The sequence below is a fragment of the Erinaceus europaeus genome, chromosome 20 (assembly GCF_950295315.1).
Source record: "Erinaceus europaeus chromosome 20, mEriEur2.1, whole genome shotgun sequence".
NCBI lineage: Eukaryota > Metazoa > Chordata > Mammalia > Eulipotyphla > Erinaceidae > Erinaceus > Erinaceus europaeus.
In genome coordinates, this window is record NC_080181.1 from 27,670,932 (window position 1) to 27,733,135 (window position 62,204).

Here is a 62,204-nt window from a genome sequence, read left to right on the forward strand (position 1 = left end):
ACAACCTGGAGGATAAAGGTCCTATAAGCCCGAATCTGTCACATAGAGACATACTATGCGTTATTTATTGAGCCATGCTACTCACCCTAGCCAGACAGTACCATTAAATGGGGAAGAGGAGACACTAAAAGGCCTATGGCTGCCTCATTGCTCTTCCTGCCGGGCTTTCTAGAAAAAAAGATACCACTTCCCACAAGTGGTGAAGCAGGTGTCTGTCTTTCTCCCCTCACCCCATCTTCCTCTCCGCTCTCAATTTCTCTCTGTCTATCCAAAAAATCTAACAAAAGAAAAGAAAGAAAGAAAAAAAGCCACAGGAGCAGTGGATTTGTAGTGCAGGCACCAAGCCCCAGCAATAACCCTGGAGGCAAGAAAAAAGAAAGAAAAGAAAAAGAGAATATTCAGCAGTACTCTCAAGTCCTCTTGCTCAGAAATACACTTGGAGAGGGTGCGGGGGTGGGAGGGGGGCTAAGTAGATTTGAGGCAGTTGCCCTGAAGCTAGTAATGTATCAATTCCAAACAGCAACAGGATTTTTCCATCTGCCAACCTTTTGAGATAATAGGATTTGTCACAGGCTGTTTCCTTTGGGTAATCTCAATGTCATGACCAAATGTCCAGAGCTACCTTCGATTCCCCTCCCCCATGGACAGGAGGGCCCTGTACCCTTAGCCTTGTGAGTTTGGGTTTCTGGGGGTTGACACCTTCTTGCTAGAATCCAGAAGAGACTCTCCCACCACCCTTTCCTCTGCAGAGGGTCTGTTTTTGATGGACTGTACTTGGGTGATGCTCAGAAGTGAGGCTGGGTTGTGAGGCCCTCAGGTAAAGATACCTGAGTCATGGTGTAGTAGGTAGAGAGACTGACTTGCAAGTATGAGGACCTAATTTCAGTCCCTACTATGCTATAGTTCTTTTTTTCTCTCTCTCTTTCCTCCACCTCTCTCATTAGTCAGTAATAAATAAATAAATATTTTGAAGGTACTCACCTCTGGGGCCTGGTGGAGCACACATATTACCATGTACAAGGACCTGAGTTCAAGTCCCCAGTCTCCACCTAGCTGGTGGAAGTTTCCTAGTCTAGTGTAGCAGTGCTGCAGGTGTCTCTCCTCTCTTCCTCTCTATTTCTCTCTGCTTCTATCAGGAAAGGGAGAAGGGGTGGGGGGAGGGAAATGGCCACCAGGAATGGTGGAGTCATCACATAGGCACTGAACCCTAGCAACAACCCTGGTGGAAAAAAAAAAGTACTCATCTCTTTTCTACTCTGCAAATTTCCCATGTCTTGCTGTTGTGTCTTGTCTGTGAAGGAGGCAGAAAGGTCAAGGTCCTTTTCTCATTCTCCCCTTAGACATGAGGAAGCAGATTGTTTCCTTCAGAGCCCTGAACATCCTTTCAAAAGGCAACTGGTGTTGACAGTCAGATTTGCTGGTGCAATTAGACTCAGTGCCGATAAGGACTTGACTCGTCTAGTACTTTCTTATATACATGTGTAGATATATGAGACAGAGAAATTGAGAAGGAAAAGAGAGAGAGAGAGAGAGAGAGAGAGATGGAAAGAGAGACACCTGCAGCACTGTCTCACCACTTGTGAAGCTTCCCCCCTGCAGGTGGAGATGGGGGGGCTTAAATCTGGGTCCTTATGCATTGCACTGTGTGTACTGAACCAAGTGCATCACCACCCAGGCTCCATACAGTACCTTTGATGGTTAGATATCAGTCAGTGATGTGAAATTTTTTCCACCTTCTCAAAATAGAAAGATTCGCAAACTCTTACCTGCCCTGCTTCAAAAGGGGATTCAGAAGTTGCCTATGGTTCACTCCCAACTCCCCTACTTCCCCCCACCACCACCCGGACACACACAGTGTCACCAAAGCACCCCATCCTACCTCTGGTCTTCTCACAGCATCCTCTAGAGGGACACTCCAGGCAGCCTGCGTGGACATGACTCCACCTCCTCCACTCTAGACCTGATGCTTTCATTAATGTCCACTTTCAGAGTCCCTGGGGGGTGATTCCTGATGAGTTTTGTTCCATTTTGTTGTGTCTTATTTGCAGACAACGAGAATCCATGAGTTCCTGGTCTCTACTTCGTTCTAGCTTGACCCACTAAGATAATGAACCTGGGTTGCCCCCCCCAAGGCAAGCTTCTAAGTCCATATTTAGTGTAGTTACTAAACAAATCACAAAGATAAAATGCTCCCCACTATCCTTTTGGTTTTTGAGCCTCCAGGAGTTAAGCCAAGAGCTGAACCACAAAAAGGACCCAGGAGCCCTTCTTCCCACTGTCGGGTAGGAGGTGGGGTGCTTAGGGTTGAGAGAGACATAGCCAACACAAGTTTAGAGACAGCCTCCTCTTTTCTCTTAAATATTTATTTTGAAATATGTGATTTTTTTTTGCCTCCAGGGTTATCACTGGGACCCTGTTCCATCACCAGGTATCCACTGCTCCTTGGGTTAAAAAAAATGGAGGCCATTTTTTCCTTTTTTTTTTTTTTATTGGATAAGACAGAGAGAAATTGAGAGGGGAGAAGAGAGAGGGAGAGAGAAAAACCCCTGCAGACCTGCTTCTTCACTTGTGAAGCAATAGCCCTACAGATGGGCAGCCAGGGTGCCAGTCCGTATGGTTCCTGCTATGTGCGCTTAACCAGGTGCATTACTGCCCAGCCCCCATATGTGACTTTTTTTTGCCTCTAGGGTTATTGCTGGGGCTTGGTGCCCACACTACATATCGACTGCTCCAGGAGGCTATTTTTTTTCCTTTTGTTGTCCTTGTTGTTCATCGTTATTATTAATATTATTGTTGGATAGGACAGAGAGAAATGGAGAGGGGAGGGGAAGACAGAAAGAGGGAGAGAAAGATAGACACCTGCAGACCTGCTTCACCACCTGTGAAGTGATTCCCTTGCAGGTGGGGAGCAGGGAGCTCAAACTGAGATCCTTACACTGGTCCTTGCGCTTTGCCTCATGTGTGCTTAACCTGCTGCGCTACCACCCGGCCCCCTATATGTGATTTTTTTAATGATCTGAGACCTTAAATAAAGACATAAAGACAAGAAAGAAGAAAGGAAAGAAAGAAAAAAAGAAAGACCAAATATGTGCGACTTACTTTGAGTTTAAAGCAACAAATACATAAAATTAAATCTTTGGGAGAAAACAGAAGTAGGTCATCTTAGCACTGGGGATCAGGAGCCTGTCTGGCAGGTGGAAGTGATGAATACAAATAGAGCAGGAAGTCAGCCTGGCGGCCCCTGGGTGGAGGTGATGGTGGGGGCTGGGGAGTGGCTTCCATAGAAACCGTTTTTCATCCTGAAGTCTCACACCTCTCTGACCTCCTTCTCCAGTAAGCCAAGGAAAGGTACAATCACCTCCTGCAGACTGGGTCCCTGGGCTTCTCTGTAAGGAACCCCAGACACCCCAGATAACATCCATGGGTCTCTCCCCCCCCAACCCTTCCCACTTCAACCCAGCAGCAGGGTTCTCTCCCTTGCAAAATCCCCAATTAGACAGAATTCCTAGAGCTAGGGCTGGTTCTGCAAAAGACTCTCATGCCTGAGGCTCTGAGGCCCCAGGTTCAATCTTCAATGCCACCATAACCAGAGCTAAGCAGTGCTCTGGATCTCTCTCTCTCTCTCACAAACACACACATACACGCACACACACATACACACACACACACATGCACACACACACACATAAATATTTTTAAAAATTTGGTGCTCCAAAGCTCCAAAACACAAGACTGCTGGGAGAATGAATAACTCAAATCTAGATTCTTCTTTCCATTGCCTCGCTCAGCTGCTCAGGTAGGATTTCTGTTCCATCACAGAGCACCACCATGTCTCCAAAAGCAACATTCTAGAAGTTGCCAGTGGTGTGCTCCAGATCAAGGCATGGAGTGCTCAAGTTGCACGGTAACATCTTTTTTAAAAAATGTTTATTTATTTATTTTAAATATTTATTTATTCCCTTTTGTTGCCCTTGTTGTTTTATTGTTGTAGTTATTACTGTTGTTATTGTTATTGGATAGGACAGAGAGAAATGGAGAGAGGAGGGGAAGACAGAGAGGGAGAGAGAAAGAGAGACACCTGCAGACCTGCTTCACCACCTGTGAAGCGACTCCCCTGCAGGTAGAGAGCCAGGGCTCAAACCGGGATTCTTACACCGGGCCGGTCATTGTGCTTTGTGCCACCTGCGCTTAACCCGCTGCACTACAGCCTGACTCCCATGGTAACATCTTTTAAGGCTTCCCCCTATCCCGCCCTGTCCTGCCACCTAGTTGTGTTATCATGGCCATTGGAGACAATCCACATTTTTGCCCTCAGAGCTCCCACCCATGAAATCCACCCTTTTGCCAAAAAACAGACTCTGAGAATTACCGACCTTTGTTCCCCCAGGTTCCTCTTGGTAGCCAGTAAGACTCTTTGAGGACCACCCCACCTACCATTCCTCCTCCATCAGCCACATTGAGACTTTCTAGAACCCCACAGAACATGCAGCTTGAGTCGGGCGGTAGTACAGTGGGTTAAGCGCAGGTGGTACAAAGTACAAGGACCCCAGTTCAAGCTCCCAGCTCCCCACCTGCAAGGGAGTCACTTCACAGGCGGTGAAGCAGGTCTACAGGTGTCTGTCTTTCTTTCCCCCTCTCTATCTTCCCCTCCTGTCTCCATTTCTCTCTGTCCGATTTAACAACAACGACATCAATAACAACAATTATAACTACAACAATAAAACAACAAGGGCAACAAAAGGGAATAAATAAATATTTAAAATTTTTTATATATTAAAAAAAGAACATGCAGCTTAAGCCTGGATAGCAAAAAAGAGGAGGAGTGATAGCTGACAGCTCAGATCTTTAAACTCATTATTTGGCAGCAAGGCGTAGGACCAGAGAGACAGATTGGAAGCTTCTAGAAAGCAGAGAGAAAGGACCCTGGGGCCCCCAATTTTCCATTACAGCAGGACTGGCTTGTGACTTTCCAGGGCCTTCTACTGCAGTGTCACAGACACACACCCCCCAATAGGCAAAATCATTCACCTACATCCCAATAAACTCAGAAGCCAGGACAAACAAGTCTACACATTCCCAGCTGGTCACCCCTGTGCTGGTGAAAAGAGGGGAGGGGTGAGAGGTAGCAAACTCCTACAGTTAAGTCCTTGGCAGGTGTGTTTGCCCAGCCTCACATATTTATGAGGTCAGTTTCTCAAACCCTGGCTCTGGAAATTGCCAACTTCTTCAACAGGGAATTGCAAGGGTGCCCTGGGCTAGTCCAATGACCTTGGCATTGGTGTCTTTTTGACCACATGGACTGATGTGAACAAACCAGGTAAGCAGCCTGGCATCTCGCCATATTGCTTGAAGACCTGGCCACAAGTTGTGGCATGGGACAGCCTTAAACCCACCACCCCACAGGACACACCAGCAACCTCAGGCCCACCCAGACTATCTAAGAACTTGAGTGGGCCTCACTGGTCTTGCTGCTAGATTTCCTGTAGTTTTGTTTGCTAGGCAACAAGGATTTTCATTCAAGGAGCACAATGTGTGTTTGAACAAGGACCCCAGATGTCTCTGGGAAACAGTCTCAGGGATCTGGGGAGGTAGGAAAAACAGAGTTGGAGTCAGAATATCTGGACTTGAGGTCTGCATTTGCCACTTCATGGCAGCACGATGTCAAGATAGTTACATAAAATCTGAGTCTCTGCTTCCTTATTGGAAAAAGGGACAGACTCTACTTGCCTTGCGCAACTTGATGGGAAAGTGCCTTGTTACTACTAAGTGCTATATAAACATCACCCACCATTATTATTATGTGTAAGACTAAAATCAAATATAATCAGGGACTAAGGAATCCTGGTTGTAGTTCTGAGGTGATGCCTGGCTTTAGTTCTAAGTCACCCAGCTGTTTCCTGGGGCCTCTGGGGGATCTTGGAGGCTGTGGAAATGGAGGTGAGGGGAACTGGGGTGATTTTTGATGATTGGAGAGCAGGGTGGGGTGGGGTCCTGACCTTGGGGTGTTCGGAGGTAGGGTCGCGCTCACCCTCAAGCAAAGAACTTGAGCACTGAGCTCTGCTTTTCAGAAGGGACTCAGCATCATAGACCAACCATCACAGCAGCCTCCCTATGTCTGCTTTGTCCTTTGTGAAGCACTTCTGTGAATATTGTCTTATGTGACCAGTTAATTATTTCTTTTTAATTTACCAAAGCACTGCTCAGCTCTGGCTTATAGTGGTGCTGGGGCTTGAACCTGTGACTAAGAGCCTAAGGCATGAAAGTCTTTTTGCAGAACCACTTTGCTATCTCCTCCTAGCCCAATTATTTTATTTTTGTACACCACACCAGGAATAAACAAAGGTGCAATCTCATGTCCAATATGATTCTGTTGTATAAACTTGAAGAAAGAGAAAGGGAGAGCAGAGAGAGACAGAAAACACTGCTCCACAAGCCATGTGTTACCTCAATGCTGGAGATCAAACCCAGGGCCTCACACATGGTAAGGTGTGGGCTCTGCCCACTGAAGATGTGTCCTCTGCACAAGGTCAAGCAGATGACCCCCGGATGGGGGGCAGGGAACACACCTTACCGTTAGGGGTGGAGTTATCACATCAAGGAAAAAGGAGAATGAAGTAGGTGTATCCGTTCAATTTGTCAAGATCTGTGATTTTCACTTCCAACATCCCTACTTGGTCCCAAAGGCTTGCAGTCTGGACTTGACAGTCCAAGTTGGAGAATCAAATACTTCCTCCTGAAACATCAGCTCTATACAAAAAAGAAACTGCTCAAAATTTTGCTGCAATGAAATGGCATCCACACCTCTTGGGCTGGGGTGGGGGGGCGGGGAGTCTGACGCCATGCCCTGGCCCAGAGCTCCCTTTGAGCAGGCTACCAGACATCTATGGAGGTAAAGCAGACTGACTCATGGAAGAACATCATGGAGGAAACAGAGACTATAAAGAGAGAAGAAACATAGAGAAATAATGTTACCAAAAATGAATAAATGTGTGAGAATAATACGGCCCAGGAAGCAGCACAGTGCTAACGTGCTACATTGACAAGTATGAGGTCCTTAGTTTGAGCCTTGGCATCCCATGGCTCAAACCATGGGATTTATTTATTTAAATAAATCTTTAAAACTAAAGAGAGAGTAAAAGTGGTTGCTAGGTGAATGGCTGAGCACGTTGTGGTATATATACACAATGGAATACTACTCAGCTATAAAAAATGGTGGCTTCACTATTTTTAGTCGATCTTGGATGGACCTTGAAAAATTCATGTTAAGTGAAATAAGTCAGAAACAGAAGGATGAATATGGGATAATCTCACTCTCAGCCAGAAGTTGGAAAACAAGATCAGAAAAGAAAACACAAGCAGAACCTGAACTGGAATTGGTGTATTGCACCAAAATAAAAGACTCTGGGGTGGGGGGCTGGGGGGAGAATACAGGTCCAAGAAGGATGACAGAGGACCTAGTGGGGGTTGTATTGTTATATGGAAAACTGAGAAATGTTATGCATGTACAAACTATTGTATTTACTGTCAAATGTAAAACATTAATTCCCCAATAAAGAAATTTTTTTAAAAGTGGTTGTTAGGGCTGGAGCTCTGGGGCAGAGAACATACTTCATATGTATGAGTCCCTGGGCTCAATTCCAGAACCACACACACACAAAAAAATTTTTAATTTAAAATGAGGCACTTAGAAAATAAAATATTATAGCAAAGTAAATCTTGAAATTTTTAATTAAAAATCTCAGTGAAAGTATTGAAAGGAATACTGGAATACAGAATGAATAGAAAACCAGGTGGAATCAGAGAGTGGAGGTTTTCTAAAGCTCAGCATCTATAAGTGACAGGAACTCATGGCAGAGGGAGCTAAGAGGATAGAAGGAAATCATCAGAGAAACACTGCAAGAAAACTTCCCAGAATGCATATCAAGGGTGGAAACAGCCACCTGCCGCCCTCCACTAGGGAGTCCTGCCAAGTTACCTCAGTCTGACACCTCAGGACACACACAGAGAGCCACACATTTTCAGGAAGGAAAAAGAGACCACACAGAAGGGACAAGACTGAAATGGATTAGGATGTCTCAATGTCACTGAGCTGTGGGGAGGAGGAGAAAGAGGAGAAGGAGTTAAAGGAGGAGGAAGAGGAGGAGGAGGAAGAGGAGGAGGAGGAGAAAGACTCCCTTTGAATATTCTGAAGGAAAACAGCCTCTCATATTTTTGGGTATGTAAGATCATAAATATTTGCCTTGAGTGCTCTGAAACTGCAGACTATGTTTATCCATAGTGAGAGAATGAAGCAGAAGACAAGGCTGCAGTTAGACTCAAGGGGGGGGGGGCAGTGAGAATGAGAGAGGGAGAGGGAGGGGGGACCTTAGTGATGCCAGAAGGCCGGCAGTGCTTCCACAGAAAGGGCAGCCCACGCACACCAAAGATAGCAGACACTCCAGGTGGGGATATTTCTCCAGGAAGTGAGGCTAATATAACCCCGGACACATCTGGGCAGGGCATCTTGGGTGGGGAATTGGAACCACAGGTGTAGCTTATTGGTGGAGACTGGGATGAGCAGAACAAAGAAAGTTAAGCAAATAAAACCAAGACAATTAGTGACCCCAGGGGAAAAAAATAAAGCTGGGCAGGAAAGAAAAAGTAGTCTGGCTTGCTGCATGAATCAGTGAGGAGTTGAATTTTGTAGACATAATAATATTAACAGGGAATACTTATCCAATAAAAATGATGACATCACCCCCTTGGGAGCACAGGAAGAGGGGTTCTGTGGGGGGGGGGGAGGCAAGAGAACAGAGTTCCTACTTTTATGGGTGGGAAGTTAGTCTTCGATGGTGGGAGGTGGATACTTTCAAAAACAGAATCATCTAGAAGTATTACTGCAAGTTTTCTATTTAGGGATTTGTATTAAAATCAAAGGAATAATTACAATGAGATTACTTGGTAGCCTCTAGAAATGGAAGTAGAAGAAATTTGACTATCCTCACACAGAATATTTAGAACAATGTGATGCCTGGAACATTCATGAGACAAAGCTAAAAATTAGGAAAGAAAAAAAAAGTTTTAAAGGACAAATGCAAAAACAAAACGTCTTCTACCAAGTGCAAACTCTAGTGCAATCACTAGATGGTGGTATTGGCCACTTGTGGAGACAGTACCGAGAAGGGTCAGCGTTTCTGTGGAGTTTTTCAAAAAACAGAATAAGGCGAGATTGTAGCCATAACGTGAAGAAGAAATGAAAGCTGTTTATTTTCTTTCATTTTCAAGTATAATCCCCCTCAGAGAGTGAGAAGAAAGAAATTTGTCGCCAGTGGCATAATAACTGAAAGCTCAGCGCTGGGGACAACATCTGAAGACTTGTAGCTGAATCCCCACCCTGTGGGAGCACAGATGTTAACTCAATGAAATCCGCTGTGCAGACAATCGTGGTAAATGTCTCTCTCAGCCACCTGGGCCTGGACTTGTGAATAAGAGGAAATGCAGGGATTGTTCCAGGCAAGTCAAAACCACAGTTGGTGCAAACGTCAGAATTCAATGAAATTCCAGGCAAAGTGGATTTGATGTCCTGTCCTTGAGCAACAGGTGGGCTGCTTCTCTCCTGGAGGAAACAGAGGCCCTGATGTGAGTCAGGCATGTTGAACAGGAGCTGCAAAGTTACCAAAGTGGTCACCAAAGCCTTTATTTATTTATTTTTAACTCAGATGTATTTTCTTTGGTTTTTCTGGATGTGTACTGGGCTGGAACCATGGGTTCACATTCTTTTTTTTTTTTTTTCCTCCTCCAGGGTTATTGCTGGGCTCGGTGCCTGCACCATGAATCCACCGCTCCTGGAGGCCATTTTTTCCCCCTTTTGTTGCCCTTGTTGTAGCTTCGTTGTGGTTATTATTATTGCCCTTGTTGACGCAATTCGTTGTTGGATAGGACAGAGAGAAATGGAGAGAGGAGGGGAAGACAGAGAAGAGGAGAGAAAGATAGACACCTGCAGACCTGCTTCACCGCCTGTGAAGCGACTCCCCTGCAGGTGGGGAGCCGGGGGCTCTAACCGGGATCCTTACGCGGGTCCCTGCGCTTTGCGCCACATGCACTTAACCCACTGCGCCACCGCCCGACCCCCTCACATTCTTTTTTATCATCATCATTATTATTTGCCTCTAGGGTTATCACTGGGGCTCAGTGCCATCACTATGAATCCACTACTCCTGGAGGCTATTTTTCCCATTGTGTTGCCCTTGTTGTGGTTATTGTTATTGTTGTTGTAGCTGTTGTTGGATAGCACAGAGAAATGGAGAGAGGAGGGGAAGACAGAGAGAGGGAGAGAAAGACAGACACCTGCAGACCTGCTTCACCGCTTGTGAAGTGACTCCCCTGCAGGTGGGGAGCTGGGAACTCAAACCAGGATCCTTCAGCCAGTTCTTGCACTTTGCGCCATGTGCGCTTAATGCACTAAGCTACTGTTCAGCCCCCTATTATCTTTATTCTTATTGCATAGAGACAGCCAGAAACTGAGGGGGATGGGGAGATAGGGAGAGAGACAGAGATACCTGCAGCCCTGCTTCACCACTTGTGACGCTTTCTCTCTGCAGGTGGGAACCGGGATAGGAACATAGGTCCTTCCACACTGTAACACATGCGTTCAACCAGGTGCACCATCACCCAGGCCCCTGGGTTGACATTCTTTGCTTCTGTTGTGCTGACTGCCAGTCTTTATATCCTCAATTAACAAATCTACTATACCCATCTTCTCATTCTCTGTTTCTGTCCTTCCTTTCTCCATTTCTTTCTTTTTTGTTTTCCTTTTTTTTTTCTTCTATTATACTTGATAGGACTGAGAGAAATTGAGAGGGGAGGAGAGATAAAGAGGGAGAGAAAAGTGAAGTGTCCCCCCTGCAGGTGGGGATCAGGAGCTCGAACCCGGGTCCTTGCACATGATAATATGTGCGCCTAGCTGGGTGCACCAGTCCAGCCCCCTCTCCCTTTCTATCTTCTTTCCTTCCCACCACCTTCCTTTCTCCAACTCTCTCTCTCTCTCTCTCTCTCTCTCTCTCTCTTCTATCAGCAGGCAGGGCTTCACCACTGAGGACAGACTTTTTCAGATAGTGATAGAGACAGAAGGACAGAGGGAAAGATAACACAGCACCAAAGCTTCCCTCATCCTCATTACAGTGGGGGCTCGACTTGAACCTAGGTCTCACACATTGCATAGCAGGGACCTTCCCCGATGAGCTATCTAGCCAACCCCACCCTCTCTGTCTTTTTACCCCTTTCTCCCTTTGGGCATGGTGCCACCACACTGTCCAGATCCCCCTAAGACTATGCTGATCACAGCTCAAAGCCTCCTGTTCCAGATATCCCTCCTATGCCCTCTCTTCCTTCCCATGCAGCCATGGCCCCCTTGACTCTGTCCTCCTCTCTTCTTCTCCACCTTCATTCCAAAATCTAATTCAGAACTTCATTCTTGGGAGTCGGGTGGTAGCACAGCAGGTTAAGCACATATGGCACAAAGCGCAAGGACTGGCTTACGGATCCCGGTTCGAGCCCCTGGCTCCTCACCTGCAGGGGGGTCGCTTCACAGGCGGTGAAGCAGGTCTGCAGGTGTCTTTCTCTCCCCCTCTCTGTCTTCCCCTCCTCTCTCCATTTCTCTCTGTCTTATCTAACAACGACATCAATAACAACAACATCAATAACAATAACAATAACTACAACAACAAAAGGGGAAATAAATAAATAAATAAATAAAAAGAACTTCATTCTCCTCCTCTCTGTAGATGCCATTCCAAAGCCTACCTCTTTTTATTTATTTATCCTTTTCCTGCCACTAGGATTATCCCTGGGAGGTTTAGTGCCAGCACTATAAATCCCCTGGTCCTAGAAACCATTTTTTCCTTTTTTTTTCTACTTTTTTAAAAATTGGGTAAGACAGAGAGAAATCGAGAGGGGAGGGAGAGAGATAAATATATATATATATATATATATATATATATATATATATATATATAGAGAGAGAGAGAGAGAGAGAGAGAGAGAGAAAGACACCTGCAGACCTTACTTCACCACTCCTGAAGTGTCTTCCCTGCAGGTGGGAAGTGGGGACTTGAACCCTGGCCCTTGTACATGGTAACATCTGCACTTAGCCCAGTGCATAACCACCCAGCCCCTAAAGTCTACCTTTCTGTCCCCATCTTCTGACCCCCCCCACCCCCCACCACTCAGATGAACTCACTAAGTGATTTGTTCAGTGTCGAGTTACATACAGGGTGTCTGAAACCACAATGTACCTCTCTCCTTCAGGAGCTATTTACTCCTCCTGATTTTCTTATTAAGTAAGTATTTCCTGAATAAAAACTATAGTGTTAGACCCTGGAGTTAGAGGATTTAAAAAAAAAAAAAGTTAGGGACACCATCACATTGAACTTGGGCCTGTCATAGTATCTCTTCAGATCCAAATTCCATTCTTCCTCTCTTCTCTGTGGTGCTGTCAGCCTTCATTTTCTAGTCCCCAAACTCTATTAGAATTGCTACCAACACCACACCACTTTTCCATGCAATTAGCACCTTCAAATCAAAGTCCCAAGTTGTGAATTTGTTGGTTAGCATTTTCTGCACATAATCTGACCTGTCCAATTAGACTATTTGAGATCAAAGCCTACCATTGTATTTTCTTGTTCCTCTCACAGTACCTATTACAGTATCACAAGCAGAAGCAACCTTGGTGAAACATCCAAGAGTCTGTAAACATAAAAGGACTTATGTATGGGGGCCAGACATTAGCTCACCCCGTAGAGTGCATGCCCTGTAGTATGTAAGGCCCAAAGACCAGTTGGAAGTTCCATAGGTGGTAGAACTCCTACCCTCCCTCCTTCCTCTTCTCTAACTCCCTCTTTCTAGAATAAAGAATGAAAAAGTTGATCCAGGTAGACCACTGTGCAGTGGTATCATGAGTGCACAAGGCCCTGGGTTTATTTTCCCCAGAATTGCACTTAAAAAACTATAGCTGGTCAATGTTCATGGGGGGGGGGTGCTTTAGCATAAAGAGACAGTGAAAAATAAAAATACAATATTCAGGCAACTGATTTTCTCTTGAGGAAATGGGAGGGAATGGGAGGGGAATCAGCAGTGTTAGCAATACCGTGTTTTGTTTTAATTTATTTTATTTTACCTGGGTGGTCACATCACAACTATTTTACTTATCCACATCCCCTTTTGACTCCTTAAATTATTGCAAGTACTCGGAAATTGATACATGCCTAGCATAGAGATGGGCTTATTAACATACACAATGCATGAATGAGGAATCCTCTGGATACGAAAGAAAATACTGAAAATATTTGCCTTCCACACAGGAGTCAGCAAGGACCTCAGAGTATAACCAAACAAACCCTTTTAATTAATATTTTATCTGGCAGGAAATATTGATGAGACACTTCCAGCCTCATAAATGCAAATGGAATTTCTATAAATGGGAGAAAAATCATTTCCTGTGTTTCTTATTCTGAAACAGAAGCTTGAGCTGCAAATTCATATCTGGCCTGAAGCAGGCAGGTAGGAGAAGAAAGTGCAAGGGGCAAAGCTCCAGCTCACAGCCACACCACCTCACTCCTGGACCTTCAAGTCCCAGCCCCTGTCTGACAGTGAAAGAAGCTCTCAGCACCTTCCTGAGTCCCCTGCCGCCTTGGCTCTCCTATCCTCTCCGTGAGTCTGAGCATGGAAGGCTGAGGAGCCTAAGTTTGCCGAACCAAACAAAGACATGTCGGGACTGGAATGGCCATGCTTCTCATCTTTCAGGGCCAGGCTGAGAATAGAACCACAGTTTTCTGTCTCCCAAGCATGAGCTCCCAACGCAGTTCCAAACTTTATTCCCCAGGGTGGACCAGTCTACATTTTGCTTCAGAGTCAGCCAACAAGGAGGCATTCTGTGGTCTTTACACTGAATCCACAGGCCGCTGACAAGACACTTGGACAGGAACCCTGTGTACCCCTGTGTGTCTCTCCTGGGCCTTAAGGCTCCTTAGCCAAGGCCTCTCCCAGCTTCCCAGAAGTAAGATAGGAAGGAATTAGGTGTTTTCTTCTCAGCATATTAACGGCAAAGACCAACAGTAATGAAGGAGCAGCAGACCGGGCATGTCCTGAGGGGTTTCCTGGTCAGTCAGGGCTGGCTGCAGCCATATTGAGCAGAGGAAGGAGGGGTTCCTGCAGGCAGGCCCAGGCAGGGCCTCTGGGAGAGGGTGCCAGCTGGTCTCTCCTTGGAGAAGCCCAGAGTGCTATCAGGAGACCAAGCGTTAGTGGAGAGGTCCTGGCAGGCTGGCAATACACGTCCTCTGTGATTGCCTAAACTGCTTTCCTGGTTGGCAGAGTTCACTTGATAAATATTCAGGAAGCACCTGGCTAGGTGACAGAAAGCCACCGAGGAGCAGACAGGCACAGTTCCTGCTCTGGTGGTGTTTGGTGGAGTCAGACTCACACTTGATGGGGACGGGGGACACTTGGGGACCAGGACTAGGGTGGTAGACTGTGCAACTGGGGTGGGGTGTGGGATGAAGATCCCTCTGCTGGGAAGGGCCAACAGGAATGATGGTGCTAAGCCCCCTCTCTCAGGTCCATTCTAATCAGAGTGCTGCCATCTTCCCTCCAGGCAGCAAGGGACCCCAAAGGAGGGGTGGGGTACGTGAAGAGGCAGCTAAAGTCTCCTGTCCCTCCTCTAATTCGCCTGGGGGTGTGGGCGGGGGCCTCTCAGATTCTTGGTCATGACAAGTTGGTCCAGGGGTGAGCAGAGCTGTGGGGGGAGGGAGGAGCAAGTACTGTGCCTAGTTTACTGCTCCTGAATCCGCAGAGATCTCCACCCTTAGCCAGCAAGGCAGGACGACCCACCCACTCCCAAAGTGAGGGCAGCCCCGGGCCCCACCCGGGGACCCCACCCTCGGACCCTGCCCCTGCCCATGCCCCTGCCCCTGCACCCCTGCCCCCCCCCCCCGTCCCCTGCTTCCTCCCTCCCTTCCATCCTGCTCCACCGCACCCAGCACGGGCGCGCTCAGCCCGGGCGCGCTCCCCAGCGCTCCAGCGCCAGCCAGAGACGCCCCGCTTTCCCGGTACCCCCGCAAGCCAACCCGGGAGTGGTGAGCCTGGGGGCCAGTGAGGGAGAGAGCAGAGGGGTAAGGGACACTGGGGGTGGAGAGCTGCCTGCCTCCTCTCTCGGGTCCTCTCTCCACCCCCCCAATCCGACTCATTCCTAACTGACGACCCCCCGGAACTCAGTACCTCCCCCATTGTTTGTGGCCCTTTAAATCGTTATTACACATTTTACACAGATTCGCTTTAACTAGGGACAGGAGGGGAGAGGAAGCAAGGAGTGAGGGCGGAGGGGAGGGAGGGAGGGAGAGGAGAGGGAGAGGGAGAGGGAGAGGGAGAGGGAGAGGGAGAGGGAGAGGGAGAGAGAGAGAGAGAGAGAGAGAGAGAGAGAGAGAGAGAGAGAAGAGAAAGGGGAGAGAGAGCCGCCCGCGCTTCCAGGAGAAGGGAGTGACTGAGGGGCTGGCAGGGAAGAGAGCGGATGGCTTAGCAGCCAGAGCCCCAGCCCAGGGGGGTGTGGTGATGCCTGGGACCCGCGCGTTCCCGGAACGCCCCCCGAGCCGCCTCTAAGGGACACCCCAGAAGTTAGCCTCAGTGGGACTTGGAAACTCCGATCTCAGCAAGTAAGTTCTCTTTCTTTGCTCCTCCATTGCTCCCCAGGTCGCTGGTCTAGAAGGCTGGCTGGGCAGGCAGCAGGCTCAGAGCCAGGAAACCCCAGAGCTCCAGGCTGCCCTGGGCTTGAGGGGTTCAGCCTGGGAGAATTGTAAACATCCTTATTCTGATTCTGCGGACACCTGGGGTTGTCAGGAGCCCGCGTCACTGGTGCCTGAGGCCAGAGTATCAGATGGTGATGGTGGTGGTGTGGGGTTTTTCATTATTCCTCTGCCAGGTGGCTTTGCCTTCAAATGAGGGGGGTGGTGGGGAGGTGAGCAAGGACTCAGTCTTCCACCAGTCCCCCAAGTTGATTTTTCTTTAAAGTGTGGCCACGTTGGAAGCCCACTCTTGCTACTGCTGCCATCCTGCAAACCTCCCTGTAGCCCCTCTTAAACACCTTTCCAACCCGCCAGTATAGCCAGGGCTCAAGCCTCCTAGAGCAGAGGCTGGGAGACTAGGGAAGCACCCTCCCTCTTTCCCCCCAAACTCCTGGGGAACTCCATCTCCTCTCAGACAGGGGGACTGTTTTCCCTACTGGAAAGCTATGACAATGCAAGGTCCACTTCCTGCCCACCCCCACCCCCTCACCCCCATTTCCAGGACCTGCCCCAAACATCTAGGAACCTAGCCCTCTTGGATCCTTTGGATACCAGCAGACACCCCAATATTTTCTCTGTGTAGGTCGAGTGAGCTCTCCTTTACATGGAGCCCCCACCATCACCCTGGTTCTACAGGTGAGAAATGGCAGCTTTGGAAGCCATGGAACTTTCTGGAACTTCCCAGCCCAGTTTGGCTTCCTTTTTGCCAGCATGAGACTGTACATACAGGGCTTTCTGTTTCCCAGAGCACTCTTCCCTGTGAAAGTGGGGTGATGTGACAAAAGTAAGGAAGGTAACACATTTACAGAGCCCAGTATTGAGCCAGCCATATTTGTGAGTTCTCCCAGCCCCCAAGGCCGGTGAGATGAGGTCCGTTCTGCTAGTTCTACAGATTCCACCCAGAATTACAAAGTTCCATGTGCTGTTAAATGGAGAGCTGTGATCTTCAAAACCCCTATCCTCTGATCTCCAGATCTAGTGTTCCCCAACCACAAGCCCAGTGTTAATCCCACTGGTGGAGAGCAAGGGAGCAAAGAGAGGCAGTATTTGGTTGGCTTCTGGCAAGAGTGGTGATTTCAACTCCTGATGTGATGTGAGATGGCATCTCTGCTGATACTGTGACTTCTGGGGGTGCAGAGGGTGTTTCTTGGAGGTACTGCTAAGGAACTGTCAGTTAATCGAATGCTTACTATGTGATAACAGGGAGTGTATTGTGTGAGGGTTTTTTTTTTTCTCTTCTCCCATTTGTTGCTGTGCCCAGTGTCCTTCTATCCTCCCCTTCCTTCATTTTCTCAACCCCCCAACCCCCCCCCAAACACACACACCAGCCTGGACCCAAGCAATCCAATGCTAACTGCATATAGAGTAGAGACTTACAACGAAAGACAAAAACAAACAAACAAAAACATCCTTTTACTATGGAGGGAATTTGGGGAGTGGCATTTTTCATATTCCTTGTCAACACCTCTGTTTATTAAGTATGACTTTGATAGTAAATTATCACAGGAGCTGAGACAGCTCAGAAGGTAGAGTTCATTCCCTTACCATGTGTGAGACCCCAAGTTTGATCCCGTGCCCCACGTGGGAGCACCAGAGGTGGTGGTTGGATGGTGAAGCAGTGCTTTAGTGTCTCTCCCTCTCCCTCTCCCTCCTCTCCCTGTCTCTGTGTTTCTTCTCTTTTCCTCCAAGGAAAAGGGATTTATTTTTTAAAATGGTCCAGTTAGTGGTATAGTGGGTAAAGCATTGAATTCTCAAATATGAGGTCCTGAGTTCGATCCTTGACATTGCATGTGCTTGAGTAATGCACTGGTGCCCCCCCTCATAAACACATATTTAAAAAAACTGAACCAAGAAAGCTGCTCAGTGATTTTGCAGAAGTACAAGGCCCATAGTTTTTCCCTGGCCCCCACATCCAATGAATCAATAATATTATACCAGCATCAATTATGAGAAGATTATGAGGATCACCTTTAAAGGAGGAATCATCTGGAAAACTTCTGCTCCACAAGAAGCCAGTACTCAGATTTCCCCCAAACAGGTTCTAGATTTTCTGTCCAACTCCTGCAAGTTCAGATAGAACCTTCCCCTGTGTGCTTCTGAAGCCTCTGGAAGCTGTTGCCTCAGAGATGTCTTTATTATCAGACAGGGAATGCATGATGCCCCCAACCAGCCAGGGTGAAGTGTGAGCAGAGTAGTCATCGTTTGCTCAGCCCTGGACTGTCCTAGTAAATTCAGACCTCAGCAAGATTCCCAATGTGGGTTCCCCTGAGGCAGCCTGCTCATCCTGAGTGGAGCAGAGTTCTCTTCTCTGTGGGGCTCACAGACACGTCAGTTCTATGCCCCTGGGGCTCTCAGCACACCCCTGCTTTCTTGGCTTTCCTGCCTTGGGAATTCAGGACACTTGCAGGGTGTTCAGGTCACTTGTGATAGTTAGTTCCACAGACTGGAAGAGACGACTGGTGGGTGTGGGGGGGTGGCATTCCTGGTGGAGTACATATGTCACAGTGCACAAGGACCTGGGTTTAAACCTCTAGTCCCCATCTTCGGAGTGGAAAGTATCACAGGTAGTAAAGCAGTGCTGCAGGTGTCTCTCTGATTCTCTCCCTCTCTATTTCCATCTTTGTCCAATATATAAATACAATATTATGAGAGAGAGAGAGAGAGAGAGAACTGGGGTGGTCCTTCTCCTGTCCTTTTTTGTCCTGAAAATGATCTGACTTTTAACACTTGTGGTCAGATATAGACAGAACATGCACTCAGGGGCTTGAAAACTGTGTCCATTTGGGTCTTGTTTGAAAATCAGTGTCATAATCATTTGTGCGATCACCAAGCACGTGCCAGTGGTGGGTCCTGAAAACCTTGGAGTGTGCGCCTTGGGGCAGGGCTAGGTTCTTCACTGCAGAGAATCTATTTTGAAATCTCAGAATAACACAGACTGAATGCTTGGGGATCCACTAGGCCATTGGAGAGAGGCCTTTTTAACTTGTGATGTTCCCTGGGTATGAGCTTCAGACTGGTGAGAGAGAGAACAGGCCTGTCATCAGAAGTCTGTAAAGGTAATTTTCAACCAGGCAGAAGTTGTCCTTTCTTATAGTCAGGATAAGGGCAGTGTGAGCTCAGACACAAGAGATTGCAGTGAGTCATTTGGGAGGAAAAAAAATGTGTCTGTGTCACTAAGAGACTCATGGAGTGGCTTCTTTTCTCCTTCTTCTTCTTCTTCTTCTTCTTCTTCTTCTCCTTCTCCTTCTCCTTCTCCTTCTCCTTCTCCTTCTCCTTCTCCTCCTCCTCCTCCTTCTTCTCCTTCTCCTTCTCCTCCTTTTCCTTCTTCTTCTCCTCCTTTTCCTTCTCCTTCTCCTTCTTCTACTTCCTCCTCCTCTTCCTCTTCTTGTCACTTAAAAAAATGAGGATGGAGCATTGTGGGCCACCTTCCCCTGCAGGCAGAAGAAGCTGTAGGGTCCAATATATAAAACCACAGAGAACGTTACCTATAGCAAATAAAAGTGTAGTGGACTCTAATATTAAAAAGGAAAAATGAGGATAGGGACTAGGTGGTGGTGCAACTGGTTACGTACGCACATTACAGTGTTCAAGGATGCAGGTTTAAGGCCCTGCTCCCCACCTGCAGGAGTGAGACAGTATTGCAGGTGTCTCTCTGTCTCTCTCCCTCTCTATTTCTCCCTCCCCTAATAATTTCTCTCAGTCTCTATCCAATAATAAATAAATATATTCTTTAAAAAATAAGGATGATTTCCCTTTCCAGAGACCCCGCCTGCCAAAGGATGAGTCCAGTGGTGGCTTATCTGGTTCCTCTTACCTTGACATTCTGTTAAGTGAGCTATTCCAGACGGCAGAGCCCAGGCCCCGGCAACAGTCCTTGCCAACAGCTGTGTGAAGTGAAATGTCAGAGCCAAACCTGTAACACATGACCTTGGAGAGCCTGGTGGCTGCTTAAAGGTTAGGTCCCTTTATCATTCCAGATGAGAACAGGCCAAGGAGCAAAGGTCACGGATAATGTGACCAGCCTGGCAGGTGGCAACAGCACTTCCTGGTCACCAGGGGTCAACCCAGATGGCAGCCAGGGAGGTTGGGAGTGGAGGTGTGAACCGGGAACTGGGGAGACAGGGAATCGTGATGAGCATCCAGGCTCTTAATTGCAGTTCTTGGGGTTTGATTATTTAGAGCTGGGGGGTGCTACCCATTCCTATGTCTTCTTTCCTATTTCTGGTCCTTTTCTTAAACCCAGGCTGGCCATAAGTACATGAGGGTTTACTCCTACGTTATTTCTTGCTGCTGCTCACAATTAAGAAGGGGCAAGAAACAAGAGCCAAGATAAACGTCAGAGGATACTCTGAGATCAACCTGTGTTGGGGATAACAGACCCCCCAACGGGCACCTCTAAGGGTAGAACAGACCCCCCAACAGGTGCCCACAGGCTCACCTTCCAGAGACATGTGGGCCTCTGAGTCCCAGTCCAGAGTTCTAACCTCTGTCTTTTGAGAAAAGGTGGTTTAATAGGCAAACTTAAAAAGGTGTGTGAAGCTCCCACCAGCTTCACAGACCTTCAGACAAAAGACTGGGTTATACACTCAGCTCCCTGCCCCTGCATCTGGCTTTCTCACAGACTCTCTGGGAAGCCAGACTAGGCCAAAAAGAGCTTCTGGGGTGATGCAAAGGACGGCAGAACAGAGAGGCAGACCCAGAGGACTTTACACCAAGAGAAACAAGTCAGGGCTAGAAAGACAGATACTATATCATCTCTCTTCTGTAATAGAACCTTAAAAGATACAAATATATCAAAACTAGGTTTTTAGAGCTAGGGCACACAACATTTTCATATTGGCAAACCTCTCCCCCCCCTTTTTTTTCTTTTTTTAAAAAAAATATTTATTTTATTTATTTATTCCCTTTGTTGCCCTTGTTGTTTTATTGTTGTAGTTATTATTGTTGTTGTCATTGTTGGATAGGACAGAGAGAAATGGGGAGAGGAGGGGAAGACAGAGAGGAGGAGAGAAAGACACCCGCAGACCTGCTTCACCGCCTGTGAAGCGACTCCCCTGCAGGTGGGGAGTCGGGGCTCGAACTGGAATCCTTATGCCGGTCCTTGTGCTTTGCGCCACCTGGGCTTAACCCTCTGCTCTACAGCCCGACTCCCTCCCCCCTTTTTTAAAAAAGGCACAGAGGTGTAAATATTTATGTCCTGGTTTTTGCATGAGCAGAAGTTTTCATTTTTCTGGTATGAAAGCCTATATGTGAAACTGATGGCTCATATAGTAGTTAGATATTGTGTCTTTTAAGAAACCACCAAACAAGGGGGTCGGGCGGTGGCGCAGTGGGTTAAACGCACGTGGCGCAAGGCGCAGGGACCAGCGTAAGGATCCCGGTTCGAGCCCCCGGCTCCCCACCTGCAGGGGAGTCGCTTCACAGGCGGTGAAGCAGGTCTGCAGGTGTCTATCTTTCTCTCCCCCTCTCTCTCTGTCTTCCCCTCTCTCTTTGTTGTCCTATCCAACAACAAAGCAACGTCAACAATGGCAATAATAACCGCAACGAGGCTGCAACAACTAGGGCAACAAAAAGGGGGAAAAATGGCCTCCAGGAGCGGTGGATTCATGGTGCAGGCACCGAGCCCAGCAATAACCCTGGAGGAGGAAAAAAAGAAAAAAGAAACCACCAAACAATTTTTCAGAGTGAGGGTACCAACTTAGCCTCCCTCCCCCACCTCACCCCCAGCAATATGTGAGTGACCTCTGCTGACCTCGGTCCTCCACATTCTTTTTTTTTTTTTTTTTGGTCCTCCACATTCTTAAAAAGAGTTGCTGGCTTTTAGCGTAGCCCCTCTGATTGGTATGCAGTAATATCGCTCATGTGGTTTTGGTTTCCATTTCCCCAAACACTAATTATGGTCATTGTCTACTCATGTGTTTATTTTTTTATATTTATTTATTTATTTTCCCTTTTGTTGCCCTTGTTGTTTTATTGTTGTAGTTATTGCTATTATTGATGTCGTCGTTGTTGGATAGGACAGAGAGAAATGGAGAGAGGAGGGAAAGACAGAGAGGGGGAAGAGATAGACAGACACCTGCAGACCTGCTTTACAGCATATGAAGTGACTCCCATGCAGGTGGGGAGCCGGGGGCTCAAACTGGGATCCTTACGCTGGTCCTTGCGCTTTGCACCACATGCGCTTAACTTGCTGTACTACTGCCTACCGTGTTTTTTGTTTTTTGTTTTACTTACTTTTATTATTTTTTATTTGGTGGGAGAGAGAGAAGTTGAGAGCAGAGAGGGAGATAAAGAGAGAGAGAGAGAGAAAGATACCTGCAGCCTGTATCACTGCTGTCCCTTCCCCCTGCTGGTGGGGACCAGGGCCTTGAACCTGGGACCTTTCAAATGGTAACAACTGGGTGCACCACCACCCGGTCCCTTCTTCATGTGTTTCCTTGGCCTTAAGAAGAATAGAACTCTTCAGGGGCTGGTGGTGGAGCACTTGGTTAAATGCACACATTACAGTGCACAAGGACTGGGGTTCAAACCCCTGGCCCCCACCTGCAGGGGGAAAGCTCCATGAGTAGTGAAACAGAGCTGCAGGTGTCTTTGTCTCTCCTTCTCTGTCTCCCCCTCCCCTCTCAATTTCTCTCTGTCTCTATCCAGTAATAAAGATTTAAAAAATTCTTCAAGCCAAAAGCTTCAAATTGTTTGTCAGTTTGTTTTTTCCTTCCTTCCTTCCTTCCTTCCTCCCTCCCTTCCTCCCTCCCTCCCTCCCTCCCTCCCTTCCTTCCTTCTTTCCTTCTTAATTTCTTCCTCTCTCTTTCTTTCTCTTTTTATTGCCACCAGTGCTGAGGCTCACTGCCTATGAATCCACTGCTCCTGGTGGCCATTTTTTTCTTTCTTTTTTTTTTTTGTTTCCTATTCTTTTATTAGCTAGGAAAGATAGAAATTGAGAGAGGATGGGGAGATAGAGAGATGGAGAGACACCTTGCAGACCTGCTTCACAACTCCTACAAGTGGAGAGTGGGGACTCAAACCCTTGTCCTAGTGTTTGGTAATATGTGTGCTTAGCCAGGTGCATCATCACCCGGCCCCCGGTTTGGTTTCTAATTATTTTATTGTTGAGTCTTGAGAGTTTTTAATATATACATATACATGTAGTACCATATATTTATAATCAATCAATGTTTTATAATGTTGTTTACTATTTATTGATATTTATATTTCAGATAGCCCCTTATCATATAGTTGTATATGCACACACACAATCTCCATCAGATGTGCGGTCTACAAATTCTCCTCCTATTCTGTAGTTTGTCTTTTTCACTTTTTCACAGAGGAAATGTTTTACTTAATCAATATTTTTTTCCTTCAAGGATGAGGCCTTTGATGTCAAGTCTAAGAACTCTCTGAGTGCTGTATGTAGACCTTGAAGCGTGCCTCAACACCCAGCTTTGCTTTAGGAAAGTTGTAACTTGTATATTTGCATCTTTTTACAAAAGATATTTATTTCATGGGAGAAATACAGAGGGAGAAAAAGAGAGCTTCTGGCACATGTGATTCTGGGAATAAAATTTGGGACCTCGGGTGTCAGGTGGTAGCGCAACGTGTTAAATGCACATGGCACAAAGTGCAAGGACCGGCGTAAGGATCCTGGTTCGAGCCCCCGGCTCCCCACCTGCAGGGGAGTCGCTTCACAAGCGATAAAGCAGGTCTGCCGGCGTCTATCTTTCTCTCCCCCCTCTGTCTTCCCCTCCTCTCTCCATTTCTCTCTGTCCTATCCAACAACAATGACACCGATAACAGCAACAATAATAACTACAACGATAAAAAACAAGGGCAACAAAAAGGAATAAATAAATATTGAAAAATAAATAAATAAATAAACAATTTTTTAAAAAATTTGTGACCTCATACTAGTGAGTCCAGACTTACATCACCTGCTGGGCTCATAGTTCATCCTGAGTTAATTTTTATGTAAGATTTAAGTCAAGAATGTGTGTGTGAAATTGTTTTAGCACCTTTAACTTTTTTTTAAAAAAAAAAAAAGAAGGTGGAGCAGCTGGTTGAGCACACATGTTACAATGGGCAAGGACACAGGTTCAAGCCCCCAATCCCCACCTGCAGGTGGAAAGCTTCCCGTGTGGTAAAGCAGGTCTGCAGGTGTTTTTTTTTTTCCTCTCTGTCTCCCTGTTCCCTCTCAATATCTGGATGTCTCTATTAAATAAATGAAGATAGTAAAATTTTTCTTAATTTTAAGATAGGGACAGAGAGGCAGAGAGAAAGAGAGAGAGAGAGAGAGAGAGAGAGAGAGAGCCACAACACCAAAACTTCCCTCAGTGTAGTGAGGACCAGACTCAAACTTGGGTGACACACAAGGCAAAGAAGCACACTGTTCAAATGTCATGATTAGGCTTTGTCTCTATTATTTCCTGTTTCTGTGATCCTTTTGTATTTTTATTTTATTTTTTTATTTATTCCCTTTAGTTGCCCTTGGGTTTTTTTTTTTTATTGTTGTAGTTATTATTGTTGTCATAGCTGTTGTTGTTGCTGTTGGATAGGACAGAGAGAAATGGAGAGAGGAGGGGAAGACAGAGACGGATAGAGAAAGATAGACACCTGCAGATCTGCTTCACCGCCTGTGAAGCGACTCCCCTGCAGGTGGGGAGCCAGGGGTTCGAACCGGGATCCTTGCACTGGTCCTTGCACTTTGCACCACCTGCGCTTAACCTGCTGTGCTACCACCCGACTCTTCCTGTGGTCCTTTATCACCTGCTCACTTGCCTTCAATCATCGTCCCATCTTTGTCACTAGCATATAAGTTCATTCCTGTTCATGCTGTCTTGCTTTCTTGAGTCAGTCTTTTCTGCATTCCTCCTACCTCACATTCTCCAATCATCACTGTTAAATAAGCACGCGCCCAAGAAATCTGTCCCCTGGGCTGTGGAGAGAAAACAAGTGGTTTTTCATTTTTGATTTAATTATTAGTCTCCTTTATTATTTAATGTAGAGTACATATTCCCAGTGCAGGGAAGCAACGCAGGGAATAAATTATCATGTTGCTGCTCTCTTTCAAAGAGACAGCAGACTTACAAAGGGAAAGTACTGGAGGACAGATACAAATGTGGGGAAAAGTCAAATGAATTAATTTGATTTGCCTGTCTTCTTATCCAATATTTTTCATATATCTTCTGCAAGGTGGGTCTGGACTATGGTCAGTAAGCCAGGGCTAAGAGTTAAGATGAATACTTGTGAAGACACCAGGAGTGGTCTGCAACGGTCTCTTCAGTGGACAACAAAATATTCCCTCTTAGGGGCAGGTAGTGGCACAAGGACCCAGGTTCAAGCCTCCACTCCCCACCTGCAAGGGAAAAGCTTCATGTGCAGTGAAGCAGGCCTATCTATCTATCTATCTATCTATCTATCTATCTATCTATCCCTCTCAGTTTCTCTCTGTCTTATCAAGAAGAAGAAGAAGAAGAGGAAGAGGAAGAGGAAGAGGATGAGGAAGAGGAAGAGGAAGAGGAAGGAGAAGGAGAAGAAGAAAGAGAAGACAAAAGGGAGTTGGGTGGTAGCTCAGTGGGTTAAGCGCACGTGGCGCAAAGCGCAAGGACCTGCGTAAGGATCCGAGTTCGAGCTCCCGGCTCCCCACCTGCAGGGGAGTCGCTTCACAGGAGGTGAAGCAGGGCTGCAGGTGTCTATCTTTCTCTCCTCCTCTCTCTGTCTTCTTCTCCTCTTTCCATTTCTCTCAAAAAAAAAAAAAAGGAAAAAAAATAAATAAAAATTCATCATCCAGTTTAAAAATAGAGATAAAGAGAAAACTAGTAAAATAAAGGTGGGAGGGGGACTGGCTGCCAGGAGCTGCAGATTTGTCATGCAATGATAACCCTAGTGGCAATAAAAAATAATAATAATATTCCTTCTTAAACACACAAGAGCAAGGCAGGTCAGGAACCTGAAACACAAGCTTCCAGGCCTGTTCCACAGACACACTATTTCATAACTAGGTAATATATGAATATTAAATGGTTCAAGGGTACTTACATGTGAAGAAGCCTTTCAAATACCCATCCCATCTCTTGAATTAGGCCTCTTTTTGCCCTTTAAAATAATTGCTGAATATATTTGGCTTCACTCAGACATACTCAAATGGATCTTTGAAATGGCATCAAAATGAGCTTCTTTGCCTCTGCATTTTCACCCAAGAACTAAATTCCAGAAGGGAAGGCTGGGGCTGCCTGCTCTCTTTCCAGACAAGAGCTCCATGTTCCCTGGAAATCCTGAAGTGAAAAATGCCCTTCAAGACTTCTCTCTTCGCCATTTTTTTTTAATCTGTGTTGTGAATTCTCCACCTTATTTTCTCAGTGACAAAGTTAGCATGGGGTTGGTTCACAGCACTTCTAAGAGGGCATGCAATTCTCTACAGATGCCCACAAGAGTAATGCTTGAGGTGTTTTACCTCTTCCTTTGAGTTCTAGGGGGAGAGAGGGTATTCAAGGAATACAGCCCAAACGAGCAGCCAATGATCATGCCCCTTTCCTGGCTCCATGAGGTTCTGCTCCTGAGGTTCAGCTCACTATCTGTGACCCCCTTTTGATGACAACTGGCTCTTATCTAGGTTCAGTCAAAATTTCGGGCCAGCCTCTGTACACCAGAGAAAGGGCGTCCAAACTGCACATTGGCTATGACAGACCTTGGCAGAACCCTCTTTACTGGGGCAGAGCTAGAAGGAGTGTGTGTGCCAGAGCCCTTGGGAGCCAGTGATGCCAAAGGCAGCTGGGACACAAGAACCAGAGCATTCATCACAGCAGAGCTGCCCTGCAAGGCCTCCCTTCCTGTTCTCCCAGAAACACCTCCCTAACCATTGGTAGTCCCAGCCATGACACGTGAGTCATGAATGAACTGCAAGGCCCACGAGATAGCTTACCTGGAATCAGGTCTGCTTTGCTGTGCCAAGCCTGGCTGGGGGAAGCTTTGGTGCTGTGGTGTCTCTCCCTTTTTCTCTCTTTTTTTTTTTCCTGAAAAAGTTGGCTCTAGTGACAACAACAACAGAAAGAATTAAAGAAATGAGATGTGTGTATATGTGTGTGTGTGGGGGGGGATGGCACACCTGGTGGAGCATACACATTAAAATGCACAAAGACCAGATTTCAAGCCCCAGGTCCCCAACTGCAAGAGGAAGCTTCACTAGTGGTCTGCAGGTATCTCTTTTCTCTCTCCCTCTCTACCTCCCATTCCCTTCTCAATTTCTCTCTGTACCATCAAATAAATAAAGAAATAACAGAGATTTCTTTTTTAAAAAAATGAATGAGATGAGCTGTGCAGATCACCTGACCACGACTTTAACCCTCATGACCCTCCTCTACCTTTGTGGAAACATTAAGTGCTCAGAGATCTCTACCCACAGAGGCCCACTTGTAAGATAACAAAACAGAGGATGGGCTGTGCGGCCCTTTGCAGTGAGTTCATGAGGGGTGAGACTAGGGAGAAGGCAGCCAGGCAGCTGATGCAGTGGAAGGATAGGGGTGTCAGGGACTGGTGGGACGTGGTCATAGGCACAGAGACAAGGCTGTTAGGACCATGGGAAACAGGCAGATGGGAACTGAAGGAGCAGGCCCTTTTCTGCCTTTGGTCTCCTTGCACTGATGACTGTCAGGCTGTGTTCATAGGAGACACCCTAACACAAGCAGGGAAGTCCTGAGGAGAATGTATTGTCAAATATACATGGAGAATTTATACCACAGCTCCTCACACCACACTTGGCATAGCTCAAGCACAAGCCACTGTGTCTGTGTGAGGGAAGAGCCTCTCTCTCCGACTCAGTAGCCCAGAAGTGCAAACTGGCAGCTGGCAGGCTGAATCTGACTCACAGATAGGTTTTCTTTGGCTTGTGCTCAGCACCTCAAAAAATGGTTGAATCTGTTAACATTGAAAGAAATGCTTACGTCTAAAAAAGTCCTCGTTTCTGACTTTTCTGGGGCGAGGAAGTGGTGTCTCCAGACACCTGTCACAGGGAGATGAGAGGCTGTACCTGTGTCAACAACTATACTGTAAACCATTAACTCTCCAATAAAGTGGAAAAGATAAATAGGTGGTAGTGTATGGTGTGAAGTGTATACAGTGTCGGGATGGAAACAGGCAGCCCTGTCCTCTGACCTCACGCCTCTGCCTTTAGGGCAGCAGTGTTGGTAGCTCGGGGCTTCTGATTGCTACGGCACATACACCCCTCAGCTGGAAGAGTCGGGGCTGACAAAGTCCTCACCCCCATTCCTAGCTGGCAATAGCATACTTTCAATGAAGGGAAAGCCAGCCATGTATTGTTAAGAATGAATCCAGTGACTCTCAGTCAGTGATCTCTTCCTTGCCAGAGGACCAAGTTGTCCAAACAGAGAGGCTACTGGGAGTGGCAGTGGTGCTCAGTAGTAATACCAGAATAGCAGGTGTCAGCTGGGACATGTGGATACATGGTGGCTTTGGAGCAATCGGGTACCATGGTGGTCAGTGTTGTTGCTCTTAGGAAAAGTAAAGGAGCCACAGTTAATGTGATCAGGGACTACTCTCTGCATGAAAGTAGGAGCCCAGTCCATTGGGCTGCCCCGTATAATGGCAGAACCTCAGGAAATCGTATATCAGTTCTTGGTACCAACCACTCATGTGTTAACAAGGCTGCCTCTGGGGTCAAGGATGTCAGGGCCTGGCCCCTGCTGAGGCTTAAAGAAATGTGACCTCAGTGGCCACAGGAACTTCTGTCCTTGCATGCTTCCGATGAGACATACCGGGTCCTGTCACTGAATGATCAGAGTTCCATCATTCATAAGTGAGTCACTAACTCACTCTGCTTTTGTGGTCTGTAGATGAGGCTGCTGAAACAGACCTGATCGATCTGCTTGACTGTTAGGTGAGTCAGTGCAGGAAAGATGCCCAGCTCAGAGTCAGCACAGAATGAGGGTTCAGCATGTGAGCAATTATTACTGTTGCTCTGCCTATCATGTCAGAGAATAGCCATGTAAGAAGGTTTGTCTTAGCCCACTTGCAGTCACCTCCTTTGTCAGTCTTTCCGGAATCTTCTGTCCTGTCAGGGCCTCGTTGCAGACTGGGCCTGTCTCACTGGTCCTCTCTGTTGCACAGGTCTCGTTCTTTGTACCCCTGTGATACCTTGGGCTCCTCAAGAGCAGGAAGCAGAGCTGTGACCCTCAATCTGGGTGGCCTGTTAGAAGACCCTGAGTCAGGTACCTGGGTGTGGCATGCATCCCAGCTGAGCACAGGTGACACAAGTGGTAAGATCAGCATCTTCATTATAAGAAACTCCTTGAAAAAAAAATGCAGAGTTGAAGAACCCTTGATCAACTGAATCAGAATATGCATTTTAACAGGATCCCAGTGGCTGGGCCATACAGAAAAGTCAGTGAAATCCTGTTTCCCTTCCTACATGTCTACAACTCCACATAACGGAAATCTACAGCTACTGTTCACTGGGTATTCTGGGATTGAGCATACGAATGAATCTACCTGCTCCAGTTTCCAGTGGGCTTTCAAACTTAGTACCTAAAATGCTATCATCTAGAATATTTTTAATTAGCACTGTCTAGTCTCTTTAAATTTAAACTTCATTAATTGTATTTGCTAGAACAGAGAGAAATTGAGAGGGAGGGGAGATAGAAAGGGAGAGAGAGAGAGACACACAGAGAGACACGTGCAGCATTGCTTCATCACTTATGAAGCTTTCCCCCTGCAGTTGAGGGGGTGGAGGCTTGAACCTGGGTCCATATGCACGGTAATACATGCACTTAACCACTGCACCATCACCCAGCCTCACCCAGAATATTTTTTTAGAGATAAAAAAACAGAGGGAGAAGGAAAGAGAGAGGAAAGAAGGGAGAGAGAGAGAGAGAAGCACCAAAGCTTTCTTCAGTGCAGTAGGGGTGGATTCAAACCTGGGTTGTGCACATAGCTATTTCACTGGCCCTTACCCAGAGATTTTTAAGTTGGGTTGAAAAACCAAAAAAAAAAAAAAAAAAAAAAAAAACAGGAATTAAAGACTCCACTGATAAGAACACACAGCTACAAAAAGATCAAGTTTTTAAATGAAATACCTGGTGGGTTTTTAAAGATTTACTCCTACTAAGATCAATGGTAAAACCATTAAACCTCAGAATGCACTAAGAGTTTGTTGAGGGTTTGTTTTTACGGGTTGGTAATGTTGAAAGCTGGGAAACCAGGCCTGGTCCCTGAGGACAGCCAGTCCATGTTGGGGGATGGGTAGAGTACAGATAACATCTGGGGGGCCAGAGTCACCAGCTGACCCCTTCCTTTGTCAAAAGGGGTTCAGGCACAGCCTCCTGTTAGTCCCACTGTTCCTGGGAACCACGTCTGAGGTCCAGGCTCCTCCTTCCAGAGAAACACCCCAGGATTGAGTGCCAGAACAGTCTGTAACTCAAGGTGGAACAACACAGAAGACTCTTAGAAAGTGCTCAAGAGGTGGGGTGGTGGCACACCTGGTTGAACACACACATCACCATGCACAAGGATCTGGGTTCAAGCCCCTGGTCCCCACCTGCAAGGGTTGGGGGGGGTTTAAAAGCAGTGAAGCAGCGCTATAGGTATTCTTTGCTATAGGTACTCTTTCACTCTCCCTCTCTAACTCCCCCTCCCTCTCAACTTCTCTCTGTCCTGTCAAATAAAAAAAAATTAAGAAGAAAAAGACAAGAGTTGGGCGATAGCGCAGCAATTTAAGCACATGTGGCACAATGTGCAAGGACCAGCTAAGGATCTCTCTCTCATCCTCCCCTCTCAAGTCCACTCTGTCTCTGTTCAATAATAAAAATAAATAAAAAATTTAAAAATTAGTTTATTTATTTTACCAAAAGCACTGCTCAGCTCTGGCTTATGGTAGTGCTGAGGAAAGAACCTGGGAGCTTGAAGCCTCTGGCAAGAAAGCTGTTTGCATAGCCATTATGCTGTTCCCCAAGCCCTAGTCTCTCATTCCTAAAGTCACTGTGGCCTAACATAACGTAGTCATGGGAGTGACCACCCTACCCCACCCCCAAGTCCAGGGTCCCATACAAAGTGTGTGCCCCAGGGGTACAGGAATCAAATCAAGAGAGTGGATCAGAGAATCCCGCCTGCTTTCAAGCGTTGTCTACTCTTCACACCTATGGTATACTGTATATTCTTTTTTTTTTAATATTTATTTATTCCCTTTTGTTGCCCTTGTTGTTTTTTATTGTTGTAGTTATTATTGTTGTCGTTGTTGCTGGATAGGACAGAGAGAAATGGAGAGAGGAGGGGAAGAAAGAAAGGGGAAGAGAAAGATAGACATCTACAGACCCACTTCACCGACTGTGAAGCGACTCCCCTGCAGGTGGGGAGCCGAGGGCTCGAACTGGGATCTTTACACCAGTCTTTGCAATTTGTGTGCTATTTCCCGACTTCCGGTATACTGTATATTCTACAGATAATGCCTTTACAACTCATGGCAACCTTGAAGGGCCTACCTTGAGGCCGGGGCAGCCTATTTGCCAGCCAATTTGGAGCACTGTGCTCAGCATAGCCATAGAGCCTCATGTAGAATCATAGGCGAATCTCAGACTGAGATTCACCCTCCATTACTCCCTCCAGCCCCCTCCCCATGTCCCAAACCTCAGACATTCCCCCAGCAAACATGAGAAAAAGGAGGAAGCTGCTGAGGTGACGTGTTCCTGCCTTTTTTTTTTCCCCAGTCAGTAAACTCAATCTGCAGTGAGACTTTGCCCAGTGGTCTCAAAAGGGACCCCAGCTGACACCCCACCCCCACAGTACAGTCCCTATCAGGCTGCTAAGTCCCTGACACCTCAGCCTCTCCAGCAGCCCCCTCCACCCACCCCCCAACACAGAGTTCTCTCCACAGGGAAAGGGGGTTTGTAATACTGAGATCCACTTAAGCCGATGTCATATTCACTGAAGACTCACCTAAAATAGCTTCCCTTGATAGTCCCTCTTTGATGCTCTCTCCACTTGTGTTTTGATATCCAAGAGATTAAACCTTTTTTGCTCAACGTTAGCTCTCTTTCCCAAGAGCTCCAGTCAGTCGTGTCTCAGCCCAGCTTCCCTGTATGTTCATGGACACAGGAGAGGATGAAAAGAGAGAGAGGGGGAAGGGCTTTGCTGAGACTTCTCAGGCTTTGCCCAAGTCTGTGCTTTCTCTGGTCCTACAGAGAAGCTACCAGACTCAGCGTATCAGTCAGGCCAAGGCCTTTCCCCCCTGCCTCCGCCTCCATAGGGATCTTGCACAGACCCTGGATTCAAAGTGGACAATGCTACAGTGCAGCTCCTGTTGTAGAACACAAAACACACTAGTGCTAGGTTTGCTCTTATCTCCCTCGCTGCTTGATCTCCCACTCCTAGTGCAGAAGCTGAACTATAGAAGCTCCTCAGCGAGCACATGCTGAGCACAGAAGGGGTTACCAGAAGGGGTCCTGAAAAATCTGATGAAAGAAGCACATCTGCTCTATAGTCCTGGAAAATCCTTTTGGAAACCCTTTTGACTTGATGGACTCAAAACACTGAATGTCAAGATTTCCAAGATGAATCCTTTGCTTAGTCTCGGAAGGATTCTGGGCGGTAGAGGTACCATGCTGTCAATTGGATGTTCACCTTACAAATCACCCACTAAGCTAAGGACTTTCAGTACTTGACTTGGATGTTCCCTGTGGCTTTTTCTCCATTTTTAATCCAGAGTTCGTGAGACACCACGTTCAATGTTAATTCAGGACCAGGAGAAAACTCACGGGGTAGAAAGAAACATGGCACTGGCGGCACGGGGTGGGGGAGTGCATCATGAGTGGCACTGCTGTGCGGTGATGTCTCTTCTCTCAATCTCTCATTCTCTCATTCTCTCTCTCTTTGCCTCCAGGATTATCAGTGGGGCTCAGTGCCTGCACTTTGAATCCACTGCTCCTGGTAGCCATTTCCCCCACCCCATTGGATAGTACATAGAGAAATTGAGAGGGGAGAGAGAGATAGAGGGGGAGAAAGATAGACACCTCCAGACCTTCCTTCACCACTTGTGAAGTGACCCCCTGCAGGTGGGGAGCCGGGGGCTTGAACCAGGATCCTTGTGCAGGTCCTTGAGCTTCCTACTATATGTGCTTAACCCGGTACACCATTGCCTACCCCCCTCAATCTATTATTCTCTAAATTAAAAATTAAGCCACTGGGACCAGGAGACTGCTCTTTGGTATTAGTGAATGTATGAAGTTCCACATTCATGAAATAAAATTCAATCCAAAGACCTGAGGAATAAATGTATACTGACATTTACACTTATATTTACATTAATGTTAGCAGAAATGGAGGGAGAGGAAATATTATTTTACTTTTCTTTTTTTAAATATATTTATTTATTCCCTTTTGCTGCCCTTGATGTTTTATTATTGTAGTTATTATTGATGTCGTTGTTGTTGGATAGGACAGAGAGAAATGGAGAGAGGAGGGGTTATTTTACTTTTCTAAAGAAAAGGTAAGAAAACAGAGACCAAAGAAACACCAGCTGTTTTTCTGTAGATCACAGTGCAGTTTTCTTGGGACTGAGGTAGACCCCAGATTCCCCCAGAGCTGAGGAAGGATTGTCCTCTTCAGATGACTTCGACACTCCTAGAGACCTGGCTCAGTACCAGCCAGCCAGAAAGTTCTCCTTCTGGCTGTGACACACAAGAAGCTTTTCCAATCTGGGTTCAGATGTCCTAGAAACCCTTAGCCTGTTTCTAGTACAGCAAGATCTCCTTCCATGTCTGAAAGTGTGCTTAAAAATGCAGGAGGAAGCAGTGCAGAAAATCAGCAGAAAGCCCTCAGCCTCCAAGAGAGCAGGGCAAGGCTGTGCTTTCCTGGAAACCCTGGCCTGTGACACGTTCTGTGGCCTTATGCCCGCCTGCCTCAGCAGCCTGGGGGAGTCCACTGAACATGCAGATCAGAGCCCCATCTGGGTTCTAACAGCTGGGGTCCCCAGGAGAACATCTCTGACTGGGTTTTCAGAATAAAGTCTCACAGTCATGCCTGTGATTCTGTAGGGCTGCACCAAGCGTTTCCCTCCTGCTTTCATTTATCTTCAGAACCACCACGTGAGGGAGCAGGTGGCTGCATGCAGAATGGGAAATGGCCAACGGATGTCTGAGACAAGCGGCCCTTCTGATGACCCTTTAATATATTGCAAAGATTGTCTGGAAATCACTGCCGCCAGCCAGCCAGCAGAGGCAAAGGCCTGCTGGTATCCTGTGGCTTCCCGTGGCCAGTGAAGCAGCTGCTTTGATGGCTTATATACCACCCACCCAGGTTATTGTTGTTGTTGTTGTTGTTGTTTTACAGGAGTAGTTTCCTAGGACCAGGATGACCTTAGAAGTCAGCATAAACTTGATTAGAAAGATGATGAAGTGTTGGGCTGGGTGGTGGTATACCTGGTTGAGTGCACACATTACAATGCTCAAGGACCCACACTCAAGCTCCCAGATCCCACCTACAGAGGGAAAGCTTCACAAATGTTGAATCAGTGCTGCAGGTGTCCCTCTTGCTCTCTATCTCTCCCTCCCCTCTCAATTTCTCTCTCTCTCCAAAATAAATAAATGAACATATTTTTAAAAGTTTAAGAAATGCAGTATTGAAGTGGTCCAGGAGGTGGTGCAGTGGCTAAGGCACTAGACTCTCAAGCATGAAGTCCTGAGTTCAGTCCCTGGCAGCACATGTACCAGAGTGATGTCTGGTTCTTTCTCTCTCTCCCCTATCTTTCTCATAAATAAATAAAATCTTTAAAAAAAAAAAAAAAAAAGAAATGCAGTATTGAAAAGAAAAAAGATGGGGGCCGGGTGGTAGCACAGTGGGTTAAGTGCACATGGCACAAAGCGCAAGGACCAGCCTAAGGATCCCAGTTCAAGCCCCCAGCTCCCTACCTGCAGGGGGGTTGCTTCACAAGCAGTGAAGCAGGTCTCCAGGTGTCTTTCTCCCCTGCCCCACCGTCTCCTTCTCCTCCTCCTCTCTCAATTTCTTTCCCTCTTATCCAATAACAACAACAGCGATAACAACAATGGTAACAAACAATGGAGAAAATGGCCTCCAGGAGCAGTGGATTTGTGGCGCAGACACCAAGTCCCAGCGATAACCCTGGAGGCAGAAAAAAAAAAAGAAAGAAGAAAAAGAAGAAAAGAAAAAGAAAGAGCAAAAGATGAAGTGCTGAACTACAGTATCCCCCCACAGGTGACTTCTCCCAGAATCAGCAACTTGTAGAATATTCTGAAAGAAGCAGTTGACCAAGTCGGAGTCATTGCGTGGAGGACAATGCGAAGTGCCAGGCTGGAGCAGAATACACTTAGAGCCACAGTCTAGCCCAGAAAGTCACTAGCTGAACTTTGTGTTGCTGTTGTTTTGCTTGTTTGTTTGTTTGTTTGTTGTCTGAAAAGTGGGAGCCCAACGGCAGGACTTGTCTCATAGTTCTGTGACAGACTGAGTAAACAGATAGATACGCATATCTAAGCACAGTGTCTGGCTCATGAATACTGAGAAATCCAGACCTTTATTTTAGTTGCTTTTTTTTTTTTTTTTTTTTGCCACCAGGGTTATCTCTGGGGCTCGGTGCCTACACACAGAATCCACTATTCCTGGTGGCTGTTACCTCTCCCCTTATTCCCCTCCCCCTTTTAATTTGACAGGACAGAGAAAATTTGAGAGGGGAAGGGGAGACAATCAGAGGGAGGAAAAAAGAGACATTTACAGCACTGCTTCACCATTTATGAAGCTTCCACCCTACAAGTGGGAACTAGGGACTTGAATCTGGGTCCTTGGTGTACTCAACCCAGTATACCACTGTCCAAAATTTAGACTTTTATTGTTAGCTGCAGAAACTTGTGGTTTTTCCTAGCTCTGTCAGAGTCTAAAAACATTTTTAAATGGATATGAAGAGATTATTAGAAAATTTGTTATTGTATTACAGGTTTCTAAGTGGTTTTCTAAAATGTATTACGTGTGTGTGTGTGTGTGTGTGTGTGTGTGTGTGTGTGTGTGAGAGAGAGAGAGAGAGAGAGTGGGGGAGGAAGGGATAGGAGGAGGAAGAGAGAGAGAGAGAGAGAGAGAGAGAGAGAGAGAGAGAGACTAGAGTACAGCTCAGCTCTGGAATATGCAATACTGGTTAAACCTAGGGCCTAATATATTTAAATCCCAAGCTACCTCCCCAGCCCTGGGTGTGTTTTTTTGTTTGTTTGTTTGTTTCTGTTTTTCACCAGGGTTATCATAGGAGCTCTGTGCCTACATAACAAATCCATTGCTCCCAGAGCCAATTTTTGCCCTTCTTCCCTTCTTCCTTTCTTTTGCTGATAGAGACAGAAAGAAATTGAGAGGGAAGAAGAGACAGAGGCAGGGAGAGAGAAAAGCACCTGCATAAGGGCTTCACTGCTCATGGAGCCGCCCCCCCCACACACTACCTTGCAAACAGAGAACAGGGGCTTGAACCTGAGTCCTTGGGCATGACGACATGTCTGCTCTAACGGGTGCATCACCCTCCACCTCAGTCCCCCCTTCTGGGTGAATTTTTAAAAGCCTATATTCCAAAAACATTCCACAACCTTTACAAACTTATTATTATATTATTATTACTATAGAATTGACAGATAACATTTTGTGAGCTCCAAGTATCCAACATATTATCTGCATGGATTGTCAAATGACCACAAGTCTAACCGACATCTATCACCACACACCATTATAACTTTTCTCTGATTTTGTAATCTAATTATCCTCTCAGTAACTTTCAGGTGTTATTGTTAACTAGGGTCACCCCACTGCATGCTGTCGTTCTAGGACTTATTTATCTTTTAATTAGAATTTGCTGCCCGATGACCCCTTGCCCTCCTTTGCCCGGTTCTCTCTCCCCCAGCCTCCAGCTCCCACCACTAGACCCTCCCCCCACTCCTGCTCTTTGAATGTTTTTTTTTTAAGGTCTTATTTATTTGCTAATGAGAAAGATAGGAGAGAGAAAGAACCAGACATCACTCTGGCACATGTGCTACCAGGGATTGAACTCAGGACCTCATGCTTAATAGTCTAGTGCCTTAGCCACTGCGCCACCTCCTGGACCACTGAATGTTTGTTTTACTAGAACACGCACAAGTTTACAGTCCTTTTGAACACGTTGGGGCTTTATACCCTGTCCATCTCAATCTCTCAGAAGGTGTAGAACTGCTGCTGTACCCAACATTTGAGTGCAGGGTACACACAGTAATTTCCCTCCCTGGCAAGTGCTCCGTAGACAGGGACTCCACAGTGGTAGAATCGGACACAAGCCCCTTCCCCTTCTGTCTGCTGCTAAGATCTCGGACACAAAGATGGAAGGCCGGAAATACAAAGGAAAGAGTACAGACTGAGCAGAGACGCCAGCTCTGCCATTGCTGACCCGAGTACCACACATTCTCTCTGGGGCTCTTATTTTCTCACAAATTTATCCCATATGTACTTAAATATTAAATAAATAAATGTATGTTACGGATCAGGCTGTGTGCAGTGTGTGTGTGCGGAACATTTCAGCCAACAGCACAGACACAAAACTGTGTGCTTGCAGAGTTGATATTCATTATTCATGATGGGGGAGGGGAGACTTTGGCAACCAGCCTGTGCATAAACAAACAGCGCAGAATTTACATAATGGAGTCTACAAGATCAAATTCCAATGGGCCATTGTGGTGAGAACCAGCGAAGGTCCTGTGTTTAATGTGTGGACTATAGTAGACGGTTAATGAATCACTGCAGTGATTGTGTTTGAAACGCTTCCCAGATGTTCTTTAAATCCTTTAAGCACTTAATGTGTAGTTTGCACAGGGACCCATTCATTTATGGATTCAACAAACAGCTCTTGAGCTTCCATTATATGCAGGAACCTGTGCAAGGCCCCGGGAATATAAGGAAATAATATAAGAAAACAAGGGCCCTTTGAGTATCCCCTGATCTGGCCCTAGGCACTAGATGAGAGGCCTTTGAGAGGACAGTGGTGGAAGTGTTCTTTTCTAATTGTTGTGTCATTACATTCCAACATTTTATAAGTTTTAGGTGGCTGCCTTGACAAATCATCACGTGCATTGATTTTTGTCCTCATTTAAGCCCCTCACCCTTAGCTGAACTCCTCCCTTTCCGCCTAATTACCACAAATTGGTCTCCTAGTCCTTAAATATACTCTTGCTTTATTTAATTCACCTGCTCATCTGCCTTTTTCTCTTTCTTTTTTAAAAGTTTTTTATTTATAAAAAAGGAAACATTGACAAAACCATAGGATAAGAGGGGTACAACTCCACACAATTCCCACCATCAGAACTCCGTATCCCATCTCCTCCCCTGATAGCTTTCCTATTCTTTAACTCTCTGGGAGTATAGACCCAAGGTCACTGTGGGATGCAGAAGGTGGAAGGTCTGACTTCTGTAATTGCTTCCCCAGTGAACATGGGCTTTGACAGGTCTATCCATACTCCCAGCCTGCCTCTCTCTTTCCCTAGTGGGGCGGGGCTCTGGGGAAGCAGGGCTCCAGGACACATTGGTGGGGTTATCTATCCAGCGAAGTCTGGTTGGCATCATGTTAGCATCTGGAACCTGGTAGCTGAAAATGAGAGTTAACATATAAAGCCAAACAAATTGTTGACCAGTCATGAACCCAAAGGCTGGAATAGTGCAGATGCAGTGTTGGAAGGTCTCCATTTTATAGATAGCTAGTAGGCCTATTTTAATTATATTCCAAAGGGCCTGTGACTATACTCATTTTGTTTTTCCCTGAGCCTGAACTGAAATCTTACATGCAGGTGGATCCAAGTTATTGTCTGGGGAGATGATGTCATGGCTGGAAAAAAGACCAGAAAGCTGGATCAGGAAAAAGAGTAACTCCCAAATATGGGAAAGGTGTATAAATATTGTTGACTATAAACCCCATCAATTTGATGTGATCTGCGGCCCATATTCAGCTTAGGAGCCTATGTGACCTCTGCATCTGTGTAGATCTGAGCTCACATTCTATGGTCATGAGTAGGAACATTCCAAGCTGCCCCAATTTCAGAACCCATCTTCCTCAGGTGGAGCATAGAGTCTGTTCTCCAGCCTCCCTTTGGAGAATGGAACATTCTCTACCGTTGATCCAAGTTGAAGGCAAGGTCCTATGGGGCCCCACAAAGGGGTTTATTGTGTTCTTCCTGATATAGATGACTGGTAACATTGGGGAGAGGGATTTATTCAAGGTCTAGGCCCATCATGTCTGTTTGAGAATCTCAGGATTCCCCGACTAGGGCCCCAGCTGATGGGGTGGCCTAATAGTGACTAGGGTCATTATTTATGCTAGTCTCTTGCCCTTATTCAGCTTTTGCTGTCCTTGCTTTGATAAGGTTAGCTTTGAAGGAAGTGAGGGAAGTGTACTAGGAAGTAGGTGAGGAGGGTATCTAAGTAGACACTATTTCATTATGAACTTTATACTGACTCACTGCAGACTATCATGTACTTTTGCTTTCAGGTATATATTTTGCCCTAATTTATAGATACCTGTGAACATATGCCCTAACTCATGGGACCTGGTCTATATCTAGGCTTTGGGACTTTGTTAGGAAGTGAACTACCTGAAATGAAATTAGAGAATCCTATGGAAAGAAAAGTCTCACTCAAGGAATGAGGCTGAAGGGTTGACATTCCATGCCTGACATCTCTGGACACAGTCTGAAGTGAAGCATGCTGAGGTGGTCCTCATTGCATTGATTAGGTTGGGATCGGCAGTTGCAATATCATTTGGTATGAATTGAGAGCAGCATGCAGGAAAGTGAGCCCCACCCTAAAGGTTCCAGGACTGGGGGAAATATAGGCTCTATAGCGGAAGCAGGAAGTTCCTGCTGTCTTAGGGTTTAAGAAGGCAATAGACTGTTATTGCTATAATCACATTATTTGGCAACTGGGTTAACTTTGAAATATCCCTTTGTTAGGATTTGCTGTATCATACACAACATCACCATAATTTATGCCCTTTGACATGATTTGTATATAGTTGTGCCACTGGTTGCTTCTGTTCTCCCTGGGCTAAGCTTTTAAGAGAGTCAGCATATCAAAGACTCAGCCCATTGAAAAGTTGGAGACATTCAATTTTCCCCTCTCATATTAATTAAATAGTGATTTATATGTCTACAAGTTAATAGGAGTGTACATGAACACCATTCCCACCACCAAAAGACTGTGTTCCCCCCCACACACACTCCTTCAGTGAAGCCAAACATCTGCCCTTACCCCCAACCCAGAGATTTTTACTTTGGTGCCCTACTCCAAATTCAGTCAAAGACTTTGTGAGAAATATGCTTATTATGCTTTGAGTTTCCCTTTATGTTATTCTTTCTCAACTTCTGTTGATGAGTGGGATCATCCCATACTTGTCTTTGTCTTTCTGACTTAGCTCACTTAACATAATTCCTTCTAGCTCCATCCAAAATAGGTCAGAGAAGGTGGGTTCATTATTCTTCACAGCTGCGTGGTCTTTTTCTCTCTTTCTCCTTTTATCTTTCTTTCTGTCTCTCTTCCTTTCTTTTTTGCCACCAAGTCTATTGCTGGGGCCCAGTGCCTGCAGAAGAAATCCATCATTCCTGGAGGCCATTTTCCCCTTGTCCTCCCCCTTTTACTTGATAGCATAGAGATAAATTGAAAGGAGAGGAAGGGAATAGAAAGTAAAGACAGAGTCCTGCAGACCTGTTTCATTGCTCATGAAGCTTCCCCCTTATAGATGGGTATAGCCAGGGCTTGAACCCAGGTCTTTGCACAGGGTAATGTGTTCATTCAATAGGGTGTGCCACTACCCTACTCATTTATTTACCTTTTCTTTTTTAATATATTTATTTATTTATTCCCTTTTGTTGCCCTTGTTTTTATTGTTGTACTTATTGTTGTTGTTATTGATGTCATTATTGCTGGATAGGACAGAGAGAAATGGAGAGAGGAGGGGAAGACAGAGGGGGAGAGAAAGACAGACACCCGCAGACCTGCTTCACCGCTTGTGAAGCGACTCCCCTGCAGGTGGGGAGTTGGGGGCTCAAACTGGATCCTTATGCCGGTCCTTGAGCTTTGCACCACTTGTGCTTAACCCGCTGCGCTATCGCCCTGGCTCCCATTTATCTACCTTTTCTATGTACCAGGTGTAAAGCTGTATATCAGAAGTGAAATCAAAGCAGTGTATGTCTTTCTCTGTCTGGCTTATTCCACCTCGCATAATCCTCACCTGGTCTGTCTATATCTATTGTGCATGGCAGAACTGCTTATTCATTGCCGAGTGGTATTCCATTGAGTATGTACGCCATAACTTCTCTGTATATTAATGAATCACCTTGAAGTCTTTCGAGTCAGGGGCCCAGAACATCTTCTTTTCCTCTCCTCCTACTCCTTCTTTTTCTTCTTATTATCATTTGTGATTAATAGTGGGTTGCAAGATTGTAAGATTACCGGGTACAATTCCACAACCACACACCCCCACCCAAGTTCTGTGCCCCCACCCTCCCATCCCCCTAAAAATAATAAGCATATTTCTCACAAAGTCTTAGAAACAGTTTGGTTCTGTTTCTTTCCCCACAAGTTCCTGTGGATTCGTTCTCTAGATTCCACACATAAGCCAAACTCATGATGTCTTTTTTTTTAATATTTATTTATTTCCTTTTTGTTGTCCTCGTTGTTTTTATTGTTGTTGTAGCTATTATTGTTGTTAATGTCGTTGTTATTGCATAGGACAGAGAGAAATGGAGAGAGGAGGGGAAGACAGAGAGGGGGAGAGAAAGACAGACACCTGCAGACCTGCTTCACCGCCTGTGAAGCGACTCCCCTGCAGGTGGGGAGCCGGGGCCTCGAACGGGGATTCTTACGTTCGTCCCTGCGCTTTGTGCCACCTGCGCTTAACCCGCTGCGCCACCGCCCGACTCCCTCATGATGTCTTTTTTCGACTCAACTCTCCTCAGCTATGGTTGGCGCGTCCAGGAACGCCATGAGCCAGGACATGGAGATCGGAGGCCTGCCCAGGGACCCCAAGAAGATCCCCAAGCAGGCCCGTGACTACATCGCCACCGACCACACGCGCCTGCTGGCGGAAGGCAAGAAGCCTCGGCAGCGCTACATGGAGAAGAGCGGCAAGTGCAACGTGCACCACGGCAACGTCCAGGAGACCTACCGCTACCTGAGCGACCTGTTCACCACCCTGGTGGACCTCAAGTGGCGCTTCAACCTGCTGGTCTTCACCATGGTCTACACCATCACCTGGCTCTTCTTTGGCTTCATCTGGTGGCTGATCGCCTACATCCGGGGTGACCTGGACCACGTGGGGGACCAGGAATGGATCCCCTGTGTGGAGAACCTCAGCGGCTTCGTGTCGGCCTTCCTGTTCTCCATCGAGACAGAAACCACCATCGGCTACGGCTTTCGGGTCATCACGGAGAAGTGTCCCGAGGGCATCGTGCTGCTGCTGGTGCAGGCCATCCTGGGCTCCATCGTCAACGCCTTCATGGTGGGCTGCATGTTTGTGAAGATCAGCCAGCCCAAGAAGAGGGCGGAGACGCTCATGTTCTCCAACCACGCGGTCATCTCCATGCGGGACGACAAGCTCTGCCTCATGTTCCGGGTGGGCGACCTGCGGAACTCGCACATCGTGGAGGCCTCCATCCGGGCCAAGCTCATCAAGTCCCGCCAGACCAAGGAAGGCGAGTTCATCCCCCTCAACCAGACCGATATCAACGTGGGCTTCGACACCGGCGATGACCGTCTCTTCCTGGTGTCCCCACTCATCATCTCCCACGAGATCAACGAGAAGAGCCCTTTCTGGGAGATGTCCCGGGCTCAGCTGGGGCAGGAAGAATTTGAAGTTGTGGTCATTCTAGAAGGGATGGTGGAGGCCACAGGTAAGACGCCTGACCCTCCTTGGTCCTCACCAGACCACCCCCACCCCCCAGCTTAGGTCACTGTGATTGCAAAAGACAGATATTACTGGCAGAGAATCAGAGGTAGGATCTCAAGTCCTTGTGGTCTGAAAAGGAGTAGTTTTGGGGGCTGGGTGGTGGCTCACCTGACTGAGTGCACATGTTACAGTGTGCAAGGACCCAGGTTCAAACCCCAGGTCTGCACTTACAGGGGGAAAGCTTTGCAAGTGGTAAAGCAGTGCTGCAGGTGTCTCTCTGTCTCTCTCCCACTCTATATCCCCCTCACTCCTCGATCTCTAGCTATTTCTATCCAATAAGTGAATAAAGTTTTTTTTTTTTTAAGTAGTAGTTTTAATCAAGATGGAATAGTTACAAGAGCTCATGGTTATTGAACATTCTTCATGTCCAGGGACATTCTACATTTCAACCTATAGTGTCTCATTTTATGCTCCCCCCCACCCCCTGATCAGAGCGCTACTCAGCTCTGGCTTACAGTGGTGCATGAAACTGAACCTGGGACTTCAGAGCCTCAGGCATGAGAATCTCTTTGCATAACCATTATTCTATCTCCCCACTCCCACTTATTCTCTATGAACTAGTTTTTCTTAAGTTATAGATAATAATAAAATGAAAGGGCATGAGGTGGGAGACACAGAGGTTTATGTGACAGACTTTGATGCCTGAGGTTCTAAAGTCCCAGGTTCAATCCCTGGCACCACCATAAGCCAGAGCTGATCTGTGCTGTAGTGGGGAGGGGGGAACCGGTTTCCAGAGAACTAGCTCACTTGGGCAGTGCACTTCTTTGCCATCTGTGTGTCCTAGATATGAGTCCTTCTCCTGTCACACTGTGGAAGCTTTGGTGCTGTGGTCTCTCTCTCTGCCTCCCCTACCTCTCTGTCTCTATCAACATTTAAAAAAAAAAAAAAGCTATCAAGAAAGGAAAAAAGGAACTAGCATAGATAAGCAAATGTGGTGAAAGCATAGAACCAGGGTGCAGATCGTGACAGGGGGTCCCCAAAGCTGACACTTATTTGCAATAGCCTACTAGGCTCCTGCTTCCTGTCATGGAGGAGATAGATGTTTACACCAAAGGAGTTCTGTGGACAAACATGGGATTAACAAAGGGGAGCTGATCTCTTCAGCAAACTTTGCCAAGGCCAGGGGAGGTGGTTCAGTGGTAGAGTGCAGGACTTGCATGCCTGTGGTCTCAAGTTCAATCCCAGCACTACAGATGGCAAAGTAATGCTCTGGTTCTCTCTTCTTCTTCTTCTTCTTCTTCCTCTTCTTCTTCTTCTTCTTCTTCTTCTTCTTCTTCTTCTTCTTCTTCTTCTTCTTCTTCTTCCTCTTCTTCTTCTTCTTCTTCTTCTTCTTCTCCTCCTCCTCCTCTTCCTCCTCCTCCTCCTCCTCTTCCTCCTCCTTCTTCTTCTTATCTCTCTCTCATTACATACATACATTTAAAAATAATACAGAGCTGCTGGATGTTGTGAATCACTTTAGGAGGAGAGTAAACAGCCTTTCCCAAGCTAAAGAATTCCCAAAGTCACCGAAACTCCTTTTGGGGTTGTCATCTGTTCTCCAGGCCTGTAGGAGGGGCTGCCCTGGCAACCCACTCCTCTGACCCGCACAGTCAGCCCCTCAACTTCTCTGAGGAAGCCGAGAAGCACACAGAACAACATCACTCTCCCATATGCCAAGCAGAGACCCTCCTAGTGGTTTATGTGACAGACTACTGGCTCCACCTTGCTTACCTTGCAGAAGGCCTGGCCCTACTGATGAATTCTAATTAAAGTCCAGAATCATCCATTTGCTCATTATTTCTTTTTGAACTTTAAATTTTTTTAAATTTATTTTAAAAAGAGACCTTAACAAAACCATAGGATAAGAGGGGTCTTTTTAAACTTTAAAAAAAAAAAATTATTTTGGTTAGAAACAGAGAGAAATTGAGGAGAGAGAGAGAGATCTGCAGTACTGCTTCACTGCTTGTGAAGCTCCCTCACCCTACAAGTGGGGACTGGGGACTTGAACCCAGGTCCTTGTGCAGTGTGATTTGTGTGCTCTACCAGGTGGGCCACAGACGCCCCCCTTTTTTCCACCATGCATTTTAAGTTTTATTCAGGAAAAGGAAAAGCATGTACATACACAGAAAGAGAGACGTGGGGAGTCAGGTGGTAGTGCAGCAGGTTACATGCATGTGATACAAAACTCAAGGACAGGACCGGCATAAGGATCCCAGTTCAAGCCCCGGCTCCCCACCTGCAGGGGAGTCACTTCACAAGCAGTGAAGCAGGTCTGCAGGTGTCTATTTTTCTCTCTCCCCTCTGTCTTTCTCTTTCCCCTCCTTTCTCTATTTCTCTCTGACCTATCCAACAATGATGAGATCAATAACAACAACAATAACTACAACAAGGGCACCAAAAAGTGAATAAATAAATATTTTTAAAAAGAAAGAGAGGAATGGGTAATATAGCCCTGCTTATTACTTCTTGCAAGCACATTCCATTCTGACAGATGTGGACACTGTATGGTGCAGACAGAAGGTGTTCATAACCGGGTCTTTCACTTCCAAATTCAGAACTTTGTCCTCACACCCCACAACCCCTAAAATACAGATAACCTACTACAAAAACTCCCTCATCTTTTTGGAATGATGGTACTGGGTCAGAACTTTCCATTTAGATCCAGTAGAACTGACCCCAGGGGCCAGGCAGGGGGGTGGGGGGGCACTGCACAGCCATCTGTAAGGACAGGAGCCTGGCCAGGCAGCATATGGTGGCTGCCCCAGGGGACCCTCCAGTCAAGGACAGTTGGGATGCAGGAAGTCCTCTCACACAACAGGGAGCTCTCAGGTCACGCTGCCCTTGGTGCAGGGCCGGGCTCAGAATCTAAGCTCCCCTCCAAGACTGCAAAGGAAAGGATAGGTCAGTGATGTCAGCTAAGAAAGCCATACCTCCCCAGGGGCCAGGCACACCTGCTTGAGCACACACATTACTATGTACAAGGACCCAGGTTTGAACCCCCCCCACACACACTCCCTAGCTGCAGGGGGGGATTTTCACAGAAGGTGAAGGTCTTCAGGTGTCTCTCTCTCTCTCCCTCTCTGTCTGCCCCTCCCCTCTTAATTTTTCTATGTCCTATCTAATACAAAAAGAGATAGATAGATAGATAGATAGATAGATAGATAGATAGATAGATAAATGGTCTCCTGGGCATCCCTGAGGGCCACAGGGGGGTGGGTATGCTAGGGTCACAACTAGGACAGGAGTGAGTGAAGCAGCCTTTGACCCCAGTCTGGCTTGTATGCCACTTCTGGCAGAGAGAGCCCAAACTTGGAAGTCAAAGCAGGCCTCTCCTTTGGTCCTCCAAGAGGACAAGGTGGTCTCTTCCTTGGCCGAAGATCACACACCAGAAAGCTGCTTCCTATGACCCAAAGCTTGGCAGTTCGTCGGCTTCCTTATCCATAAACAAAGCTGCCCTTACTCTCAGGAGAACCAGCAATATCTAAAAATAACACACATCAAGGGCTAAGTGGATGGGGAATGCAGGCACTGGAGCATGTTCAAATCAAGGAGCATGTGTGCTGTGTGTGCATGTGTGCGTGTGTGTGTGTGTGTGTGTGTGTGTGTGTGTGTGTGTGAGAGAGAGAGAGAGAGAGAGAGAGAGAGAGAGGGAGAAGAGGAGGTTTCCATCCATACATGTTTACTGGGGAAAGGCCGTCCTGTGTTCTCACTGCCTGTCAGTGTCCGTGCATGTGCCCACACTGAGTTTCTCTTCATTCAAACCCCAATCTTCTAGACTTTAATGCTAGTTTCAGGAATAATGTCCCTTGGCCCAGCAATCCAGAATTAGTCACTTCTATCTCTAGGAAAAGACTCCAGAATCTTGGATATTGATTTTTAAAGATTTGTTTGTTTACTTTTATTTTTTAATTTATTTATTGTAATGAAAGATATACAGAAGAAAAACACAAAGAGAGAAAACACAACACACACAAACAGAAAGAGAGAGACCACTGCTCAGCTCTGGCTTATGGTGGTGCTGGGGATGGAACCTGGGATCTCAGAGCCTCAGGGATGGAATTCTTTTGTATAACTGTTATGCTATCTCCCCAATCCTTGCTTGTTTGCTTTTATTAAAGATCTAGAAAAAGAGAGAGAGAACAGAATACTACTTGGCTCCAGCATGTGGCATTGCCAGGGACTGAACCTGGGGCCCCCAGGACCTCAGGCATGCAAGGGCATTAAGCTGCTAACTTCTTGTTTTCTGCTACCACCATATCTTGAGTTCCTCCCACACATGACCTGCATTTTCCCCCTCTTCATGGAGGGATTAATGGTTAACAGTTGACAGTAAAATACAGTAGTTGGCACATGTGTGTAACGTTTCCCAGTTTTCCAAATAACACTCTAGCCCCCCCACCTAGGTCCTCCTCTGCCATCATGTCCCCACCTCCCAAGTCCTTTACTTTGGTGCAAATCCAGTCCAAGTGCATGACCTGTATTTTTTTTTTTTTAGATTTTTTTTTTCCCTCCAGGTTATCACTGGGGCTTGGTGCCTACACGAATTCACTGCTCCTGGAGGCTATTTTTTTCTTTTTTGTTGCCTTTGTTGTTTACCATCGTTATTATTATTGTTCATATTGTTGTTGGATAGGAAAAAGAGAGAAATGGAGAGAGGAGGGGAAGACAGAGAGGAGGAGAGAAATATAGAAACCTGCAGACCTGCTTCACCGCTTGTGAAGCGACCCCCATGCAGGTGGGGAGCCAGGGCTCAAACCGGTATCCTTACACCGGTCCTTGCTGTTGCGGGTCCTTGCGCATTGCATCAAGTGCACTTAACCCACTGCGCTACTGCCCAGCTCTCATGACCTATATATTTTGTTTCAACTTTGTAATTCCATCATGCTTAGCACAAAGGAGATGTTCAACAATTGCTTAATGGGTAGGAAAATGGATGACTGGATGAGCGGATAGGTGAGTGGGTGGGTGGATGGATGGATACCTGGACAGATAACTGGATGAATGAAAAGGTGGGTAGGTGGCGGATGACTGGATGGATGGGTGGGTGTGTGGATGCTTACTTCCTTCAACTCCTAATGCACATACCTTCTGTTGCCCCCAGGCATGACTTGTCAAGCCAGGAGCTCCTACATGGATACAGAGGTGCTCTGGGGCCACCGATTCACACCCGTCCTCACCTTGGAGAAGGGTTTCTATGAAGTGGACTACAACACCTTCCACGACACCTACGAGACCAACACACCCAGCTGCTGTGCCAAGGAGCTGGCGGAAATGAAGCGGGAAGGCCGGCTGCTGCAGTTCCTGCCCAGCCCCCCGCTGCCCGAGGGCTGTGCTGAAGCAGAGCTGAAGGTGGAGGCTGAGCAGGACCGGGAGGACCCGCCTGAGGCACTGGGTGGGTCCTGGGAGAACACGGGCTCCCAGTAAGTGGCTCCGCCCCCACTGCCTCCCTCCTCCGCTGGCTTCTAGGAGCAGGGACACAGCAGAGCTGGGAGTGGGAGGCTCAGACTAGCCGAGGGAGTTGTTGGGGAGGCCCTGGAGCCATTCAGGCTCTGTGGAGTGGAAAAGTCATCCCTCCTCCCAGCCCAGGACCTCCCCAAGCCAATGGCACTTGTGTGGACACCCCAGGGTAATCCTGCCCCTTCTCTTCTGGCCCATCCGCAGCCCCATCCCCACCCCCAGCCACAGGACAGAAGTTTCCCCACAATGAAATTAGGGTTACCTCTGTCACCCTCCCTTTGCCCCCCCTTCTAGCTGACCAGGTCACCTTCTTCCATGGCTCTCACTGACCAGCCCAGGCAGAGAGGGCAGCTTCCATCCTCCCCCTCATTTCTGCCTTCAAAAGAATCAGTGGAGCTTCAGAAAGGTAAGATCTTGCCTTCCTGGAGACCCAGATGCCCAGACCTGGGGGGGGGGGGGGATTAAGGTATACACAGGTCATGTGGGTAGTTGCTATCACACCTGAGACCAAGGGACACCGAGGACCCTTCATGGCCCATGAAGAGTGTGTTTGTCATCTTCTATGCTCTGCATGAAGGTCAGCCCTCTAGTATTTCATCTCCTCCCAGTGACTCGCACAAGGTGGCCTGGGACCAGAGCGACTCTGAGCACCCAAACTGTTGTCATCACTCACTTTCACACCCCCCGCCACCTCCAATCACACTGTGTCCCAACATACCAGATGGGGAACCCAACAGCCAGTTCTGTCTAGTACCTTGAGCCTGAGAATCTCAAGTGTCTATTAACCTTTACTGTGGTTTGCTGTCCCACCTCAGAGAGCCTGCGACCTTTGACCCAGAGAGAAACTAGGCTTTGGAGCCAGGGCTGGAAGAGGGAGAGTGGAGAGGGGGAGAAAAACAGAGAGAAGTATGAGCAGCTTAAATGTTTAAGCCTCCACACTAGTTGTTGCCACTTGTGCTGACTTTAGTACTCGACCACACACACTCTCCTCAGGAGATCGGTGTCATGCATAGGAGAGTGAGGTGGGACACCGGGGCAGCTTCACCTTGAAGCCCAAGATGGGACAGCTTCCAGGTGGAACCTGAAAACCTCTGGACCTCTACACACACACACACACACACACACACACACACACACACACACACAGAGAGAGAGAGAGAGAGAGAGAGAGAGAGAGAGACCCTACGAGGTGAGAGCTTGGAAGTCAATATTAAGAGAGAAAAGAGTATAGAATAACCTTTAAATTATCAGATTTAGAGGAGTGTTTATTTCCTGCCCAGTGGCAGGGCTGAGCACAGAGAAGGGTGGCGGCCATGTTGATGAGATATGTGAGGTACGTGTGAGTGCAGACACACTTCTGCTTGGCTGAGGGAGACACAGCAAAGAGTCCACACAGGCCTCATGCACAACTTTCACAGCTCTCAAACAATCTTTGAAAAGTGAAGCATCTTCCTGCCTTAGGCAAGAAATACTGGAGTCAAGTAAGAAGTCACCTCAGAACTAGGGGACTGTGTGGTTCTTAGGCCTGCTTTCCTGGGGCTGGGTTGTCTGGGTCCGGAGTCTGATCCACGGGAAAATATCTGCCTCTTTGGGCTACTGAGTCCGTGACACTTCAGTTTTTTGAGCACCCCCAAGAAACAGAGTTTCCTCTACAAGGAAGGGGAGTTTGTAATCCTGAGATCCACTTAAATGGATGTCAGACTCATTAAAGCATGACCTAAAATAGCTTCCTTTGGTAGTCCCTTTGATTCTGCTCCAGACATCCTTGGTGAAGCTGGTCTGGAGGAAGGAAGACTGGGCTAGAAACCTGCCTTCAGGAGAATTGGAAGCTGGCAGCCTATGGCCGTCCACAACTACCACAGCCCTCCAGGGAGGTGCTGGCCATCAGGAATCAAGGCAGGAAGTCCCCTCATAGAACTAGATGTGGGAGGACTTGAAATTTTTTGGTGAGGACAGGTGCTCAACCAGGCCCAATGGATCCAAGGCTTAAGGAGCAGAGCTATTCTCTCACCCCTTAGCTGGATCTGCAAGCTGCCTTAGTCAAACCAATCAGTGCCTGCGGGTTTGAGCCCTCTGTGAGGCAGCTGAGCAGGGAGGAGGAGGCCCAGGGGTGTTCCACCTTGCAGCTGGTCCAGGATCTGTCTCACACCTGCCTCCATTCCCCATCTGAAACATCAACTCACACTCAAGGTCTCTTGCTCCTCTGCAGTGACTCCTGTGCCGCCAAATCACACCTCATTACACAGCTCAATACAGACTCTGTAAAAGCTATAGAAATGGAAGCCTAGTGTGACCCTTTACTATTGCTGCCTGACAGATCAGTGCTGAGCTAGCCTTGGGGGGAGGAGTCTGAGAGGAATTCCTGTGTATTTACGAGCTATAGAAACTTGAATGCGAGAAGACTGGTTTTCATATCCCCAGAACATCCTTCTTGGTTACCAGTTGACCCAACCAAAGTTTGAAAAGTCCTTCAGTTGATTTTCCCGAAGCTCTTGTATGAGCACACGGACTCACAGAAGGGCCAGAACCCCACTTCTGTTTATTGCACCTGCTCACATGCTCACAAGCCACTGTGGATTTTGGTGCAGAGCTGTGGACCCTCCCTCCCCTCACTGTTGATGAGCCACAGGGTGTTGATCCAGGACATAAGGGAGAGTCAGCAGTGATGCCCACAGGCCCCAGCAGCTCCCACATCCCAAAGCAGAACCTTACCAAGCAGATCCTAAAAGTTTGGGGAGGTGGCTTTCTGCTTTAACTCCCATGTCCTTCCTCTCCAGATATGTCCTCTGGGAAGTCCAAGAGGACTCAGGAACTCAGAGAAATGTTCTAGTCTTCTGAATGAAGTCTCCATTCATTCTAGTCTTCTGAAATGGAGTCTCCGTTTCCTGGTACCTGGTGGATGACACCATTTCCCAAAGGGCCCTGTTCCCAGGCCTGGTAGAGGGGATAGTGCCTCCAGTTCTCCCTGAATCGCCACCCTCATCATGTATTTTGTTTACCTTCTGTCATTTCTTTCTGCCGATTTGAGATCTTGACTTGAGCATCTGACCCCAAAGGAGGAAAACAGGCCCATGTTTATTCTGGGAGAAGCCTCCCTGCTCAGATCTGTAACAACCAGAATTTTCTTTGACGTGACTTGTCCCTGCTTCCAGTTTGTTTCTATTGCCTTTGGAGAATATGCCCTGGACTCTTGTCTGTACATCCACCATTTACTGAGCACCTACTATGCACCAGCAGTGGGTCAGACTCTTCACCTGGACGAAGCATTTAATTTACCAAACACTGCCAAGAAGCTCTTTAGTGAGTCTCGGTGACCAGTGAAACAAGTGGGGTTCCTCCAGAGAAGTTTGTCACTTTGTTTCAGGTCCCAAATGATAACAGAAGGCAGAGCCTCAGCTGCCCAGAGCCTTCCCATCACACTCAGATGTGCTGTTGCTCTGTATTTCACCCACTGTTGGGGCATCTCCCTGAGCTCAGAGGCAGCAGTGTGGAACCTCCCCCCCCAAATGCTCCAGAACCCCATCTGTGTGCTCCGCAGTGGCTGAGCTTCAGCCTCCACCCCCTAGCACCACTCTGGGGTGGCAGGATAATTGGGGAACACCTTCTTCTGATTCCTAGAGAATTAATGAGCTGTGAAAGCAGATTAGCTGGGCAATTATTGCTCTCAGGAAGCAGCCACTTATTCTGCTCAGCTTAGTTGTGTGGTTTTTTTTTTTTTGTTTGTTTGTTTGTTTTTCCCTTTTGGCTAAGGAACGTCTCCTTAAACTGTTCTGTCAAATCTCTTCCTTGTAGTGTAGGATTTGTCAATCTCAATTCAAAAAAAGGACGTCATTGCTCTGTGAATACTTCATCCAGTTCCAATAAAGTGGATTTCATCTTATAGATCTCTCTCTGGTTTTCCTCAGAGGGCCAATGGCTTCCCACTCAAATTCAAATAGCCAGACTGAGGAAATAATACTCTTGCTTTCTTCAGTCTGAAACCTCCATGTTGATGGGGGGAGGGGGTACAGGGAGGTGCAGGTGGGGATAAAGTTGAACCAGGATCAGAGGAGGCTTCTGCAGGCAAAGTGTAGCCAGCAGAGAGAATGGTTCTTGCATCAGGACACTCCCCTCTCCCCCACATAGCTCCTCACACCTTCCTCCTTTATACGAAGTATTCAGAATCTACAGTATCTAAACAATGAGTAACTTTTAATACTTCTTCTCCTTCCAAACCCAAGCTGTTCTTCTCTTAGGGCTTAAAGAAGTCTCTTCAGTGAACCTCTCTGGTAAACTGAGCTGTTCAGTCCCACTGGGCTGATGGAAATGGAAGTAGGGCCACTCTGAGGTTCTCTACTGTCAATGGCTTTTTTTTCTTTGTAAATTATTATTATTATTATTATTATTAGGTAGGTGGTGGCACAACCAGTTGAGTATATGCATTACCATGTACAGGAACCCAGGTCCAGTCCCCACCTACAGGGAGGACATTTCATGAGTGGTGAAGGAGGTGTCTCTCTTTCTCTCTCCCTCTCTATCCCCCTTTTCCCTATCAGTTTCTCTCTATCCTATCAAATAAAAAAAAAGAAGAAAGAGAGAAATAAATAAAAAAGAAAGGACCCCTCTAGGGGCAGTCTACATTTTTGTTCATTAATTAGCAAAATGCCCTTCATTAGCAAACAATGACATTGGAGTGAGGAAGCTGTGATATAGAAGACAGGCCAAAGACTTCAGGACTTTTCCAAGTGAAGGTCAGTTTCCTGTTGGAACTGCCATCACAACCACAATGGTTACACTACTTATGGAGAGTACAGACCCCCAAAGCAAACAGACTCAGAAAGTAAAGGTGACCACACTGCCTGTGGGGCTCTGTGAGGACTGGAAGTCATCAGGGTGAGTGGGGCCACAGGACTTTGGCGGTGAAAGCAGTCACACACACACACACACACACACACACACACACATACACACACACACACGGAGAGAGAGAGAGACAGGGGGGTGTATGAAACTGTAATTCCTGGGGACTAGACAGTGGCACACCCAGTTAAGTACACATAGTACAAAACACAAGGACCTTCACAATGATCTGGGTTCAACCCCCCGCTCCCCACCCACTTCACCACTTGTGTAATGAGGGGTGAAACAGGTCTGCAGGTGTCTTTCTTTCTCCCTCTTTATCTCCCCCTCCTGTCTCAATTTCTCTGTCATATCCAATAAAATGGAAGAACAAAATAGCCACCAGGAGCAGTGTATTTGTAGTGCAGGCACCAAGATCCAACAATAAAACCTGTAGGCAAAAAAAAAGAGAGAAAATGTAGTCCTGAAATCTATTTTGTGAAGCCCTGCTTAATCACTAATAATAATAATAAAATTACAAAGAAAAAAAAATGCCATCTGCAGTAGAGGACCTCAGAATGGCCCTTCTTCCATCCCCATGAGCCCAGTGGGGACTGAGCAGTTCAGATTTACCAGAGAAGGTCACTGAAGAGCCTCCTTTAAGCCCTAGGAGAGGACAGAATAGTTTGGGTTTGAAAGGAGAAGTAGTATCTTCCATTGTAAAAGGCAGTGCAACCTTCCCCCTGCCCTCCATCAGACCCTGTGTTCCACCCAGGAGAACCAGCTAAGACTTTGTGGATTGCTGGGGTAGAAATGGCCTCAAGGTCTGAGGAGATAGCATAATGGTTATGCAAATAAATTTCTTGCCTGAGGCTCTAAGGTCCCAGGTTCAATTCCCAGCACCACTGTACATCAGAGCTAAGTCGTGTTCTAATTATAATAATAATAATGGGAAAAAAGAAAGGGTCATAGGTAGGGCTGGCAAAATAGCTCACTTGCATAGTGGGCTGCTTGTCAGGTAAGTGACCCAGGTTTGAGCCCTGCCTCCTCAAGCAGGTCTGTGCCTGTGACCTGAGCCAAACCACTGCAGGGTCTCAAACTTCCATTGTGCAAAAAGCTCCTGCCAACACCGAGAGCGGGGTTGCCTTCATGGTTGGTGATGCAAAATAAAAACCACCCACACGGGTTGGTGCTGGGAATGTTAGGTATTTGCCTATGGAAATGCTACTTCACAAAATAAGGCATCACAAGTTCTGGAATCTTCACTCTTTCGGGCAAGAAATGAACCCACAGGTGGGCACACGTGCCGGTTGAGCCTGGGTGACTAAATGGGGGAGGAGAACGCTACACTGTGTCTGACATGAAGTCAATGTCTGCACACTATTGGCACAGAAGGGCCAGCTTCTGCTCACGACCGTCGAGGGCCTGCAGGAGATGTGGCACTTGGGGATATCCGTGCCATCAGACGTCAGCCAGAATGTGGGCAGACTAGCTTAAACTGCCTGGGAAAGGTAGACTTTCAGCAACAGAAACCCTGGTGACGTCCTCTAAAGGGTTATTTACTTTGACTCAGGTTTTACTGCTAAAATACCTTTCACTCCCTCAGCTGAAGCATAAGTTTCAAATCACGGGGGAGGAATGAATGAGAGTTTGGATTCATCCAAATCAGATTTAAACTTCTTTTTCTCTTCCAGGCAGCATTCCATGAGTGATGACATCTGGGCCTGAGACAGCAGCTGACAGTGATAAGTACACTATTTAGGATCTCCTCCCCCTTATATAGAGACAGGGAGACAGACATAAAGAGACACGTTGCCTTTAATTTTCCTTTAATGCAGTGGAGGCTGGCCTCAAACTTGGGTCACACACATGGCAAGCCAGCACAACATCCAAGTGAGCTGTTTGTATGAATACACTGCGCGGAGTGCCACCGTCACATACCAAATAGCCTCCTCGTAAGCCAACGTGCATGTGAGAGAGTCAGGGGGGCAGCTCCATGTGATCTGAGCCTTCACAGTGGTGAGCACTCTCGTGGACCTGAAGACAAGACATGCTGAGGCCTGTCCACGGCGGGATGCTCCCACCATCTGCTCCCTCACAGAGGCAGCATCCAGCAGGGCTTGTTCTGTGGAGACAGATGAAGGAGGGGGCAGTGCCTACTGAAGCCACACTGCACCGGAGAAACAGAAGTCTGGCTGCCTCCAGCCCTGTGTGCTCCTTCGCACGTGTCAGGGTGAATCCTGGAGGGGAGCTGCTTCTCTCCCTCTGTCTACCAGATGCCCAGGGGTGGGGCCCAACTGCGAGAGAAGCCATACTCAGTTCATCTGCTGCCCATGTGTTCCCAAGGGTCTCTGATTTCTCAGGGACCTCAGGGCCTCAGTTTTATTTATCTACTTTGCAACGCACCTTCTTTCAATATATATTTACAGAGCCTTTTCTATGTGCCAGAAGCAAGGAAAAGTTATCCTGGGTACACACACACACACACACACACACACACCCCACCCTGAATGAACTATTGGGAATTCACTGCCCAGAGTGGAGGGGGTGGGTTAAGAGACAGGAAAACTGCAGAGAGATGCAAGAGTGGTCGTCAGTGTTAGTGACACAGGCTGTGAAGGAAGCCAGCTGTTTGATTCCCAGAGCTTCATGTACCAGAGTGGTGCCCTGCTTCCTCTCGCTTTACACTCTATCACATGCAAATAATAAGTGCTTTTTTAAAAGCACCAACATGGGATCTCTTGAAGAAACGCCAGGGACACCATTCCCAGGCGGTGTCACCAAGCTGAGACACAATCAGGCAAAGCAGGAAGAGTGAGGGCCAATGAAGTAGCTCACTGATAGCGCATGGCTTTGCCGTGTGTACAGCCCTGGTTCAAGCCTGGCTTCTGTCACACTGCAGGAAGCTTCAATGCTGTAGTCTCCCTCCCCTACTCTCTCTCTCTCTCTGTCTCTCTCTCTCTGTGTCTCTCCTCTGTATTGTGTGAACCTAACTTGAACTTGAATCCTTGTACATTGTGATGTCTGTGCTTAACCAGGTGCACCATTGCCTGGCCGTGTGTGTGCGTGTGTGTGTGTGTGCGTGCATCTTAAGGAAGAAAGAACCAGCATAAGAATTCCAGTTTGAGCACCCAGCTCCCCATCTGCGGGGGTGGGGGGGTCACTTCACAAGTGGTGAAGTGGGTCTGCAGGTATCTTTCTCTCCCCACCTCTGTCTTCCCCTCCTCTCTCAATTTCTCTCTTTTTCCTATCCAACAACAACAATAGCAATAAAAGCAACAATAATAACAACACTGATAAACAACAAGGGCAACAAAAGGGAAAAATTAACTTCCGGGAGCAGTGGATTTGTAGTGCAGGCATCAAGCCCCAGCCATAATCCTGGAGGCAAAATAAATAAATAATAAATAAATAAAATTTAAAAAGAAAGAAAGAGAGAAACAAAGAAAGAAATTGACAGGGAAAAGGTGGTGGAGTGAGTAGGCTGATAGAACAGAGGGTGTGTCAGCCCTGAGGAGGAAGTATCTGGGAGAGAAGGCCAGGGCAGCAACAGTAATAGGGACAGGGAGACATTCAGAGGGTCCTCTAGGTGGATTGGGAGCCAGGGCTGGAACGTGGATCCTAGTCCAAGTACAATGGTGTTGGTTAGAAAAGACTTGAGGGGGGCTGGGCAGTGGCACACCGGGTTAAGTTCACCACATAGGATCCTGGTGTGAGCACCCCAGATCTCAAGTGAAGCAGATCTGCAAGTGTCTTTCTTACTCTCTCCCCTTTTACCTCCCCCTCCTTTTTCAATTTCTCTCTGTCCTATCCTATGAAAAAAAAAAAAAAAAAAAGGCCACAAGGACAGTGTAATCATAGTGCTGGCACCGAGCCCCAGAAATAACCCTGGAGGCAAATGATAATAATAAATAAAAAAGAAAAGACTTGAGAACCCACATGGAGTCACTTGTGTTAAGCTCTACATCAGCTCCCCAGGAATTAAGTGCAGCCTCAACATCTTAAAGAAATGTGACCCGTGATCAGGCAAACGTGGGTATGCACAATGACCCCTAATGAGGCCATCTGTCTGACAGGCCCCTTATGTCCCCCAGAGGAAGGGGACCCTGCCTGAAACCATCCTCCTCTCTCTGTCTACAAAATGCTTCCAATTCATACAATTCCTTTCCACATGGTTGATGGGGTGCTGGTTCAATACAGAAATTGTTTAATGAAGTCAAGTAGATATTAAATTCGATCAGATCAGTGCTTGCTTACCAGCAGAAAATGATGAGACAGGTTTTTGTTTTTGTTACTATTATTTATTTATTTATTTATTAGCTAGAGACAGAGAGGAACTGAGATGGGAGGGGTAGATAGAGAGGGAGAGAGACAGAGAGACTCCTGCAACCCTACTTCACCACTCATGAAGATTTCCCCCTGCAGGTGAAGACTAGGGGCTTGAACCTGGATCCTTGCGCATTGTAATGTGTGACCTTAACCAGGTGCGCATCGCCTGGCCCTGGTTTTGTTGTTGTTGTTGTTTGTTTGTTATTGTTTTTAATCAGAGGATAACAGGCTCAAAGAGTGACCCTTTACTCCCCAGAAGCCCACAGGTTAGCAGCCATGTTGGAACACTGGCTGAGCTGCTCTGGTTGGGCCCATCCTTGGCCTTCTAGGCCTAGAAACCACAGATAATCCACAATACTTCTTCAGAGGTCATTCATTGTAAGTTGCAAATTACAATTGAGAGGCATTTCTGAGCCACAAATGCCTTGCGTCCTTCATGTATATGGTGCAGACTGGACGCCGTGGGGGGTCTCTGCAAGTGTTACAGTCCACACCCATGTGCTCCTGGACACAGCCTCACCGAGCCCCTACACCTTTTAGTCAGGCTGAACTTGGCTCACATGAGTATACTGAGAAAGCCTTTCTCCTGCATGCCATTGACCTTGGGAGCTTACTCTACCTTCATGTCAAGCAGATAACATGTTCTTTTCATTGCCACACTGCAAGGCAGCATCTGAAAGAGAAAATGAACTACCCTTCAAAAAAATCTTCCATTTTCCATTTCACAAAGGAAATCTCATTCTGCAAGGCACTGCTTGTGCATGTGACATGCGGCTGGCATCTTGGAGACGGATTGCTCTGTGGGACGCAGCGAAGTACAGCTCCCATTCCCCTCCTACCCCGTAGTCTCTCTCAATCGTGAGAACCTTTCCCATGTGGAATACCCTTGGTATTTGAGATCTGTCTGAGGACACTCCACACCTGCTGGCTGAATATACAAGCTGGAGCTCAGAAGACAGAACAATAAGTTCTCAGTTTGAAAGTCACCAGCATCTAACAGACTTCTAGCTGGATTCACTCAGGAGCTTATCCTTAAGGAGGAATGATCTAGGAGTGGACCAGGAAGCATCTGGGGAGGAGTCTTGAGCATGGGGGTGGAGGTGGGGAGAGACCCTGCAGAGGAGCTAGAGGAGGTGATGGGGGGCGGGGGCAGAGGGCTGTGCTCCACAGGCCATGGCATCAGAACTGCACACAGCTCCTTCCAGAAACAAGCACGACTACAGCTTCTAGGGGGTTCTAAGGTTCCAGGGTGCTGGACAAGGGCTCATGAGAGAGTATTGCAAAGAAAACATGGCAGGACTATGTGAGGCAGGAGGCTGCAGGGCCCCCACCCCTACACAGAGCCTCTGTCACTCTGATTGCCTGCCCCTCCCCGGGGGGGGGGGGCCACAGTGCAGTCCCGGGATGGGCAGAGAGAGAACCATCTTCAAACAAGACCATCCCAGTGCTTTGCTACAAGTACAGCCCGTTTCCCCTCCTTTCTTGTGCATCACCAGCACTAGCTCACTGTGAGTGCTTCTCTCAATTAGTCCTTTCTTCACAAGGTAGCTCTGCCTCTCCTTCTGATCTCTACTGCCCCTTCAATGCCTCGTTTCCATTTTAGAAACATTCCTCTAAATCTCCTGTCACTTGCTTGGTTTCTATTGTGATGGCTGCCATGTAGCTAGTTTCTAAGAATGCATTTCCCTATTCCTGCAGATTTGTGTTTTCTTATCAGCCGGAGGGGGGGGTGGGGGGGTGGGGGGTGGGGGGTGGGGAGGAGACAGTTGAGGCCTGTGAAGGAACTGGTGGGCAGAACAGTGGAGCAAACCAAACAGCTGGCGTCACCATTCCAGCCTGCCTAATTCCAGCCTAATTGTACTTCCTTCTTTCTCCCTCTCCTTTCATGGACATCAGCCCTGGTTGACCTGAAGGTTCTCTCTGCCTAGTGATCCACCTATCTCTCTCTCAGCTTCTCACTCTCTTGCCTGTCTGTGTCTTGGCAGGTCCCTTTCTGGAATATCCACTGGCTTTTAATTGACTCATTAAGGAAAGCCGGAGGATATCAGTGTCCCTCCCTCTTCAACAGCTGGTTGCCCTGGAGTTTTGAAATCCCCAGAATTTCAGGACTGGGCTATCCTACACAGTAGCTCGGAGAGATCACTGTGCTTTAACAAAAGGCAGAGAAATCAGGCACTTACAGTGAGTACCTGCCAGTAAGAGGGGACTGTCTTTGCATCTGTGGAAAACCTCGAGGTGGAGCCAGGGCTGGTCAGCATGACCTGTTATGAAAGGCATCTCAAACCCAGGTGCCGTGTTCCCAGGAGTGCGTGTGGGTATGACAGCAAACACTTGGACCATCAGTTTCTTTCTAGATATTTGCACAGACAGAAATGTGATTTCTTTTTTTTAAAATTTTTTATCTTTACTTATTTATTCAGTAGAGACAGCCAAAAATTAAGAAAGAAAATGGTGAGAGAGAGAGAGAGAGAGAGAGACCTGCAATACTACTTCACTACTCACAAAGCTTTCTTCCTGCAGGTGGGGACTGGGGACTCAAACCCAGGTCCTTGCACATTATAACATGTAAGCTCAACCAGGTGTGCCACCGCCCAGTCCCCAAAACATAATTTTCTATCTCTCTCTCCTTCCTTCTTTTTCCTTCCTTTCTGCCTGCCTTCCTTCCTTCTTGCCTTCCTGCCTTCCTTTCTTCCTTTCATTGCCACCAGTGTTATTGCTGAAGCTCAGTTACAGGTACTATGAATCCACAGCTCTCAGTGGCCAAGGCTTTTTTATTTTTTTTCTATTTTATTTGATAGAACAGAGAAAAATTGAGAGAGGAAGGGAAGAGGGGGAGGGGGGAGGGAGGAGAGAGAGAGAGAGAGACTTGCAGACTTACTTTACTGCTTTTGATGGGGATCGGGGCTCAAACCCGAGTCCTTGCACCTGACAATGTGTCTGCTTTACTGGGGTGTGCCACTGTCCACCCCCCAGAGGCCCAATTTTCTCTATTAACAAATGGGTTTACAGAGGGGGAATGCAGACCTTACATACACTTTTAAAGCAAAGCCTAGACCTTCTGAATAGCACTACACATGGCACTGGCAACTTTCTGTAACTTGATAGATGCCTTTGTCCAAAGAGAAAAGATGGACAGTTTGAACTGGGATCCTTTGAAGTCACTGAAGGGGGGTGGGGTGGTCCAGAATTATTGGGGCCCAGTCTGTGCAGCACACATGACAGGGACAGCAATGATAGCAGATGGCTGAAGTTCTTATACTGGAAGACAGTATCTTTCAGTTCTGGGTATTGGTATCAAACCCAGGGTATCTTGCACTTGAGTACTGTGTACTGTCACCTAGCCGCCTATCATTAGTGCTGAGTCAGCATTTTGGAACCCTCTCTGAACAGTGGACCATGATAGAACCAGGGGGACCCCTACCAGGGTCAGGGTACTCACTGGCCCACCCTTCACGGAAATGACCTTGGTTCTGAGCATCAAAGGGCATGTAGCAATGAACTGGTACAGGTTTAGAAGAACTTTATCTTGGACATAAGGAAGCGTGTGTGTGTGTGTGTGTGTGTGTGTGTGTGTGTGTGTGTGTGTGTGTGTGTGTGTGTGTCTGTCTGTCTGTGTGTGTGTGTGTGTGTGTAATTTCCAGGACAAGGGGAGGAGCCTGGGGCATTGGAGGAACTTTCTGGAGGGGCTGGGTAGGGACCAGCACAGATGGAGCTGAGGGGGGGGGGTGAGGTGAGAGAACTGAGGCTAGTGGCTCCTTCTAGAAGACTGTCTATAAAGTGAAGGGAAGACCTAGGGCAGTGGGTGGGAAGAGATGGAGTGGAGGGAGATGACTTGAACTTTGACAGCGTGCTGCTGTTTTGAGATGTACAACAGCAAAGGAGTCCATAAAATGACTCCAGAGAAAATGGCCGGGTCAGGGTGGGTGGAGGGGAGGAGAACCCACAAGTGAGACCACGATACCCCTCCAGGGCATGTTTGTTCTGTCTTGTCACCATTGTCTTCCTTCCTCCTCCCCCTTTATTTATTATTATTTACTACAGAACTCTAGTGGTGGGAATTGTGTGGAATTGTACCCTGTTATGCTATGGTCTTGTCAGTATTTTTTGTTTTTTATTTTACAAATACATTTTTTAAAAAAGAAAAAAAAGAGAGAGAAAAAAGTACCCAGGGTCTAGAGTAATACATGACTCTCTTGCCCTTGTCAGATGGCAAACTTGGGGAGTGGCCATAATTCACAGAAGCCTGTAATGTTGTTTCAGTTGCTTGAGAGAACTGTTTGCCCTAAGCAGTGTCCTTGTCTAGAAGCTCACCTGGGGAGAAGTGACCACAAGCCAGCCAGGCATGCCCATGGTACAGCGGCTCCGCACCAAAGGCCCGGGAGAAGTGGAAGAGCGATCCTGTTTTCCCCAAAGCCTCACCAAACTTGGGGACAGCAGGCCGCCACTGCCTCAGTGAACTGGGGGACCCAGAATTAAACACTGAAAGTCTGGGAGCCAATGGAGAAGGCAAGGAAGTGCCCTGCAGGCTAATTCTGAGTGGGGCTGGCTTTACTCTGCAGCAAGTCTCCTAGGTATCCAGGCATCCTGGGGGCAGTTCACCTCAGCAGAGTGATGACGCTGCCACTCTGGTTCCCATGGAAACCAAACTGGGACTGGAGGAACAAAAGGCTCTTCAAGGCCATGAGAGCAAAGGAGAGTGGAGACAGCAAATAGCAGGGCTCTTCCTCCCCACAAACGGGGCTCCACCAGCCCACACACCCGGCCCCCAGACCTCTGTGATGCTGAGTGTGAGAGAGCTGGGGTGGGGGTGGGGAGGGGAGTGTGAGGGTGCTGGGCAGGTCCCCACTCCTGCAATCAGACTGTGTCCCAGGTCTGTG

The 62,204-nt window shown here is 47.1% G+C and overlaps 1 protein-coding gene across 1 annotated transcript; it reads left to right on the plus strand.

The window, feature by feature from the left end:
- Positions 1 to 15,498: 15,498 nt before the first annotated feature.
- Positions 15,499 to 48,909, plus strand: KCNJ5 (potassium inwardly rectifying channel subfamily J member 5). The gene is made up of 3 exons (XM_007539499.3): positions 15,499 to 15,680; positions 41,756 to 42,688; positions 47,825 to 48,909. The coding sequence occupies exons 2-3, from the start codon at positions 41,758 to 41,760 to the stop codon at positions 48,145 to 48,147; spliced, it is 1,254 nt and encodes a 417-aa protein (XP_007539561.1). The 5' UTR covers positions 15,499 to 15,680; positions 41,756 to 41,757; the 3' UTR covers positions 48,148 to 48,909.
- The last annotated feature ends 13,295 nt before the right edge of the window (positions 48,910 to 62,204 follow it).

Bases quoted from the DNA above. Each gene is read 5' to 3' on its own strand.
- KCNJ5 (XM_007539499.3), top strand. From the start codon at position 41,758: ATGGTTGGCGCGTCCAGGAACGCCATGAGCCAGGACATGGAGATCGGA. The intron at 42,689-47,824 runs GTAAGACGCCTG...TGTTGCCCCCAG, and splicing joins AGGGATGGTGGAGGCCACAG to GCATGACTTGTCAAGCCAGG.